Here is a 72,089-nt window from a genome sequence, read left to right as displayed (position 1 = left end):
CCGTAGGATAAATAAAGGAGGCATATAAGCAGACAATGAAAGCTCTTATAATATTTGATGATTACATTTCTCTAAAACAGGCTATAGGCTACACACCAAGTCAGAACAGTAGGCGAAATTAATTAAGAGGGGAAAGGGACCAAATTATTAGGGTGAGACCCATGGGCTACAATCAGCTTCCTTTACAACAGACACTTAGTATTACTTTCTCAGCTACAGTATACATATCTCCCTGGCATATTACATCATATGTATGATGGACTCAACTTGTTGTGCTGTGCTAACTTGAACAGTAAAGTGGCACGGCGGTCGTTCGTGGGCAAAGTTTAGTCATCAAAGTCCTGGTATTCTCTGGATTTATGGTGGGAACTCGGAAAAAAACAAGGTCGAATCATGATGATGTCAGTGATCTTCAGGTGGTAGCTCTAGCAAGAGGCCTGAGTTCCCGACTTACAATTCCGAGTTGAATGAGCGTTCAAAACTTATTTTCCCAGTCTGAGCTAGTTTTTCCCCCGAGTTCCGAATTTACAGTTGTTTTGAGCGCAGTACATACCATGCCTGTCTCTTATACACATCTAGATGTGTATAAGAGACAGGCTCTAGAAAGTTCCGACTTGCAATTCCGAGTTGGAGGACCGTTCAAAACTTATTTTCCCAGTCTGAGTTCCCAGTGGTCTTGAACGCACTGTAGTCAGATTTCTCAGTTACGAGTTAACAGTTGTTTTGAGCGCAGCAGAAATCATGCTGGATTGACAGCATGGCCAATGTGGAAYGTTTATCATTTTAAGCTTGGAAAAGAGACCCATAAACCGAGAATTGGGACCATACAATCACACATTCAACAATGACTGGTTTGGGAGGAATCAGTGGCTAACTGCAAGCATTGCAAAGCAATCACTAGCCTGCTATTCAGTGAATAGTATCTGCAATCCAGAGTTTATATACATCATTAGTCTGAACACATTGCATGTTTTTAAAGTTCCTTCTGCCCTCTGCTGGCTACACATTTTGTACATGGGTTACACAGAAAATAATCTATACTGTTTCAAGTTATCTGTCCCATCTACAATACAACAATACACAAGCGTTGTCGTTCAATGAAGGGTCAAGAGAGAACCATGGAAAGGTCATGGCAAAGTCGAAAACCTCAAACGCAGGGTAACATGACAATGGTTCCCCTKAGAGGTACTACTCTGAAAGGCTCTGACTCAGTGTTTTGTGAAAAGCTATAGTGTAGTCTTGTTTCTACCATTGTTCATAACTGAGTACTTCGTTTAGCCAGGTTGGAACAACTGTGTGCAACATTGGCGTAAACTTCATTCTGTCAGACCTGTTCAATCACAACAGGAATTGCAGCCATGCTCATGTATGATCAACTGGAAAACGTAAAACTTCCTTAGTTCAAGAGATCAAGACACATAGGTGAAATGTATATGTAATTTATTTTAGAATAAAAAATGACATCCTGCATTGTGTATGAATATACAACTTTTAGAGTAATCCTTAAATCTAATAAAACAATCTGAAATAGTAATATAATAATTACATAGTTGAGAAGGGATTTAGTAAGGCATGAAGGTGGTAACATTCTATTCAGCAGTCAAAAAATAAGTTAAAAARCTCATCTGTAATGCTCTCCTCTGAGCATGTGCATCCAACTTTTCAGTTTCAATCAAATCACTATCAATCAAATAAATATCCAACATGAACCACACAAAGGTTTAGACATACTATATGTCTCTGTGTCCACCTTAATTGAGGACAAACACGTTGTGAAATATGGTCCCATAAACAGTTAAGTCATTTCAACTTATATAAACAATGTATGAAAAGGGAGAGCACAGTGGGCTCAGAATTACATTGAACAATTAAATGGTTCATTTAAATTGTTCGTACTGTTGCGAAAACCAATTTATGTAGACCTACGAGAAAATGATTGAACACAGTTAATGTTAAGAAGCATTTTTGCCACATATTTGATAAACAAGTCATACATTCAATCAGTCTGAGAAAGTGCTTTTGATAAAGCAGAAATATGTATTTGATTTCTATTGATAAATAAATACTATAAAACAGCAGTCACACTGGCATAACTAGGAGTATAACACGTACACAAAGCATCATAACTGACACGGCATGTAACAGAAATGTGCAAAGTCAAGTGCTTAGTTCTAAATTAGTAGTACACATTTCAAAAGGAAGGCAACAAGTGGTTTTCTGTGGTATACTGTCATAAAGCTATTTGTACTGTAAATATCAAGTTTCCATCATATTATACTATTTAACTACTGTAGGCAGCATAAATGTGAGATGCATAAAGTCATCTGACTATGCAGCTTACTCCTTGGGTCAACAAAATAGTATTGCTAGCTGTGACACATTGCACAAAGCAAATCTTTTTAAAAACTTAGCATTTTGTAAAAAATTATGTCACACTTTTAACATTTCCACAAAAAAACTATTGTGACCAGCAGTGTATTAAAATAAAGGACATCAGCCTATTTTAAATTGAAAAACATGCTAATATAAGYTTTGCTGATTAACCTCAGTACACACACAAATGGTTCTACAGTGCCTTCAGAAAGTATTGATACTCCTTGACTTATTCCACATTTTGTTGTGTTACAGACTGAATTCAAAATGGATTACATTTATATGTTTTCTCACCCATCTACACACAATACCCCATAATGACAAAGTGAAAACATGTTTTTAGAACTTTTGCAAATGTATTGAAAGTGAAATACAGTCATATCTAATTCACATAAGTATTCACACCCCGGAGTCAATACTTTGTAAAAGCACCTTTGGTGACGATTACAGGCTTGAGTCGTCTTGTGCAAAGCTGATACAGACATACTCATCTATATTTGGGGATTTTCTCCCATTCTTCCTTGCAGATTTTCTCAAGCTCTGTTAGATGGAGAGCGGCGGTGAACAGCAATCTTCAAGTCTTTCCACACATTTTCAATGCGATTCAAGTCTGGGCTTTAGCTGGGCCACTCAAGGACTTTCACATTCTTGTTCTGAAGCCATTTCAGCATTGCTTTTGCTGTATGTTTGGGGTACTTTGTCCTGTTGGAATGTAAATCTTTGCCCCAGTCTGTTGTTTGCACRCTAAAGCAGGTTCTCATCAAGGRTTTGCCTGTATTTGGCTCCATTCATTGTTCCCTCTATCCTTACCAGTCTCCCAGTCCCAGCCGCTGAAAAGCTTCCCCATAGCATGCTGCCACTGCCATGCTTCACGGTAGGGATGGTGTTCAATGTGTGATGAGTCATTGCTGTTTTTTCCAGACTTAGCGCTTTGCATTTAGGCCAAAGAGTCAAATTTTTGTCTCATCAAACCACAGAATATTTTTGTATTTCACGTGCCTTTTTGGCAAACTCCAGGTGTGCTGTTGTGCCTTTTTCTCAGGAGTGGCTTCAGTCTGGCAACACTCCCATAAAGCCCAGATTTGTGAAGTGCTGTAGACACGGTTGTCCTTCTGGCAGGTTCTCCCATCTCAGCCAAGGAACTGTAGTTCTATCAGAGTGGTCATTGGGTTCTTGGTCACCTGCCTTACCAAGGTCCTTCTTGCCTGGTTGCTCAGTTTGGTCAGACGGCCAGCTCTAGGCAGTCTGGGTAGTTCCATATTTTTCATCACAATTCTATCTCGGAGATCTATGGACAGTTCCTTGGACTTTACATTTACATTTAAGTCATTTAGCAGACGCTCTTATCCAGAGCGACTTACAAATTGGAAAGTTCATACATATTCATCCTGGTCCCCCCGTGGGGAATGAACCCACAACCCTGGCGTTGCAAGCGCCATGCTCTACCAACTGAGCCACACGGGACTTCATGGTATAGTTTCTGCTCAGACATGCAAGTTGTAGTGACATCTCAAGGATGATCAAAGGAAATTGGATGCACCTGAGCTCAATTTGGAGTGTTATAGCAAAGGAGTGTGAATACTTATGTTAAATTAATTATTTCTGTATTTGATTTTCAATAAATTTGCTTATATTTCTAAAAACATGTTTTCACTTTGTCATTATGGGGTATCGAGTTTGAATTCAGGCAGTAACAAAATGTGGAATAAGTCAAGGGGTATGAATACTTTCTGAAGGMACTGTATGTAGTGCCACTGCCAAATAAGGGTAATTTGGCTTGTAACCATAGCGGAACCCTTTTTGAAGGTTCTATAAAGAACCATGTTCATAAGGTTCTAAATGGAACYTTTATGGTGCTATAAAGAGGGTTAGCTATATTATCTTTAAAATTACATGGGTGTTATTATTGTGTTAATTTACAAGTTGAATCAGGTGTGCTAGCTCTGGACYGGCTGGGGGTCCCTGAGAAGAGAATTGAGATTTAGTCAACCGTTGACACGAGGCCTTACATAAGTCTCTCACAAGACACTATTACTGACCAGTCATATTTAACATGCAATGACATAACACAACAGATTATATCAACTGGAATGACACTCACTCTCGGCTGCACAAAAAGAGCTGTGAGAAAACCACGCCCCAAAATATTAGAATGAGCCACCTCCCCTACATTTGAATTATCACTAAAAGATTAAAGCACCGTTTTCTGAACTGCAAAGAACCATTAAAGAGCTCAAATGGTTCCACATAGAACCATCACCCTTACCAAAGAACCCTMTTTTCTAAGCGTGTTGATGTAAATACTAAAAAATGTCCCGTTTTGTGCTCAAAACCTCACAGTAACATTTGGATGTAATATTGCTTCTTTGGTTTACATAACACTCTTGACTGCTGAACATTAACATCATATTAATTGATAACCTTTCATTTATTCCTGGAATAAAATATTTGTCTGATGTGTGGTTCACGGCTCTTTCTTGGGTGTGTGTTGCTGTACCACTTCCTTAGAGCCACACCACAGGTACTGACGACCACACAACATGCCCCACCGAGACTCCACATGGTGGGCTTACGGTTGAAAAAAAAGAACTGGAAAATAAAGGCCAGGATCACGTCAACRGTCCTCATCAAGGCCACAGGGCCGGCCTTCTCAATCTGAAGTGCTTTGGTGAGAAACGTTTGGCCAGCAATACCCAGGATTGCAATCAGCATAAGGATCCACCTGTCTCTCCCACAGAATGGAATGGTCCATTCACCAAGTATAAACAAAGTGATGACACACTCAATGAAACCAATGACCGCATAGTACCACACAGACAGATAGTAGTGGACGCTTTTGCCCATTTTCCTGAGTATAACTAAAGTGCAGGCTGCTCCTAACGCTCCACCGAAGGCTGCAATAGTSCCCTTGAGATGATTGGTGTAGTCTCCCTCTATTCCCTCTATACGAGCACCGAATATGAAGGGAGGCCTGGCTATCATTATGACACCGGCCAGAGTGAAGACAGTGAAGACACAGTCCCAGATTGTGCATTTCTCTTTGAGGAAGATCCAGGCTAACAAGGCGGTGAACACTGGGTTGCTGAACATGATGACTGTTGCATCAGCCAGGGGCATCTGCTGTACTGCATAGAACAATAGGATCATGGCGTTGGAACCCAATAACCCTCTCATCACCAAATAGATACGCTTGTCTCTTGGTCCAAGGAAGCCAGTCCTGAAAAACAGTTGATAGGTTAAATATTTGCATGGGATTATCAAGGTTCAAGGGGTCAAGTGGTCCAATATAGTATAAATACAGTTATGTAATAACTTACTTGTAATAGATAAGCATAGGCATCACAAACAGCATCTGGAAGAAGCAGCGAAAAGCACTGATTTCTACAGCATGGACTCCATCTATTGTCTTCACCAGAAGAGCTATAATGGAGAAGAATACTGTTGCCAGCAGGCCATAAAACAGGCCCAGTCCTGGACAATGTTTATTCTCTGAGGACAGAGGGAGAAGGACACATGAACTGGTTAAAATAGCTTGAATGGAACTGAACATTAACCAACTAAGAGGGAAGTAATTTAATAGTTGTTTGTCTGAGATGGGGAAGAGGTACAGTACTCAAATGTGATATCAAAAGCCACTTTGTTGAAAAGAATCCCCGCTAAAGCTGAATTACTGGCAGCTTCTTGACAAATTGAAAGCTGCAGGGTGATTTGAGGTGTTGAATATGATTAGATATATCTACCTGGGAGTTGGCCTGTCACACACTGTACCTACTGATTACTCATGTTTATTGCCAACATAGAAAGAGGGCAATGAACCAATGTCCCGGAGGGAGACTCAAATTGAACAGGAAGTATAAGGGGCCATTTTAGCATGTACTGACTAGATATATGGAAAACAGTGTGGAAGGACGCAGAAGAGCATTACTCATCTGAGAACAGACAACACCATTGTCAGACTTCCTTGTGAGTTTTAATAACACCCTGTGAGTACTGTAGGTGCTCATTCTTTCCCACGTTGTAATCATACCTTAAATCAGAGGTCTCCAACAGGTAGATTGCAAGCTACCAGTAGCTCGCAGCGCACCTACTGTATCAATAGCTCGGCCAATCTATTCTGAAAGTRCATTCATTTTTTCATGTGTTCCATCTGTCATAAACATAAAGCTCCCGGCTTTTACTAAGCCACATTGACAATATCCCTGGTTAGGCACTTTTGTCTTAAAAMGTCAAACGTAACACAGTCYGCCAATTCATTTCCAGCAATATTTCCTCTGTCTGTTTGGTGTGCACGTCTATCTAGGCTGTATAGCTGGCTATTTGTATGTAACCAGGTCAGTTGCCCCAGTATCTCTGTCTGAGAGACCTCTCTAACGCCCAGGAAGCTCAGATTCAAACTCCCATTCACCAGTTCTGCAAGCGTCATAAAAAACATTCGTTACTCACCAAATATGGACTATCTCATTTACTCCCGTTACGGCCAGTATGGACATCCAAAAAAGGTATGAATATAAATGTACAAGCAATCGAAAAAATGCCTCTTCGGCACCACCAATGTATTGAGCTGTTGTAGACTTCAGACATGTGCGTGGCAGTAATATGTGAATTACATATGCATTTTTTTCCCGGTTACTTGTACATTTTTATTTAGACATTTTTTGGAAGTACATACTGTACATAGTGCCTTCAGAAATTATTCACACCCCTTGACTTTTTCCACATTTTGTTGTGTTCCAACCTGAATTTAACATTTATTAAATTGAGATGTTTTGAGGCCTACTGAGTGGTGCAGGCTCTGTCGTAGCTGGCCGCGACCGAGAGACCCATGGAGCGGCGCACAATTGGCCCAGCGTCGTCGGGATTAGGGGAGGGTTTGGCTGGGATRTTCTTGTGCCATCRCGCACTAGTGACTAAGGCACTGCATCTCAGTGCTAGAGGCGTCACTACAGACACCCTGGTTTRAATCCAGGCTGGATCACAACTGGCCGTGATTGGGAGTMCCATAGGGCGGCGCACAATTGGCCCAGCATCGTCCGGGTTTGGACGGTGTATGCCGTCATTGTAAATAATAATTTGTTCTTATCTGACTTGCCTGGGTAAATAMATKTATAAAATAAAAACAAKGAGGATTTCCAATGCCTTGCAAAGAAGGGCACCTATTGGTAGATGGCTAAAAATAAAAAAGCAGACAGTGAATACCCCTTTGAGCATGGTGAAGTTATTAATTACACTTTGGATGGTGTATCAATACAYGACAAAGATACAGGCATCCTTCTTAACTCAGTTGYTGGAGAGGAAGGAAACCTCTCAGGGATTTCACCATGATGCCAATTGTGACTTTAAACAGTTACAGAGTTGAATGGCTGTGATAGGAAAAAACTGAGGATGGATCAACAACATTGTAGTTACTCCACAATACTAACTTAATTGACAGAGTGAAAAGAAGGAAGCTTGTACAGAATTCAAATATTCCAAAACATGCATCCTGACTGCATCAAGGCTCTAAAGTAATATTGCAAAAAATGTGGCAAGTTATTAGCTTTTTGACCTGAATACAAAGCATTATGTTTGGGGCAAATCCAACAAACACATTACTGAGTACCAACCTCCATATTTCAAAGCATAGTGGTGGTTGCATCATGTTATGSGTATGCTTGTAATTGTTAAGGACTGCAGAGTTTTTCAGGATAGAAAATAAATGTAATGGAACTAAGCACAGGCAAAATCCTAGAGGAAAACCTGGTTTTCTGCTTTCCACCAGACACTGGGAGATGAATTCACCTTTCACCAGGACAATAACCTAAAACACAAGAAGACAGTGAATGTTCCGGAGTGGACGAGTTTCCGTTTTGATTAAATCTACTTGACCTGAAAATGGTTGTCTAGCAATCATCAACAACCAATTTGACAAAGCTTGAAGAATTTTGAAAAGAATAATGGGAAAATGTTGCACAATCCTGGTGTGGAAAGCTCTTACAGACGTACCCAGAAAGACTCAAAGCTGTAATCACTGCCAAAGGTGCTTCTACAAAGTATTGACTCAGGGGTGTGAATGTAAATTTTTGAAAATGTAAATTTGAATGTAAATGTGAATGTAAATTTCTAAAAACATGTTTTCATTTAGTTATTATGGGGTATTGTGTATAGATGGGTGAGAACATTTTGAATTCAGACTGTAACACATCAAAATATGTAATAAGTCAAGGGGTATGAATACTTTCTGAAGGCACTGTACTGGCCGTAACGGGAGTAAAGGAAGATAGTTGATCAGTGAAACATATTTGGTGAGTACAGAACGTATTTTGATATTATAACACTTGCAGAGCTGGTGAATGGGAGAGCTTCCTGGGTGTTAGAGGTCTCTAACGCAGATACATTTTKGCCGTTTCTCTATGAATAAGTGTAATATGAGAGTAAAAAACAGAACAGTCCCATACCAGTACATTTTTTTTTACTGAGAACAGAATTTGGGAAAACACAGAAGATCATTTTATGGGGCCTGTCATTCCAAATGCTGTTTATTAGCCATTACACCGAGTGTACAAAACATTGCCCTCGGAACAGCTTAAATTCTGCGGGGAATGGACTCTACAAGGTGTCGAAAGCATTCCACAGGAATGCTGGCCCATGTTGACTCCAATGCTTCCCACAGTTGTCAAATTGGCTGGATATCCATTGGGTAGTGGACCATTCTTGATACACACGGGTAACTGTTGAGCGTGAAAAACCCAGCAGCATTGCAGTTCTTGACACACTCAAACCGGTGTGCCTGGCACCTACTTATCATACCACGTTCAAAGGCACTTCAATCTTTTGTCTTTCCCATTCAGTGAATGGCATTCACACTCTGAAAGACACACATTCTCAGTTTTCTCAAGGCTTAAAAATGCTGCTTTAACCTGTCTCCTCCCCTTCATCTACACAGCTTGAAGTGGWTTTAACAAGTGACCTGGATTGACCTGGTCTGTCTGTCATGGAAAAAGCAGTTGTTCTTAATGTTTTGTACACTCAGTGTATCTTACCAGGTATAACAGAGCAACCTCTTGTTGCCTACACCAAGTACCCGGGGAAGAGTTGCAGGGTAGAGAAGAAGACAAGAATGTTCCTATTTGAAAGCTATATATACAAATATATATATAAGTAGCTACTACATATTTTTAAGTAGAAAAGGTTATAAAAAATGATTAAAAAGGTTGGAGACCCCTCCCTGCCTTTTAAGTTATAAGTGAGAAACCCATGTTACATGTTTTTAAATAAATGCCTAGGTATTTCCTGGTGTAAAAACTGGGTCCACCATCCTAGAGCTACATCATGTAATTAATCCTGGTGGGAAAATGCCTCGTCATCCCTTTGAGGATGATGAAAATGTTTAAACGGATTACCATTCGATAATTCATAATCAGACAGATTAAAGTGGGGGTGAAGCGGCCACAATGATGCAATATAGGCTATTAGGTAGTTTAATYTGAACGAGTTAGTGAGGCAATATTTATTACCAGTATAGTAATTAGAGAACAACGATTACGTCCGTTACATAATGTACTGCTACGGAGGTCGTCATTGGCTGCTCCGCTGGTTATAATTTATCATTACCGTCTACCTCAAAGGTCATACAACTTTACCTAGATGGAAGCAGATCCAGTCATATAATGGACTGTGTTAATAAACCACAAACAAGTGTGTTCAAGTGGTTACGTTGGTAGACCTCTAAAGATAGCTAGCTAAATTATATAAATTATCTCTAGTTTTAGCTTGAAGGCTACCTGTGGCAACTGTGTCTCCTGCGTCCGTTGAGATGGGATCCCCGCGGCCGCCAATTCTACAACACAAGGGAGGACATAATCTTTGCTTCGCACTGCTTTCCACTGTTCTAGTCCTTGCCTCTTCATTACCCCGCTCATCATGACTGTTACTTTGTAAATKAATCCTCTCAGTAGTGTGTTCATCGTCGTCGTCATCGCCAACTTTGTGAAATACAACTTTAATGTCCCCCTGTCTAAGGTGAACGGCCGATAGAACTCTGTCGTCTATACTATTACTGTCCTTCAAATCCCCCATTGTAAAATGCAACTGCAACAGGTGAGCATGCCTTGGATGTATTTTACACCCTTTATGTCTACGAGTGAGTGAGTTGTCACACCGGTTTAATATGTAACCTTAGTGGCCACTGTAGTAGCATGCAATAGTTACTTTAACCACGGGGGGCAGCTCCAGTGGGCAGCTCTCCAGGGTCATGGCTAGAAGSGATCCAGCGTTTGTCAAATTAACCTCAGATTTGACTTTTGGTAGCAGGTTAGGATAATTAGTTTAAGGCTAGGAAAAGAGTTAGGGGTAGCTAAAATGCACAAGTTTTTTTTTACTTTTGACGTTAATTTGTCAAAAGATGGATCCCTTCTAGCCGCGCTCAAGCAAATGACATACCGATAAGGGGCAAGCCAGTTGGCCAACCAAAACGTTACCTTAAATTCAGGTCAAGTTCAACAAACGGTTCAACCTTCACCTTATTCAAAAAATCTGAAAGAATAGTGGACATTATTGGGGTACTTAACTAAAGTGCTCTTCTTGTTATAGAATGATCAAGATTTGAATATGTGKAGGCCTGTGGAGGCTGGTGGGAGGAGCTGTAGGAGGATGGGCACATTGTAATGGCTGGAATGGAGTTTTTGGAACAGGGTCAAACACGGTTTCCATATGTTTGATACTGTTCCATTTATTCCATTCCAGCCATTACAATGGGCCCGTCCTCCTATAGCTCCTCCCACCAGCCGCCACTAGTGTAGGCTAATGCAATTGTGGTGTTTTATTAAACAAGGACATGAAGATAACGCATTTATGGTTTTATGAAATGTGTTTATTACTAGCCTACTATACATAAAATACAGCTAAATTAAAAACAAAAGACACTCTTACTACATATTAGAATACACATGTTTTTTGTAGTATTGCAGTTACATATCTTGACCTACATTAAATTCMAAATGTAATTTCAAAATCTAAAACTAGCTCCATATGAAAGATAACATGATTGGAGTGGTCCCCTCTACATACAAAATGCGGTATCGTATAAATGAATTGACTCATTATAAAAACGTAAACATTTTATTTGGCAAATTGTTTGTCAGTTAAATGTTAGATTTAACATTTGACTTACATTTGAATGTATTCTCGTTATTTGCTTYACCTAAAGCACAGCTATTGTCGTAGTGTAGGGCTTAGTTGCAGTAAGTCAACAATTGCTTTGTCTACGWGGAAGAAAAGAGGAGAGTGATGTGAAAGGAAGGGATACAGTAGATGTTTCTAGCAAGGCATTCATCAGGAATTCTTATTAGTGGACTATATCATGCATATAGCCCGACAGTATAGTCATCCCCTCCAGTGTTCAGTGATACTGCATTTATCAACTACACACTCCTTAATTGTTTTCATTAATTAATTATTACTCAGGTCAATCATTATGTGCTCGTATATCTGAGTTTTCCCTCTAAAGCTGGAGGCCAGCARAAACTCTCTGTTGTCAATGGACACCAGAGAGAATGCCCTTGGTGCCTGGATGTTCAGGTCCTGGAAGTGAACAAATTGGCCCCTCTTCAAATCCCACTGATAGACCTGCGTCAGGGAGTAGTCGCTGCCGAGGATGGCGTACTGCCAGTTGCCGATGGAGACTGGCTGGAACACCATGGAGCCCCGCGAAGGCATTGTCTGTACCTCTTTGAACATGGCGCCGTCCCACCTCATCACCTTGGAGTCCCCAATAAAACGCGTCAGGCAGATGAAAAGTTCACTCTTCACCTTGAAGTGCTTGACCGCAAACACATCCTCCATTTCGGGGATATCAGTGCGCCTGTCGAACTGCTTCAGACTCTTGCTCCACTGGTAGACGACAGGCCTCTGGGAACTGCTGGCTAGGATCAGATGGGGCTTACCAGAGATCTCTAGGTACTCCACGTCTGTGTCACGGTACCAGAGATGGAGGGACTGGTGAGAGTAGAACCCATTGCCGTTCCACTTGTACACTGTGGTATAACCGGCCTTGGAGCTGTCTGCGATCACGAAGAAGGACTCACCGTCTATGAGGAAAGTCTCAATGTCATTAGGTTTCCTGATTTTTAGGATGTCAATATCCTGGATTTTGATGAATTTGTTGGCTGAGATGTCCCGCTTGTAAATGTGAGAGCCACCAAAGAGCTGGGCTACGAAGATGAACAGCTGATTATCAATCACCATGGGTTTGCATACCACAGTGGATGTACCTGTAAAACAAGGACCAAAAACAAAGTATTAGAATATAGGAACATGAAGTCAATATTCGCGAGAAACACTAAATACATATASACTATAAATGTTATGATCCACAAGATATAGTATGACACTGTATTCACACATAGTGATATAAAATAAACATTGCTCACTTTGAATGCTGTCATAGGTTCTGAAAACAGTTTCAACGTGATCCCATTCCAGGAAGCTGCACGTTCCAGTAAAGGGCTGGGCAAACACAACAAATGTATCCATGCCAAAGGTAAAGGACTCCACTGAAATGGACTCAAACATCAGTGGCTGATAAGAGGCAAACTCTGAAATACAAAACAGATTTAATGTTTCAATGTTTATTCGCCACGTGCAAAACCAGTGTAAGACAGTACAGTGAAATTCTTACTTGAGAACTATTTCCCAACAATGAAGCAATAATAATATAGATCATAGAAAATGGAATAAAAAAAACAAGAAGTATGATGTAAGTTGAACACAAGAATGCAAGTACAGTGCCTTCAGAAAGTATTCACAGCCCCTGACCTTTTCCAMATTTTTTTGTGTTACAAAGTGAGATTAAAATGGATTAAATTGTAATTTTCTTGTCAACAATCTACTCAAAATACTCTGATGTCAAAGTGGAAGAAAAATTGAATACCACTTTGAGCACGGTKAAGTTATTAATTACACTTTGGATGGTGTATCAGTACACCCAGTCACTACAAAGATACAGGAGTCCTTCCTAACTCCGTTGCCGGAGAGGAAGGAAACCGCTCTGGGATTTCATCATAAGGCCAATGGTGACTTTAAAACAGTTACAGAGTTTAATGGCTGTGATAGGAAAAAACTGAGGACGGAAAAACAATATTGTAGTTACTCCACAATACAAAATTCAAAAGGCACTCGAACATCTGTGCTATCTTTTTTGAAGGTGCATGTACTGCGTGTACTGACAGTCATAGACCGTTTTGCCAACATGAAATAGAGGAGGAGGCATTGGCATTCACARGGCCGGCTACAGGCATAAGCGGTCGCTTAATTTTCATTTTTTGGAACTCCATCAGGGTCACAAATTACTATTGAGAGTAAGAATAGTAGAATACACCAGGAGCAATTTTTTACATGTGGTTTTTTATCCTTCAGCAGTTTTTCTCTTAGTATGTCAGTCACTGAAAGACACTCAATTAGCCATGCCAGCTAACAATTTTTAGATTGGTAGTTAATCTGGCTAGACTATCTAAACTTGTAGTATTCGTGGCCGAATACTGAAGGGAACGCAGGGCACATGCCCAGGGCCCTGACATCCAGGGGGCCCCCATTGATTTTGTCAGTCATTCTCACATTAACATGGCATAAGTCATGACAAAATGTTTAGATTGTAGGAAATTAGCATTTTTTTCTCACTGCCCCATGGTAGAATTAGTCAAATTTACTTTAAATCCTAAATGTTTCTCACCGCTGTCAAGAGGGTGGCCACTAAAATGTCTTGCCGCAAGATGGGGGGGGGGGGTCAACCAACTCTAGTTTAGGGTATCCAAAAGGCTAGACTGGACATTCATCTAGCGTACAAGTAGGGTGAGTCAACATGTTTTTTCTACTTGCTCGCATGGCGCACACACACACACACACACACAGAGAGAAATCAATAACATGGACCGCCACATGATAATTTGCAACGTTGATTGGACTAAAACATTTTTGGTATCTTTAAGTTTGTTTTCACTGTATTAGACTAAGCATGAAATAGAATTTGTCACATGCTTCGTAAACTAACAGTGAAATGCTTACTTACGAGCCCTTCCCAACAATGCAGAGAGAAAACGAGATAAATAGAAAAATAATAAATAATAACACRAGGAATAAATACACAATATTTTTAGAAATGTTTTGGCAGCGTTTACAGCCTCGAGTCTTCTTGGGTATGAYGCTACAAGCTTGGCACACCTGTATTTGGGGAGTTTCTCCCATTCTTCTCTGCAGATCCTCTCAAGCTCTGTCAGGTTGGATGGGGACATCGCTGCACAGCTATTTTCAGGTCTCTCCAGAGATGTTCGATCGGGTTCAAGTCCGGGCTCTGGCWGGGCCACTCAAAGACATTCAGAGACTAGTCCCGAAGCCACTGCTGCGTTGTCTTGGCTGTGTGCTTAGGGTCGTTGTCCTGTTGGAAGGTGAACCTTCTCCCCAGTCTGAGGTCCTGAGCGCTCTGGAGAAGGTTTTCAACAAGGATCTCTCTGTACWTTGCTTCGTTCATCTTTCCCTCAATCCTGATTAGTCTCCCAGTCCCTGCCACTGAAAARCATCCCCAAAGCATGATGATTTTATTTTAGCACTTACCTCAGTGTTAATCCAGGGCTTTTGATTGGGGRAGCAGCAAACTTTCACTGTGGGGAAAACGTCTGCAATGCGTTTCCTGATGAAGCCGGTGACTGAGGTTGCCAGCTCATTGATGCTATCGGTGCAGTCCCAGAACATATTCCAGTCAGAGCTAGGAAAGCAGTCCTGCAGTATAGCTTCCGCTTTGGGGATAATWTATCTATCTTCCGGCGCCAACAGAGATGGCCGCCTCACTTCGCGTTCCTACCGCCCCAATAGGTCCACAGACGACGCAATTGCCATCACACTGCACACTGCCCTAACCCATCTGGACAAGAGGAATACCTATGTAAGAATGCTGTTCATCGATTACAGCTCAGCATTTAACACCATAGTACCCTCCAAAACCCGTCATTAAGCTCGAAACCCTGGGTCTCGACCCCGCCCTGTGCAACTGGGTCCTGGCTTCCTGAAGGGCCGCCCAGGTGGTGAGGCTAGGTAACAACATCTCCACCCGCTGATCCTCAACACTGGTCCCCACAAGGGTGCATCCTCAGCCCTCTCCTGTACTCCCTGTTCACCCACGACTGCGTGGCCATGCACGCCTCCAACTCAATCATCAAGTTTGCAGACGACACTACAGTGGTAGGCTTGATTACCAACAACGACGAGATGGCCTACAGGGAGGAGGTGAGGGCCCTCGGAGTGTGGTGTCAGGAAAATAACCTCACACTCAATGTCAACAAAACAAAGGAGATGATCGTGGACTTCAGGAAACAGCAGAGGGAGCAGCCCCCTATCTACATTGACGGGACAGTAGTGGAGAGGGTGGAGAGTTTTAAGTTCCTCGGCGTACACATCACGAACAAACTGAAATGGTCCACCCACACAGACAGCGTGGTGAAGAAGGTGCGACAGCGTGGTGAAGAAGGTGCAGCAGCGCCTCTTCAACCTCAGGAGGCTGAAAAATTAGGCTTGTCACCAAAAAACACTCACAAACTTTTACAGATGCACAATCGAGAGCATCCTGTCGGGCTGTATCACCACCTGGTACGGCAGCTGCTCCGCCCATAACCGGAAGGCTCTCCAGAGGGTAGTGAGGTCTGCACAACGCATCACCGGGTGCAAATACCTGCCCTCCAGGACACCTACACCACCCGATGTCACAGGAAGGCCAAAAAGATCATCAAGGACAACAACCACCCGAGCCACTGCCTGTTCACCCCGCTATCATCCAGAAGGCGAGGTCAGTACAGGTGCATCAAAGCGGGGACCGAGAGACTGAAAAACAGCTTCTATCTCAAGGCCATCAGACTGTTAAACAGCCATCACTAACATTGAGTGGCTGCTGCCAACATACTGACTCAACTCCAGCCACTTTAATAATGGAAAAATGTATGTAATGCAATTTATCACTAGCCACTTTATATTATATAATGTTTACATACCCTATATTACTCATCTCATATGTATATATTGTACGCTATACCATCTACTGCATCTTGCCATCTTGATGTAATTAAATGTATCACTAGCCACTTTAAACAATGCCACTTTATACAATTTTATCATACCCTACATTACTCATCTCATATGTATATACTGTACTCTATACCATCTACTGCATCTTGCCTATGCCGTTCGGCCATCACTCATTTATATATTTTTATGTACATATTTATATTAATTCCTTTACACTTGTGTGTATAAGGTAGTTGTTGTGAGATTGTTAGGTTATATTACTTTTTAGATATTACTGCATGGTCGGAACTAGAAGCACAAGCATTTCGCTACACTYGCATTAACATCTGCTAACCATGTGTATGTGACAAATAAATTTGATTTGATTTTGATCTACCGTCATTGTAAATAAATGTCCACGGAACGCGTCACGGGTACTTCCTGTTTGAGCTTCTGTTTGTAAACAGGAAGCATGAGTCATGATCTGATTTGCCTAAGGGGGATAATGGTGGSCCTTGTATGCTTGCATGTGGGTTGAGTAACAGTGGTCTAGGACTTTATCGCCCTTAGTAGCAAAGGAGACGTGTTCATAGAAGTTAGGAATCAAGTGTCTTAGTGACACGGAAATAAAATGACTGGCAACAAGAAAAGCAGCCTCGTACAGTTCGTTAAGTGACAGCTTGTTGTTGTAGTAGGCCTGAGGTGGAATATATACATCAACACTCTCGAGAGGTAGAAGGGTCTGTATTTCACCATCGTGGAAATTCCAAGACGGGTGAACAATACATTGTTGGTGATGAAGAGACATACCCCTCCCCTATTGATTTCCCTGAATCCAATGTCCTGTACGCTCAGTGAATGGAGAATCCATCGAGTTGGATAGCTGTGGGGGGTCTGAAAGCCATGTTTCAGAAAAACAGAATATTGCAGTTACGAGAGTCCCGTTGACAGCAAAGCTGCGATCAGTCTTCCATCTTATTATCAAGTGGCCAATAGAATACAGGGAAGTGGTGGCCGGTTTTCCCTTTGCCTTAGTCCCACCAGGATGCCCGCTCTTCTCTTTTTCGCCTGCATTTCCTCTTGGGTAGCCCGAAGATTTTTTGATTTGATTTGATAGGATCAGAGGTACACAAAGAGCCCAGGGCAGATGACTTGAAGTCGAAGTTGATAAGGATTACCATCACTACCAGAGAAGGCAACATTACTGGCATTCTTCCTTGGTGACTGTTTTTAGTGTTCTGTGGGCTACTCTAGGTACATACTCTACAGTATTAGTGTTATCATTTTCACTTTATCCTGACTGGTAATTAATTTACAGTCTTTGAGTCTATTGTGTAATGGCCACTGCTGAATAGCGTGAAGCAGCCGTGGTTAAGGAGATTAACATTGCAAGGTGTGCAATGCATAGTCACTTTAACTCTACCTACATGTACATATTACCTCAATTACCTCGACTAACCGGTGCCCGAGCACATTGACTCTGTACCGGTAACCCCTGTATATCGCCTCGCTATTGTTATTTTACTGCTGCTCTTTAATTATTTGTTACTTTTATTTCTTATTTTTTACTTAACATGTATTTTTCTTAACTGCATTGTTGGTTAATTAAGGGCTTGTAAGTAAGCATTTCACTTTTGTATTCGGCGCATGTGACAAATAAAATTTGATTTGATTTTAAATAATTGCACCAATCACCTGCAGTTATGCAGTCAAAAGACCCGGGCACAAGGTCATTGATCAGTTTCCCTTGGAAAAGCGATGGCCCACTGCAGTGGATCTGATCAACCATCGCATTGGTGGTATGCATCCACTCCACCAGCCACTTTAGTTTGCAGTCACATTCCAGGTTGTTCCCTTTCAGATCCCTGGTAAAACAGGTTAACACAGTATGCATAAATCAAAACCTGAATATTTTGAATGAAAATGAAAACTTTTTTGTTTTACATAAGTACACTTTAGATGGTGATGTTGCAGATTAAGCTGCTGGTTATGCGAAGAAAATAAAACAATACTCACACTTTAACCAAAGCATCCATGCCCTTGAAAACATCTTTGGGTAATGTACCCAGGTTATTATAGGCCAGGCTCCTGATTAAAAAAGGGGAAAACATTGTGTTTTAGACCACAAAATACAGTATGTCCTGAATCAACACAATACATTGTGTCTGACTTCCAAAAAGATATGTTCTTGGAACTCAGCATTATGTTTCCCCTTGTCATTGGGTGGGCCCTGACCGTGACTTCAGTCCAGGCAGTATGAGTAAGGAGGAGAGGTTACAGAGCAGATATCATATTTTGTTTTGCTCCCCAGGACATATTGTTCTTGGTTATAATTAGATTTTCAAGAGTACACAGTACACTCAGACAATCTACTGAAAATAGTGAAAGGCGATACATTCTTAGAATAACGATTCTGCAAACTTATATGTCCACTCATGTTTGTCTTTTTTTCTATAGAAAGGAGTGTAGGGGAGACCGGGGATGGTGGTAACAAGGGACAGTTGTAACACTTGCAATTCCTCCAATCAGGAGCGAGGTAGAATCATATGATTYACTGTGCACATGCTCAGTTTAGTCCTGAATCCTCATGTGAAGAAGCAAGTCACTGTGATAAACTCTGCAGATTCTATTGACAGAGAATCAGATTTTGAGGTAAGAAAGTAATTATTTTGACCAAATGTGTTTTTGTGATTGTATAAAAGTGTAGTTTCATTCACYGAACTTATATCAGGTTTATAACCAGTCTGTGTAKAGATATTTGATGTAAGTTAGCGATGGTAAAGTGTTAACATTTAGCTAAAATGGAGGCTAGCTAATGGCTGCAAGGGTCAGGGTTAGTTGTAACATGTTACAATTAACCCCGACTAAAACTGGATGTTTTTGGTACATGTTTTCTTTTACTTTCAGCATGCCTAGATCATGGAAAAGAAAGACAGACAGGGGAGTACCTCTCCACACTTTGAAAATAACGTAAAAGGAACTAACAGAGCAGGGGAAATCAATCAGATCAGTTGCAAAGTTGTATGGCATATGTCATGTGATGCTGTGCAGATTCTGCAAAGAGAGAAAGAAACCACTGGAGAATGGGTCGAGAGAGCTTGTAGGCTACCGTAGTGGAATCAGGGTCTTCATTGACGAGCAGGAGCAGAAGTTGTACCTCAAGTATCTCTTGAGGGCAGCTGATTTATGCCCACTGCTATCCATGCCACCTCTCCAGCTGCCTCCCAGGCCACCTCTCCAGCTGCCTCCCAGGCCACCTCTCCAGCTGCCTTCCAGGCCACCTCTCCAGCTGCCTTCCAGGCAACCTTTCCAACTGCCTTCCAGGCCAACTCGAGGCCAGGTGGAAACGCCTGATTACTCTTCTGATTTCAACCCAGTTGATGTACACCCATTCAAGCACTCAGAAGGCAAATCAAATGTTGCTCTCCCTAAAAAAAACTGATCGAAAGAAGCAAGCCAAAACAAACAACAAAAACTGTCCTGCTTCAGATAAAAATACAAAATAAAGCAGATTGAACCAGAAGATTCAGATTCCTTCAATGAGGAAAACTTCTGCATTGTGTGCATGGAGCACTTTAACAATTCCAAGTCCAAGGAGGTCTGGTTGCAGTGCTAKGAATGCAAATTATGGAGGCACCAAGCCTGTACCACTGTGACTCTGATTGAATGTTGGACATTTAATCAGACACTTAATCACACACACACCAGAAATGTTCAGGTGTTTAGTTTAGCCTAGTTGTTGTTTGGTTGAGAAAGACCATTTAGTGGAGGGTTAAATAACTTGCCTAGTTAAATAAAAATTTACAAAAATATATATATATATATTTATATTTATTATTATTTCTGCCAAACAAATATGTTAAACATGGCAATGTTGCTCTCATGGTCTCAATAAAGGCATTCAAAAATKWGTTGCATGTCATGATTTATGCACTTTTTCAATCTGTTACAATTCACCCCAAGCACTTTTTACAACTAACTCAGATCATGGGGTAGATTGTAACACTTCACTCCTTGTATTTAAGACAACACCATGCATTTGCAGTTTGATTTACATATATAATAAAGTGTTACAACCATCCCCGGTCTCCCCTATTAGCAAATATTCTGAAATGAAAACTGGAAGTATTCCCAGTCAGCGAGGTCACCAAGTTTACATAGACCCACCACAGTGTCCTTTGGCAACTTGATATGGCAGAAGTGAGGGAGACTAACCTTGCTTAATATCACTGGAATAGGATTTGCATCATATGCAGTTTTCACAATAATACAACTGAGGTACATTTGCTTAATATTTGAATGTACCTATGGGAGGCCTCAGTGAACAATGGTTTTGATAATGCTATGCACCACGGGAAAAGCAACAGAGGTGCGGACTAGAGTCACATGACTTTGACTTGAGTCTGACTCAAGTTCACAAAATTGATGACTTGAGACTGGATTTGGAAACTCAAGACGTGGGACTCAACTTTGCCTTGAGACTGATGACTTGAAATTATCTGGCCAGGTTGTGTAATGTTTTGTCATTCATTTTGTAGCACACTTACTCTCCATGCAGCCAGAGACTTTTGACCAATGACCAGACATCAGCATTGGCGAGCAAAGGCGGGCGCACATTTCCCGATTAGTGACCATAAAGCACTTGTTTCATTTTCTCTGGTTTTGTCTGTCAAAAAACTGAGTAGCCTGCGTTCATATGATCCATATAAAATACAGTTTAGCAATCTGCAACGGACGCATCTTTGCCAGAACAATAGGCTATCTGGTGATTTAATTGATCATTTTCATATTTCAGATGATAGGCCTTGGTTAGGTGAATTATATACCTCAGTGGTGGGTACTGGTTATATGTCTAAAGATAACTGTAACCTAGCACTGCCTTCAATACTTGTMGGATGAACATGTMACATATTAAATAAATGACGATATTTGTGAGGAAGAAAAGGCTACAGGCAGACCATGCCTTCCAACTGATCCTCAACCTCTGCTGCATAGGCTACAGGAAGGCGGTGACATTGCAAACATGAATGACTTTCAGCTCAAAATGCTGGTGGAAAACATAGTTTATTTCTTTATATTGCGTTTAAAAAATGCATCACCGTGTACGGCTGTAATGACAGGCAACATTCGCGCAGCGATTGTGCGCGCTTGTTCGACCTGTGTGCGCGTGCTTGTACGTGATCACCAAACTGTTGGAACTGCATGTATGCCAATCCTCCCTACAATTTGACGCACCCGATTCTATAGCTGTACAGCAAATCAGCAATATGTTCGCTAGTTCATAGGTTCACAAACTCTTTGATCCGCAACCTCTAAAAATGAGTGTTTCAAAGCTTGCGGGTCAAAAAGTTTGAGAACCTATGATTTGCTGTAAGCTATAGGATCGGGTGCGTTGGATTGTCATATGCAGCTCCAAAAATTGTTTGGTGATCAAAAATATTAGGCTAACTGTTTACTTTGYAATCTCACCCGCAATGTGGCATCAAGCAACAATTACTAGCATAGGCCTACTGTTCTTTTGGTAAGTCAATATTGCGTGAAATTCATAATTTACTTATGAAGGAATTTGTTGTTAAAATGAATTAGTACATCATCAAAATGTGTTGTAGACAAAATAATGAAAAAGGCTGTCTGGTAGCCTCAATTGACAAATATTTTGTATTTGAACAAGTCATTGCATGTATAGATATTTTTTTTTAACTTGATTTGAGACTTGACTTAAAAAAACGTGTGACTGAATGCACGTCTTGGACTTGACTCGAGACTCGACTCGTCCTACTTGGGACTCAACTTGAGACTCAGACTTTGAGACTAGCTTGTGACTCGAAACATTTTCAAGTATGGTTAACACAATATGCAAATGACACAAGGCCATTGTTCTAACACATTTCCCATGATTTCGGATTGTAATTAAGTAAAAAAKGACATTCTTATACTTACAGGTGTATAACTGCTTTTAGGCCCCGGAATGCATATTGTGATATTGATGCAATTTTGTTGTTTTCGATAAACCTGTGAATGAGTTAACATTTAATAACATATTTTGAGATTTAATCATCATATGATGCATTTGAGGATCGTATCCATTAGAGAGAGTACAACTCACAGGTACTCCAGATGCGGTAGACCTAGGAATGCATCCTCATCAATTGAGTCAAATGTGTTGGCAGTGAATAGGCTGTTAAGAAAATAGTTTACATTCCATCATTTCTATAACATTTTTGCTTTTACTCACACTTGAATATACATATTTCACATTGTGGTTGAGTTTCCAAGCAACTCACTGCTAAAAAATGTGAACCACTTCATTTTCATGTAGCCTAATCCTTCTGTTCACACTTGTAATGTTTTCTTACTCTGAGTTTCCAAAACACTGTTTCACAAGCCTATAACAATAACATATGTGATCCCAACAAAACTTGTCATAACATAGCCTATTCAGTATTATTAATATTGCCCACAAACTCTTGACTCATTTTGCATCATTAGCCATGAGGGAAAAACAACCATGTCACAGATGCATGTTTTCCTGAAATGTTTTCACACTGTAGCCTATCATGGTGAGATATGGGTGGGTCCTCAGACAATCGATTTACTGCAGTGGAGTAACAGTATTCCGAKAAAAGTTTTTGGTTTAATTTCATTGAGCAGTTTTTATTTCAGCTAAGCAGCCAATATCCTACGCCCCACTGAGTTCATGTAGTGTGTTATTACATAATCATGCTCTTCCTCTGAGGTAGCAGAGCTGTGCTTTGTTAATGCACATGGACCATCATGTTAACATATATTATAAAACATCGTTTAGTAACGTCAAACTCACAGAAGATGTAGCGCTGGAGAGTGTAAGAAGCTTCCTCCAGTGATTTGGGTGAATCCTGATTTGAGAAAAGATCTGAATAGAAACATGGCACAAAAGATTCATGTTATTGATAATATATCAACCATTTAATTTGATTTGATTGTAGCCGTACATTATTTCGATTAGCTGCTTTATTTGCGGTGTTATTTATTCCATTCAACATGTTCCTAATACTCGACAAAGAGAGATTATACGATATCCCCATCATAATGCCATTGCCAATATTATTATTTAAATAATTTACAATATTTAATTCCAAGCACTTACAAGGAAAAGACATCAGGTGGAAAGCTGTGAGGGAMCGATCTTATATTTTCACACAATGCATTATCTTTGGTGCACGTACAAGATGCGGGGCATCTAGGTTGCTTCACTCTTCTGCTCTCCGCTAAAAGCAGGATGGTGGCGACGCAAAGCAAGACCGTGCATTCTTTCAGGGTTTTGTTTCCATATCCCATCCTTTTGGTGCTCTCTGGTGACAACCAGTCCGTCGAAGATTTCTGAACATGAACCTCAATTAAATATCCAAACTTAAAATGTTTCAATGTCAAATCTTGAATGTCTGTATTTGCTTCGAGTTATGCAGTGATGTATGCAGCTTGTATCTCAATGACCAGGCACTCATCCAAAAGATTCGTTCTGCAAGGCGCAGTATGTAAATGCAGGACAGGGAAAATACGACAAAACGTCACCGATCCTTGGACGGATTAAAATCCTCCAAAATACGTTGTCATTCCAAAAGTGAAAATGTACACAATGTAGGCTACACAATTTTATATTGTATTTTTTTGTAACTAGGTTGGCTCTGTTTTATTATGAAACTCTGACTGAGCATCTATTTGGCTTGTGCATATATAAGAAACGATGAAAGCCTCAGTCCCTAGAGAGAGAGCTCAGAGAGCTGCGCTTATTTTATGACTGGGTGGTATGGAGCCCCACAGTGGAGGTGTCCTAATACCCATAAAACTTAGCTGTCGAACAGGAAAATGGTTCCAATTGTTTTTCCACAGGGGACTTTAGAAACACTTAAAACAAGGGCTGTGTTTCATATAGGCTAATCCTGGCGTAACGTTTTGATAACCATGTACATTTCTCTCGGACAAGGTGACTYATCAATATAATTGGCTCTACATATACTCAGATTTGAAAATGCTAATTAGCATCAAAGTAGACTTCACACGAGACTACAAATCCCTGCAAGCTACTGCACGTCATCTCTAGCTGACACCTTTGCTAACAGGTATTGTCAATTTAAAACCTGCACAAGACAGTTGACAGTTCAGTCCATTTAAAGAAATGTAGCCAATTATTCATTACTACATTTAGCTAACATTATATCGTTAATACAGAGATTCTTACCTTTGCCTCGATTCAGCAGTCTTCTCCAGATCATCATGACATTTGTAGTTCTTTATGATAGCCACATTAGCAGCTAATTAGCATTTCATTTTTGGGGGGGTAAATACAGGCGAATATATTGATAAGTCACCTTGTCCTAGAGAGATTTACACGGTTATCAAAACGTCACTMCAGGGTAAGCCTACACTTTACACACATTTGAAGTGTTTCTAGAAAACTCTATGGGRAAAATGAATGGTTTTATGGGTTTTTCTGCGTTCAAAACAACTGGGAACTTGGRAAAAAACAAGCGCTGACTGGGAAAAATTGATTTGAACAGTCATCCAACTCGGAATTMCAACTCGGGAACTCTGGCCTCTTTCTAGTGCTACGACATTCCGACTTGAAGATCACTGACATGATTTGACTTCGTATTTTTGAGAGTTCCCAGTTAMCGTAGCAGGTTAGGAAAATTAATGTAGCATGATAGGATAAATAGGTTAAGGTTAGGTAAAGGGTTAGGGTTAGCTAAAATGCTCTCTTAACCAGCTATGAAAAGTCACTTCCAGTCGTAGCTGTACTCCATCTAGTCACAACTGKGATGCAGGCTATTATTAATGCTCGCACAAAATCCATGAATGTTTAATGCGGAACGGCCTATTCATTAGGAGGGTCTGTGGAAACAGTCAGTGGGACATCCTTACCGTAAACACTAACTTTAGCCCCTACCCTTACCCTAACCATCCTTGGGACATCCATACCCTACATAAGGGACGCTTGTGGCATTTCCCTTATGGTTGATGAAGATCTCCATATGGCAAATGGATGGTCCCTTACTAGAAATCCTCGGGTGTTATTAAAATAGGCCGACGGCCACAGGTCGTTCCCCAGGGCCCGGTCTTCCGSGAAGTCATGAAATAAMATTTCCAKGACACATCGTTTCCGTGATATAACATTTTWGACTTTTTCCTGTTGTTTCGGAAAATTCCACCAGATGGCGACTGGCTTTATATGGCAAATGGACATCACCAAATGGACATGGCCGTTTCTCGGAAACGGATCAGACTTCRAAGACAAAACTCGGTGAGCACAGGGGTGGCCAAATGTACCTTTAGCCCAGAAACAAGATGGCGTCGAGGCCACAATGCTCTTTGAGTTAATGCACATTTTGTGGGATTAAAGGTCAAAAATGGTAATACAGCGCTAATTTGACCGGAAAAGTACATAAACCTACGGTGTAAGGAAAAATAGAATCAGATATTTAACGATCGTATTTTACGAGAAATCGTAAAGTTAAGTTATAGATCCAGTTGAGGCGGGTTTCAGAGCTCTATGGGATTTTCTGTGATTTGTTGTACTCACACAGACAGTCAATATGGAGTGACACAGCGTGGGGCTTACAGATACACAGAGCCTGCAATAGTTACCTGTGTTCAAACCATCAAAGAACCAGCTCTGAAATATGTGATAGTTGGCTTCTAAACGAGTTGGACATACATTACATTTACATTTAAGTCATTTAGCAGACGCTCTTATCCAGAGCGACTTACAAATTGGTGCATTCACCTTATGATATCCAGTGGAACAACCACTTTACAATAGTGCATCTAACTCTTTTAAGGGGGGGGGTTAGAAGGATTACTTTATCCTATCCTAGGTATTCCTTAAAGAGGTGGGACAAAGTGGGTTTGGTGTCAGTATGTATCAGTTTGGTATCAGTATGATATCTTAGTGACTGATGGATGGCTGACTTGATGGCTGACTTAATGTCCATTTCCAATAAGTTTAAACAGTGATGAACCGACACCAAATGAACATGCTGAAATCAACACTGAAAGTGTTGGCAAATGGCATCACCGTAGTCTCTAGGCCGTGCCGAGTTCAAGGAGATGCMCCACTTGACCGTAGCTCACTTGGTCTGACTGCAGCGACCGTGCCAATAGTAGGCCCGGAATGAAGCCTGACATGTAGCCAGTACATGTAGTCTGACACATCTGAGTTTCTCCCTAAGGATAACATGGGTTATCCAATTCCTTTTGCCACCTGTTCAGGGTCACCTGTACCTCTACAGATATCAACATGAAAAGATTGAATGGTCCCCTTCATATCCTAAAGGGGAATTATGAACTTCACCATCAAATAAGGCTGAAATCCCAGAATGTGCAGGCTTAAATCATCACAGAAAGGGAAACAAATGGCATCAACCTAGTCTCTAGGCCGTGCCGAGTTCAAAGAGATGCCCCACTTGACCGTAGCTCACTTGGTCTGACCTCAGCGACCGTGCAAATAGTAGGCCCGGAATGAAGCCTGACTAGTAGTGATTTAAWGATGCTTTAGACATATTGCGGCCTCTGGGTCACACAGAGACACTCCGTTTTCGATGGGCTCATCAAGGGGAGGTTGGCGCGGATAAGCCACAGAGTTATTCTAGCTGCGCGCGCCAGTTCATGTAGTCTGACACATCCGAGTTTCTCCCTAAGGATAACATGGGTTTACAGGTTATGCTCTAACTCTGCTTCTGTGCAGGCAATTTTCAAAATTCCTTTTGCCACGTGTTCAGGGTNTTTCTCCCTAAGGATAACATGGGTTTACAGGTTATGCTCTAACTCTGCTTCTGTGCAGGCAATTTTCAAAATTCCTTTTGCCACGTGTTCAGGGTCACCTGTACCTCTACATCAACCTAGTCTCTAGGCCATGCCAAATTCAAGGAGATGCCCTACTTGGCCGTAGCTCGCTCGGTCTGACCGCAGCAACCGTGCAAAAAAGTAGGCCCAAAATGAAGTCTGACCTAAATTTGAGGTGCTTTTGGGTGACAGCAGCAGAACCGTTGAGGCTAGAAACACAATTCAACCACAGGAACGTTCCTAAGGTCCTCCCGACCTGTGCAATCCTAAATTGCGGTCATGGGGCTGTTTCGAAGGGTTAAAAAGGTCACATCTTTCCAAAATKTCATATGTGTGATTAGGCACCCCACGAACCGCCGAACATAATAGAAAACCAGTTTTTTATCCCTGATTTTTTGCCCTTTTTGGAAGACTTACAAGTTCCATTTAGGTAGTGATACGTATCCATGTATAGTCTGAATTTGATATATTTCCAGTTTATGTTTTGGGGTGCATATAAATAGCCACATATGTGAAGAGCAGCTGTCTCTAACGTTTTTGGGGTAATATATTGACATCCAGAAAGGTCATAGAACAAKGCCCAAAATGAAGCCTGACCTAAATTTGAGGTGCTTTTGGATGACAGTGGTAGAACCGTTAAGGCTAGAAGCACAATTCAACAACAGGAACGTTCCTACGGTCCTCCAGATCTGTACCATGTCGAATTAACCATTAACAGTGAAAACATGGTGCTTTTCACAATTCCTGACATTTAATCCTAGTAAAAATTCCCTGTCTTAGGTCAGTTAGGATCACCACTTTATWWTAAGAATGTGAAATGTCAGAATAATAGTAGAGAGAATGATTTATTTCAGCTTTTATTTCTWTCACCACATTCCCAGTGGGTCAGAAGTTTACATACACTCAATTAGTATTTGGTAGCATTGCCTTGAAATTGTTTAACTTGGGTCAAACATTTCAGGGTACCTTCCACAAGCTTTCCCACAATAAGTTGGGTAATTTTGGCCCATTCCTCCTGACAGAGCTGGTGTAAACTTAATCAGGTTTGTAGGCCTCCTTGCTCGCACACGCTTTTTCAGTTCTGCCCACAAATTTCTTTGGGATTGAGGTCAGGGCTTTGTGATGGCCACTCCAATACCTTGACTTTGTTGTCCTTAAGCCATTTTGCCCCAACTTTGGAAGTATGCTTGGGGTCATTGTCTATTTGGAAGAACCCATTGTGACCAAGCTTTAACTTCCTGACTGATGTCGAGATGTTGCTTCAATATACCACATAATGTCCCTCCTCATGATGCCATCTATTTGTGAACTGCACCAGTCCCTCCTGCAGCAAGCACCCCACAACATGATGCTGCCACCCCCGTGCTTCACGGTTGGGATGGTGTTCTTCGGCTTGCAAGCCTCCCCCTTTTTCCTCCAAACATAACGATGGTCATTATGGCCAAACAGTTCTATTTTTGTTTCATCCGACCAGAGGACATTTCTCCAAAAAGTACATCTTTGTCCCCATGTGCAGTTGCAAACCATAGTCGGCTTTTTTAATGGCTGTTTTGGAGCAGTGGCTTCTTCCTTGCTGAGTGGCCTTTCAGTTTATGTCGACATAGGACTCGTTTTTACTGTGGATATAGATACTTTTGTACCTGTTTCCTCCAGCATCTTCACAAGGGCCTTTGCTGTTGTTCTGGGATTGATTTGCACTTTTCGCACCAAAGTACGTTCATTCTCTAGGAGAACAGAACGCGTCTCCTTCCTGAGCGGTATGACGGCTGTGTGGTCCCTTGGTGTTTATACTTGCATACTATTGTTTGTACAGATGAACGTGGTACCTTCAGGAATTTGGAAATTGCTCCCAAGGATGAACCAGACTTTTGGAGGTCTACAATTATTTTTCTGAGGTCTTGGCTGATTTCTTTTGATTTTCCCATGATGTCAAGCAAAGAGGCACTGAGCTTGAAGGTATGCCTTGAAATACATCCACAGGTACACCTCCAATTGACTCAAATTATGTCAATTAGCCTATCAGAAGCTTCTAACGCCATGACATAATTTCCTGGAAATTTCCAAGCTGTTTAAAGGCACAGTCAACTTAGTGCATGTCAACTTCTGACCCACTGGAATTGTGATACAGTGAATTATAAGTGAAATAATCTGTCTGTAAACAATTGTTGGAAAAATGACTTGTGTTTTGCACAAAGTAGATGTCCTAACCGACTTTCCAAAACTATAGTTTGTTAACAAGACATTTGTGGAGTGGTTGAAAAATGAGTTTTAATGACTCCAACCTAAGTGTATGTAAACTTCCGWCTTCAACTGTATGGACGCGACATGTTTGACGCTGTTCCATTCCAGCCATTCCAATGAGCCGCCCTCCTATAGCTTCTCCCACCAAGCTCCACTGCGCAGTATGTACCTACAGTATGTGTCCTCTGTTGTTGTTTGCCTTTCTTTGTTTGCTGAAATCCAAACTTTTTAAAGGGATAATCCACCCCAAACCACAAATTCCTATGTTTAACAGTGTTGAACAGTGTTAAATAACACTAATATTTGAAAACAGTATTTTTTGTGTAGGGAAATGGGGTGGAGATGTAACCATTAATCATATCTGCTACCTGACTGTACTTATGTGCGCTCATAGATTCCAGTAAAGATTCCGTTATAGATCAGTTATGCCAAATGGGAACAATAGATCTCTTATTCTTCTGAATGCTGTAATTGAAGTCCTCGGAAAATGGTGGGATAGTAGGAGTGAACTTTTCCAGTCTTGAACAGAACTCCACTGTTATTGGGGATGATCCCCCATTAAAGTCAACAAAAAGACACAGCATGTGATTCAGTATGTTCGCTGAGAGAGCTACAAAGAAAAAAATATTTGGTTGAGCACAGAAATGTAACTGGTAAGTAAGCCCCCTGGGAACAAAACTGATTAAAATAAGATCTGTGAGGAGGATAATATATTTAGCTGCATCATATTACATAGGCTATTACAATTGTATTATTATTATGATTTTGATTTGGTTTTTGATTATATTGTTATTAACCTACTGTAAAACTTCAATTAAATCGCTGAGTTTTAAATAGCCTCGTGTCCCTTTTTATAGCCGCGCAATGGCACACATTTCAGCAAATAAACGCCTGTATCAAATAAATATTGGGTCTAAATGAATTGTTTACCAGGTTACCATAAATTACCATTAGTTGTTTACAAGGATTAATGTTTGATTTAGTAATTAATTCAGTAATGACTCRAAAAATTATGGCAATCATCAGTTTTTAATGCCAGTCAGAAACTGCAAGCCATTGGCTGCTAACAGCTGAGAACAGCTAGCTAACTGGCAAGCACAAAAACAGTCAACCACTTCAGGAGTACAGAACCCATTGAAATCGGTCAATAACCCTCTAGTGGTGAAAGTATAAACTCWGAAAATGCACAGTCAAAGAGGAGAATAATTATTCTGTCAAGGAAAAGTTTTTGCTGTTGTTGAAACAGAGGGATACTAAGACAAAATAAATGTGACAGTGTGTAAATGGTAACACAGTGCAGAAAATGAAGAAATTGAATAAAATGCTGGAAGTGAATGCTGGATTTAAACAATGAGCTATGCAAATGAGCAAAAGATGTGACATCCTTGGGATGTCCCTACCCCATTAAAGTTTACATTTGAAATGGTTAAGACTAAGTAAGGATTATGGTTAGGGTAAGGGTAGGGGTTAAAGTTAGTGATCAGGTAAGGGAAGACCCCCATGAAATTGACAAAAATGAAAATGCATCTTATTGGCATTGGGCAAACCATATACACGATCGCAAATACCACTCAAACGGACAGCAGTTCATCAAAAGCAACCGGAATATTGCAAATGCCAAGCGTCATAAACCAAAAATCCCATTGGGGGGCGAGAGTGCCCCACCATAGGATTTCATATCGGAAATGGTCACAAAGTCAGGTCTCAAGGGTGAAATTTTGTCAATTWTMCATATGTAGTAACCATATGGACATACATTTGTCTTATTTTATTGAGTTTGTCCATAAGGCCTATGTTATGTCCATTTGCCATATATGATCATAGGAAGTTGGCTCCCGAACCCAAAAGTCAGTGAACCATGTCCAAATGGAATAAGAAATGTCCAAACGGCATATATAAGTATTGAAAGTACCAAATCAGGATTTTATGTCCATTTGCCAAATATGATCACAGGAAGTCGTCTTCCGACACCCAAAAGTCAGTGAACCATGTCCTAATGGTATAAGAAATGTCAAAATGGCATGTATACTGACCAAATTAAATACAGTTGAAGTCGGAAGTTTATATACACTTTGGTTGGAGTCATTAAAACTCATTTTTCAACCACTCCACAAATTTCTTGTAAACAAACTATAGTTTTGGCAAGTCGTTTAGGACATCTACTGTGTGCATGACACAAGTAATTTTTCCAACAATTGTTTACAGACAGATTATTTCACTTATAATTGTCACGTTTGTCGTAGTGAGGAGACCAAGGCGCAGCGTGATTGGAATACATTCTTCTTTTAATAAAGAAAGAACACTTAAACAAACTAACAAAACGAACGTGAAGCTATAAACAACTAGTGCTGACATGCAACTACACATAGACAATAACCCACAATACCTAAATGGAAAATGGCAGCCTAAATAGGATCCCCAATCAGAGACAACGATAAACAGCTGCCTCTGATTGGGAACCAATTCAGGCCACCATAGACCTACAATCACCTACACTTACAAAAAAAACCTAGATCTACAAAAACCCTAGACAACACAAAACACGCATACCCACCCTCGTCACACTCTGACCTGACCAAAATAATACAGAAAACATATATAACTAAGGTCAGGGCGTGACAATAATTCACTGTATCACAATTCCAATGGGTCAGAMGTTTACATACACTAAGTTGACTGTGCCTTTAAACAGCTTGGAAATTTCCAGGAAATTATGTCATGGCTTTAGAAGMTTCTGATAGGCTAATTGACATAATTTGAGTCAATTGGAGGTGTACCTGTGGATGTATTTCAAGGCCTACCGTTAAACTCCTCAGTGACTCTTCGCTTGACATCATGGGAAAATCTAAAGAAATCAGCCAAGACCTCAGAAAAATAATTGTAGACCTCCAAAAGTCTGGTTCATCCTTGGGAGCAATTTCCAAATGCCTGAAGGTACCACGTTCATCTGTACAAACAATAGTATGCAAGTATAAACACCATGGGGCYACGCAGCCGTCATAGCGCTCAGGAAGGAGATGCGTTCTATCTCCTAGAGATGGTGCGAAAAGTGCAAATCAATCCCAGAACAACAGCAAAGGACCTTGTGAATATGCTGGAGGAAACAAGCACAAAAGTATCTATATCCACAGTCAAATGAGTCCGATAATCGACATAAACTGAAAGGCCGCTCAGCAAGGAAGAAGCCACTGCTCCAAAACCGCCATAAAAAAGCCAGACTACGGTTTGCAACTGCACATGGGACAAAGATCGTACTTTTTGGAGAAATGTCCTCGGGTCTGATGAAACAAAAATAGAACTGTTTGGCCATAATGACCATCATTATGTTTGGAGGAAAAAGGGGGAGGCTTGCAAGCCGAAGAACACCATCCAACCGTGAAGGACGGGGGTGGCAGCATCATGTTGTGGCGGTGCTTTGCTGCAGGAGGGACTGGTGCACTTGACAAAATAGATGGCATCATGAGGCAGGAACATTATGTGGATATATTAAAGCAACATCTCGACATCAGTCAGGAAGTTAAAGCTTGGTCGCAAATGGGTCTTCCAAATGGACAATGACCCCAAGCATACTTCCAAAGTTGTGGCAAAATGGCTTAAGGACAACAAAGTCAAGGTATTGGGAGTGGCCATCACAAAGCCCTGACCTCAATCCCAAAGAAAATTTGTGGGCAGAACTGAAAAAGTGTGTGCGAGCAAGGAGGTCTACAAACCTGACTCAGTTACACCAGCTCTGTCAGGAGGAATGGGCCAAAATTCACCCAACTTATTGTGGGAAGCTTGTGGAAGGCTACACAAAAAGTTTGACCCAAGTTAAACAATTTAAAGGCAATGCTACCAAATACTAATTGAGTGTATGTAAACTTCTGACCCACTGGGAATGTGATGAAAGAAATAAAAGCTGAAATAAATCATTCTCTCTTCTATTATTCTGACATTTCACATTCTTAAAATAAAGTGGTGATCCTAACTGACCTAAGACAGGGAATTTTTACAGGATTAAATGTCAGGAATTGTGAAAAACTGAGTTTAAATGTATTTGGCTAAGGTGTATGTAAACTTCCGATTTCAACTGTATATACAGTTTGATACCATTCAAATCAAATCAAATGTTATTTGTCACATGCGAAACATTACAGTGAAATGCTTACTTTCAAGCCCTTAACCAACAATGCAATTTTAAGGTGTGGGGGCAATGCTGTCAGGGTTGCCATTTGATTAGTCGTTCAGGAGTCATATGGCTTGGGGGTAGAAGCTGTTTAGAGGCCTCTTGGACCTAGACTTGGCGCCCCGGTACCGCTTGCCGTGCGGTAGCAGAGAGAACAGTCTATGACTAGGGTGGCTGGAGTCTTTGACCATTTTTAGGGCCTTCCTCTGACACCGCCTGGTATAGAGGTCCTGGATGGGAAGAAGCTTGGCCCCGGTGATGTACTGGGCCGTATGCACTACCCTCTGTAGTGCCTTGCGGTCGGAGGCCSAGCAGTTGCCATACCAGGCAGTGACGCAACCCGTCAGGATGCACTCTATGGTACAGCTGTAAAAGATTTGAGGACCCATGCCAAATSTTTTTAGTCTCCTGAGGGGGAATAGGTTTGTCGTGTCCTCTTCACGACTGTCTTGGTGTGCTTGGACCWTGCCAGTTTGTTGTTGATGTGGACGCCAAGGAACTTGAARCTCTCAACCTGCTCCACCACAGCCCCGTCGATGAGAATGGGGGCGTGCTCGGTCCTCCTTTTCCTGTAGTCCACGATCATCTCCTTTGTCTTTGAGGGCACTATGGTGTTGAACGCCGAGCTGTAGTCAATGAATAGCATTCTCACATTCCATTTCATTCCAGCCATTACAATGAGCTCGTCCTTCTATAGTTTCTCCCACCAGCCTACTCTGGTACACGATAAGGGTTTAAGAATTTTMATTTAAGTATCGACTGCATTGCGAATCAAACGAGTCGGAACTTCATAGAAATGCTAGTCTGTGCTCAACTCTGTGGATTTCTCTGTGTGTGCATGTTSAAAATAGACTAGGGGCCTACTGTATTTAGATTTGCCTCCATATTTGCTGCTTCTTTTTTTCTTCTCAAAAACAACTTTGTTTTTATTATTAAAATCAGCACCTGAATATCTGATGTATCTTGTGTATTCGGTATTARGCTATGGTTTGATTCCAGCATCACATTTGTTGGAAATTCTTTGATTTGGATAGGACCTGCCCTGCAACTTTGGTTGTGGCCAATGGTGTTTATATATATCATTGGTTGTGACAGTTCACTGTTAGAAATACATTTAATCCACCGTTCTTTTTGTGTGACACATTCTCCAGGCCATGTAATTAGAAATTAGAGCTAGAATTGAATAGGATCTCTATGCTCCAGCCCCTCCAATCATAAACGTTCTCTTATACGTAATCAATACGCGACTTTGCCAATACGACACCTGTTGAGGCATTGCAGCTTTATAGTGGGGAACTGCCACCTGCCACTGAGGATAAGGTAGGACAAACTTGCATTAGCGTACTGGGCAAGGTTGAAAGAGAGTTCAAAAGGACATCCTGCGGTCACGGCAACTGGGGACTGCTGGGAGCGAGGAGTGGGTCAGCAGAGGGTGTACAGGTGGACAAATGGGCAGAAAGTGGTAGAATTTGGGGGCCTCCCGGGTGGCGCAGTGGTCTAAGGCGCAGCATCGCAGTGCCTCACTGCATCGCAGTGCCTCACGGTCGCAGCCATGGGGCGACGCTCAATTGGCCTAGCGTCGTGAGGGTTTGGCCGGCAGGGATATCAGCGCACTAGCAACTCCTGTGGTGGGCCAGGCACAGTGTTTCCTCCGACACATTGGTGCTTCTGGGTTGGATGTGCGCTGTGTTAAGAAGCAGTGCGGCTTGGTTGGGTTGTGTTTTGGAGGACSCATGGCTCTCGACCTTCGCCTCTCCMGAGTCCATACGGGAGTTGTAGTGACAAGACAGTAACTACTAACAATTGGATACCACAAAATTGGGGAGAAAAAGGGATACCATTTTATTTTTTTAAGAAAGTGGTAGAATTTGGACTGGGGGAGAGAGAGAGATGGGGCCAGCAATTGCATTGGGGAATGTTCCTCTGTGGCTGTTTACGAAACCAAGTGTAGATGTGGATATGATTGAGGGTAGGAGAGAATGGRATGAGGACGTGAGAAGGTGTGTGAAGAGATATCTACTGTAGATAATTGKTTTTATTCGTTTTTAAGGATATATACAGATGGTTCAAAGGATCCAGTTAGTGGTAGGGTGGGGGCAGGGGTGTATATCCCAGATTTCAACGTTAGAGTATGTAAGCGGTTAACTGATTATGTGTCGGTGTATGCAGCCGAGTTGATGGACATGATTATAGGTTTGAGATGGGTGGAGGAGGAGGTAAAACCACTGAGTGATGATTTGCTCTGATTCGGCTGCAGTGTTGAGTAGTGTGAAGGCGGGCAGGTCAGATAGGGGAGACTTGTTYGTGGAGATGATAGTGCTGTTAATGGGATTGGAGAGGATGGGAGTGGTGGTAAGCTTTTTCTGGGTTCCCGCCCATTTGGTTGTGGAGGGTAATGAGAAGGCTTGATGTTGTGGCTAAGAGTGTGGTGAGGAGAGAGGGGGCAGGTCCCGTTTGGGCCGCAGGGATGTCAAGTCCTTGGTCGGGGCAAAAGGGCTTGATCTTTGGCAAAGGGAGTGGGATGCTAGTAGTAAGGGGAGGCAATTCTATTACGTGCACTGGTCAGTTAAGGAAGAGGTGGGGAGCATGGGGTGTAGGAGAGATGAAGTTGTGTGGAGTAGACTACGGTTTGGGCACACAGGTTTGAATGCCACGTTGTGGATGATAGGGAGACATGAAACCGGGCTGTGTGATGAGTGTTTAGTGGAGGATACGGTGAGCATGTGTTGATATTTTGTGAACTGTATGACATAGATAGGGAGATATTGTGTAAAAGGGTTAGAGAAGTTGGACAGGGTTGGAGTTTTGGTGGTGTAGTGGGGGGAGGGAAGTGGTGTCTAGGGCTCTATTTCACTTTCTTAGAGGAACAGGACTAATGAAGATAATTTAATGTAGGTAGGCTGTGACTGGCCTCCAGTACAGTAGGTGGCGGTGTATGMWCCTTAAAAGTGGAATGCGATCTGCCAACGCAAAGAAGAAGAAKACTTTCCAATGTAAACAAACCGTAGGCTAATCGTGAGCATGGCAAGAAATATGGACAGTCTCGTAAAGGTAGTTGTATCTCGACTTTATCTTAGGTCAGACAAAATGGACTACTTTATAGTGTATTTATACTTGATCCATTTGTTTCATCCATATCACATATCTAGCTGTATCTGGACCTAGTCAACACGCTAGCTTCAATGCTTTATGGCTAGCTGCACATGTTACACATTGTGTGCAACTTAGGAGASAACGCTAGCTACTTATATACTGTACCTTGCCCTAAAAAAAATGCATATTGTCGACAGCAATGGCCATGGTCAACAGCAGCAAGTAGCTAAAGCTAGCAAGCAAGTTCCCTGACTTACATTTGGGCGAACGTTAACTCTCTAGCCAGAGTCAAAGTAAAGTGAGTGCCAATTTCTCTCCAAATGATCAATTCCTTGCTATATGTCAAATGTAGTTACCTAACCAATTCAGTCCCACATCCTGACCTTCACGTTGCAGATGTTGACAAAACAGCATCCTAACCAATTCAGTCTCACATCCTGACCTTCACGTTGCAGATATCACTGCAATGCAGCCCCGGTGTGGTGTTTCATCCAGTCTGCCGAGATGGCCATTTGATAAAGCTGATTTTATAATTTTTATTTAACTAGGCMAGTCAGTGAAGAAGAAATTCTTATTTTCAATGATGACATAGGAACAGTGCCTTGTTCAGGGGCAGAACAACAGATGTTTTACCTTATCAGCTCGGGGGTTCGATCCTGCAACCTTTCGGTTACTAGTCCAATGCTCTAACCACTAGGCTACCTGCCTCCCATGTTGAGTTACACATGCTTCCAAAGCTACCGTTCCTATCTCTGTAGAATTAGCCTGCCTGTGCTTGATGGCTAAACAATAGATTATAGGCCTACTATCGCGAGGGCCTAACAAGCTCTCACAAGCTATATAGCATGATGACAGAAARATTACCTTTCTTGCAGGTCCATGGAGGCGGAGGGTATGACTCCGACTTCAGTGATGACGAGGGCCAGGGGGAGACGTCTCAACGTGGAGTGAAAAGGTAAGGGCCAGATGATCATATAGCAATCTAAACTCAAATCCAAACAATTAGCCTACTTCAAGATACTACATGCCATTTTTTTCGTTTTTTTTTTTCATTCATGTTGACTTGCAGGAAACGTGAGGAGGATCTACTGCGGAAGCCTTTTCAGAAAGCAAGACACACAAAGGTGGCACATAGGGATGTTGCCACTCATGAATATGACAGGTACAGTATCGGTCTCTTTCATAATGAAGCATCGTTGCCTGGCGTCAATTATGTTTTCTGTTAGTGACTGCAAGTGTTTTGTGTTCCCACACAGGGAGGAAGCCAGAAACCGACGTCATCACYTGATATCAATGAATGCTGTATCCTTCTAAAATTGACGATGAAGAGCTTTCACAAGTAAGAAAACGATAAAAGGTCCCCCGTCGCAAGTTAGAGTGCATTGTGATTGAAGATTCATGTTTGGGAGTGTGTACCTGCCAGAATAGCAGCAAAGTTCCCCCTGAATGTACTTCACCCAGCAACAATGTTCAATATCTGTTGTTTTTCCCCCCCAGGATGCAATATTAATTCAGTTCCTTATTTTTATGAATGATTTTATTATCATTGATTCCCTAACCATTTACCTTCAGTTTGAGAGACATAAAAAGTTTGTCAGTGACTACATATTGTATTATGGTGGGAAAGTGGAGGATCTCAGACGCTCCACGTAAGTTTTGCTTTTGTTTTTAATGTTGCCTAATATGTGGAGTAGAGATCTTCATAATGATACATCTCTGTGTGATATGAAAAAATGCTGACACGTCATTTGTCATTGTAAACCWAAGGGCCAATGATAAATCGGACCTGGATGTGGTGCGTGAAAACCATCGCTTCCTGTGGCGGGATGAGGATGAAGAAGAAATGACATGGTAAGTACTGTTAAACAAAATACTTTTCTTTGCCACTGTTGGAAATATTGGTCACCAATAGCTGCTCTTTTATTATCAGGGAGAAAGAACTAGCAAAGAAGTACTATGACAAGCTCTTCAAAGAGTACTGTATCGCTGACCTAAGCAGATATAAAGAAAACAAGGTATGTGGTATTTTTATATATATACAGTACCGTTCAAAAGTTTGGGGTCACTTAGAAATGTCCTTGTTTTTGAAAGAAAAGCMCAAAAAAWWGTCCATTRAAATAACATCAAATTGATCAGAAATACAGTGTAGACATTGTTAATGTTGTAAATTACTATTGTAGCTGGAAATGGCTGATTTTAAATGGAATATCTACATAGTCGTACAGAGGCCCATTATCAGCAACCATCACTCCTGTGTTCCAATGGCACATTGTGTTAGCTAATCCAAGTTTTTAATTTTAAAAGGCTAATTGATCGTTAGAAAACCATTTTGCAATTATGTTAGCACAGCTGAAAAYTGTTGTACTGATTAAAGAAGCAKTAAACCTGGCCTTCTTTAGACTAGTTGMGTATCTGGAGCATCAGCAATTGTGGGTTTGATTACAGGCTCAAAATGGCTAGAAACAAACAYTTTCTTCTGGAACTCGTGAGTCTATTCTTGYTCTGAGAAATGAAGGCTATTCAATGTGAGAAATTGCCAAGAAAYTGAAGATCTCGTACAACGCTGTGTACTACTCMMTTCACAGAACAGCGCAAACTGTCTCTAACCAGAATAGAAAGAAGAGTGGGAGACCCCGGTACACAACTGATCAAGAGGACATTAGTACATTAGAGKGTCTAGTTTGAGAAACAGACGCCTCGCCTCACAAGTCCTCAACTGGCAGCTTCATKAAATAGTACCCGCAAAACATCAGTCTCAACGTCAACAATGAAGAGGCGRCTCCGGGATGCTGGCCATTAAAAAYCAGCGGTTTCCATCGRCAATAGTCATTTACAACATTAACAATGTCTACACTGTATTTCTGGTCAATTTTATSTTATTTTAATGGACAAAAAACGTGCTTTTCTTTCAAAACAAGGACATTTCTGAGKGACCCCAAACTTTTGAACGGTAGTGTTTATGTAAGTGTGAATACATAGTATTCTATTGGTATTATATGATTAATGAGGATGACTGTACTTTTCCTCCAGTTTGGGTTCCGATGGCGCGTAGAAAAGGAAGTCGTCTCTGGCAAAGGTAATCTTTATTACATTTTAAATTCAGAGACATTTATACATTATGAATGTATACATTGATGAAAGTTCTGTTTTCTGTTTATTCGTTTGTTGTTTATTCAGTKAATTGCTTATACAGTTCACCATTAAAATGCCAATACCTGGAGTCGGGGACATACGTTTGTACCTATCAACCAATAGCTCTAGTCAGAAGTAATTCGGAACTCTACCACTAGATGGCGATAAAGGTCAAGGCGTGCTTACTTTGACTCAGCTTTCAGGGGTTGACAACCCTGTTCTTGTCATACCACATGGCAGACACATAAGGTTTAGTTTACCTCTTTGGATTTCGACTGGGGAGAGGAGGGTGAAATGTATCCAACCACTAAGAATAGTCAGTAAGCTTAGTTGGTGAGCTGATTTCTAGAAGTAGGTGTGGTATCTGGTTGGAACAAAACTCGATGGTACCTGCGGCGCTCCAGGATCAGAGTTAACCACTTTTGGTTAACATTAATCTCGGAAACCCAGAAATAWAATCTACCGTAATTGTGTCAGACGCTCGATTAGGTTCTGGGGGAGATGTATGAGAAAAGATACTAGATACTAACTAAACTAGCAAAGTCTCCACTCCCCTAAATGGAAACTCTCAGCCAGAGCATGGATTGGTCATTGCATCCCATTATGTGGAAAATAATCACCAGATAAATGTATTTCCCCAAAACAAATAGATGTGTGATGTCTGCCATTGATGCTTCCAATTAAATCTCCTTCTTCCCTGGTACTTAGGAAGTAACTACACAAATATAGTAGCCATTCAATTATCCACTTGTGAATTATTTTAAAAAGCTTTGTGGGTGATAGAAAGCATAAATAGAACAGGTTATTGGGAAATGCTACAAGGTGAGTGCACTGAGACACTTTAAGTAATGCATTGAACAGAATGATCTATTCTTGCCACTCCGAGAAAGCTGAATAAGCCAATATGCTGTACCAGATTAAGTCACTCTAGCTAATCCCGCCCTTGTATTTTCGTTTACTGCTATTCTGTAGGCAGTGCCACGGGATTAAAAGGCTGACTCAGAACATCAAAGTTCACAGCCGATGCTCTGTACTATCATTCCCTCTTCAATGGGATGCAATGACCAATCCATGACCTCGAATCCGATCATCTACATGTGTAAGAGGCCAGGCATGTTCTCTCTCTGGCCAATGCTAGTCATACTTTAKTTTCATGCTATCTCTGTGTCACAGGTCATGTTGCTTTGGGTTAGGTCAAGTATTGATCTAAACATGTGTAATGAACGTTAGTTACCCATTTGGCCACACCAGGAAAGATTCAGCAACAGCACTTTCTTACTATACACAAGGTTTTATAGCAAGCCTTTTACAGCTGTTGTTTTGCCAAAGGGGTCATAAACCTTTTTTCACCCTCTATACAGCACGGCATTAATTTGATAAGAAAAGGACCCGATGCTTTTGTTAGAAGGACCGTCTCTCCTCAGCCTTAAGTTTGTGTCTTCTCCTCACTGGTGGCGGTGTCAGAGGAAGGCCCCAAAAATGGTCAAAGACTCCAGTCACCCAAGACCTAGACTGTTCTCTCTGCTACCGCACGGCAAGCGGTACCGGAGCACCAAGTCTAGGTCCAAAAGGCTCCTTAACAGCTTCTACCCCCAAGCTATAAGACTGTTGAACAATTAATCAAATGGCCACCTGGATTATTTACATTATTTACCCCCCCTTTGTTTTTACACCGCTGTTTCTCGCTGTTTATTATCTATGCATAGTCACTTTACCCGTACCTACATGTACAAATTACCTCAACTAACCTGTACCCCCGCACATTGATTCAGTACTGGTACCCCATGTAGATAGCCTCGTTATTGTTATTTTGTGTACTTTTTAAATGATTTTCTTAACTACATWTTTTGAACTGCATTGTTGGTTAAGAGCTTGTAAGTAAGCATTTCACATTGTATTAGGCACATGTGACATAACATTTGATTTGTTCTCGTGTCTGCCGCTGGAGCGCTAGGGCCCCTAACCCTCTTACCGTCTGAGCCTTAGCATACTGTTTATATGCCATCTGTCTTAGCTAAGACCAWGTCTGTCCATCCCCATATGGCAATGGTGTGTCCAACTACTTTAGCATGTGACAATGTGTGCTCCTTGAAACCTAGTTGACACGATTCAACAAAGTGTGTCCTAAATCAACACTGTTGCCAACCAAGCTGGTGTTTGGAGAATCCCCCAGTCTGAAGTACGTAGGGCCTACGTCATGATGAGACTGGAGTGTAAACCGTAGAATCTGTCGAGACTGAATGGGATGCGTGGGATAACGAGTAGTTCCGGTGTTTGGGTTTTGGTCACTGGGTTGYTTGGATGTGTCAGGATTGGGTTTGGCTGAGAGGTTCCTTTTGCAAGGGCGGAGACTTCGCAAACCAGAACTCTCCATTTGTAACAAGTATAGACCCAATTACGCAAGATTTTAGTTCTGCATTAACCGAGATTAGTACACATGTGAAGATGTATTGATCAAGCAAGGTCAGTAGTTCATCTTTCGACATGTCTGTCTGCAATCAGTTTGTAATTCCATGAGTTGGATACTTTCTGTTCAAAGGTCCCAGACATAAAAACATGTACGTTTATATAATATTCTAATTAGTTTATTTTGCTCACTTTGAAACAGCAGATGTCTTTCAATATCGTAACGTAGACGCAGGGAGTCAGGAAACCGGTGTAAATGGTGAGTTTAATAATAGCGAACATGGAGAGTACAGAACAAGAGAAGCATCCGGACATAAAAACTCAACCAATACTGCCTGAAGAGAGATGCTAGGGAGTGCTAGATAAAGGGGAAGTAATCAGGGTAGTGATGAAGTCCAGGTGTGCATCGTGATGGGTTGCCAGGACCGGTGGTTAGTAAACTGGCGACGTCGAGTGGGGGAGCAGGACCCCCAATTCTGAGTGTTGGGCCACTTAATCACTGTTGACTCAAGTAGCATCAGCGTTGGTTTTTATAAACAATATTTGTGAATTATTTATGACATAATCATCATTTATCTCTATTATGGCGAGAATGTTTAGACCACTGCGCTACTCGGGAGGCTGTAACCATCCACATCTGATGCTGTGAGTGCACACCGCTGGTCAAAGGCGAGCGATGAACTCTTTATGTTAATCGCTCATGTGAACTACAATCCAGAAGCTGTGTTTGAGCGTTTAGAAACGGCATTAATCATTGCTTGCGATGCAGCTTTCAAAACATATGGCCCTTGTCTTTTGTCTGCGAGAAAGAATCCTTCAAATAAAAAAGCTACACTTACTGTAGCAGTTTTGCACAGATCCATACAGCTGTGAGTGCCTCCATCCGGTGAAACTACACTTCCTCTACACAGAGTTACGCTTATACACAGGTGTTTGGCACATGCTAGATGGCTAGTTAGCACAGGTGGTCGCCTCTGTCGTCTGTCTGTCTTCCGTAAACAAGCGCTGTAACATGGAGATGTCGTGTGGCAACCCTAACTCTGTAAAGGTGTGTTTCAATTGAACCTTTTTTGTTTTTTTTGTAAATGATTTCTTGCTGATATGAAAGAGAAGGTCCTTATGCTTCCAAAACCGTACCGCAAGTGATGCTGCGTGTTAATGTTCAGGCCAAGCGTCGAGGCTCTTAACAAAACTCCCCCGTACAGAAGACGCCTTCGTCCAATGATTCTTAGGGGTAATGTAATGGAACTGAGAGTCGTGATCAAGGGCTAGTTTTGGGAACAGTTGTTGGTGAAACTTTACAGCATGTTTTGGAAAGTCACACGGCATAGAAGCCAGCTACAGTGTGTCCAAACTAAAAGGACACAGAGACCCAAGCCATGGATCCATTCCAGTGAGGTCATACGCTGTATCTCTAAGACCGGGGCCTCTCCCTAGAGAGTAACTCCCTTTTCATTGCTTAACATGCTTTATAATCACMGCTACCAGAGTCGTTCCACGGAAAGAGTGCCTTTTTGGTAGTGTAATTCTTTTTAAAAAACTGTTTATTTCACCTAATTAGAATATTCTGACATAAAGAGCACATGTTCCACTTCATAAAAAAAACATGTTTTCCTATCTCAAAAGGTCAAAATAAGAAAAATTWAAGTAACAGGAAAAGGGCCAATTAAAGATTCAGTCGACCGTAACAGGGTTGATGATTTGATCTTAAAYCAGACATAACTCCCCTGTGACAGGGGGAATGGAAGCATGTTGTGTACAACAGGGAGGGGCAATTGAAAGTAAGCGTAACAAAAATGTACTTGTTGGGGGGAAAAAAACGTTTCTTGCCCATCTATTTATGGGTAACAGGGTTGATGGGTTATGCTCGACTCTCAGTTTTCTACCACAAAACACCAAGAAAATTACAATTTTTTTCTTTTTGAATCAGCTCACCTTCTTTTACACYATGATTTGACTATTAGACGTTYAATGTTTTTGCTATTAAAACGAGAGTTCAGTTTACRTGACAGGGTCGACCTTAAAATGAAGGACAAACATAAATGAATCCGTTATCGTATGAAATAAACATTCATCTTCACAAATTAAATTAAAACTAGGGTTTTACAATGATGGTGAAAACTTGGGAGACATTTTGGGGTTAAGTGGGTTCAAATCTTCCACGAAGTCAGAAAAAACTTGACGTGGAACATGCCAGAATGCAGATAGTTTTTTGCATCATTTTTTTTTTGTTAATTTAAAAAATATGATGTATTGAATGTTCCATGTGGTTTATATTAAAGGTCACTTCATTAAATATAACAGGCTTTTAAAAGTCAATATTAGTTCACAATTTCAATTTCTACTATTGTTAGAACGACTCGCCAACATCCGGGAGAATGGAGCCTTATCTGGCAGATAAGGTGTTAATAATTAGCCTGCACGTGCAGCTCATGGCATGTAGCCATCTCCAGCGGCCTAAAGTCATGTTGACACTGTCTCTCTAGAAGTGACCTCTAACTCTTGTCGCTTATGCTTTTCCATTGGTAAGTATAATCACAGCTGTCAGCATCGGAGAGAATGGTCTTTATTCTGGCAGATAAGGCGTTAATTAGCCTGCATGTCAAGAAGGCAGCTCGTGGCATGTTGCCAGCTCCAGCAGCCTGGGGTCAGGTGAGGTCTAAGGACTCCTAAACAGCAGGACGACAAGAAAGAAGGGGCGAACAGTCCCGACCGCTCATGACACTTTTCCTCCTGGGCAATCTGGAGGATCCATCATTAAGCCTGCTAAAGATAAACCCAGGTTGTTGATAGCCAATCAGGGTTAAGGCCACTGGCCRCTTCCTGCTTCATGTCTCCTGCTGCAGGAGAAGAGGACTAACAGGAGCCCTGGTGGTGCAAAATAAGATTAGACCGCAGCAGTAGGAACCTCGGTAGGTCAACCACAGCTCTTGACTGTTGATCAGAACGGAGGTGTCTTCTGACTAGTCACATCCTATATACAGGGCCTTCAGAAGTAGTAAATACCCTTGACTTATTACACATTTTGTTGTGTTACAGCCTGAATTCAAAATGGATTACATATATTTTTTCTCACCAGTCTACACACACTACCCCATAATGAMAAAGCGAAAACATGTTTTTCGAATTTWAAAARAAATGGATTGAAAATGAAATACAGAAATATCTAATTTACAGAAATATTCACATCCCTGAGTCAATACTTTGTAGAAGCACCTTTGGTAGCGATTACAGTTTTGAGTCTTTCCACATCTGGATTGTACAATTATTMTTAAAAAAATTCTTAAAGCTCTGTCAAGTTGGTGGTTGAACATTGCTATACAACTATTTTCAGGTCTTGCCATAGATTTTCAAGCCGTTTTAAGTCATAATTGTAACTAGGCCACTCAGGAACATTCACTGTCTTCATGGTAAGCAACTCCAGTGTAGATTTGGCCTTGTGCTTTAGGTTATTGTCCTGMTGAAAGGTGAATTAATCTTCCAGTGTCTGATGAAAAGCAGACTGAACCAGGTTTTCCTCTAGGATTTTGCATGTGCTTAGCTCCGTTTATTTGTTATCCTGAAAAACTTAACGATTAGAAGCATACCTATAACATGATCCAGCCACCACTATGCTTGAAAATATGGAGAGTGGTACTCAGTATGTGTTGTATTGGATTTTCCCCAAACAACACTTTGTATTCAGGACAAAAAGTGAATTGCTTTGCCATATTTTTTGCAGTTTTACTTTAGTGGTTTGCAGCAAACAGGATGCATGTTTTGGAATATTTTTATTCTGTACAGGCTTCCTTCTTTTCACTCTGTCAATTTATGTTAGTATTGTGGAGTAACTACAATGTCCTATCACATACATTAAACTCTGTAACTGTTTTAAAGTCACCATTGGCCTCATGGTGAAATCCCTGAGCGATTTCCTTCCTCTCTGGCAACTGAGTTAGGAAGGAAGCCTGTATCTTTGTAGTGAATGGGTGTATTAATAACTTCACTATGCTCAAAGGGATATTCAATGTCTGTTTTTTTTTTACCCATCGACCAATAGGTGCCTTTCTTTGTGAGGCATTGGAAAACCAACCTGATCTTTGTGGTTGAATCTGTGTTTGAAATKCCCTGCTCCGACTGAGGAACTTTACAGATAATTGTATGTTGGGGTATAGAGATGAGGTAGTCATTCAAAAGTAATTTTAAACTCTATTATTGCACACAGAGTCCGTGCAATTTATTATGTGACCTTGTTAAGCAAATTGTGACTCCTGAACTTATTTAGGCTTGCAATAACAAAGGGGTTGAATACTTACTGACTCAATATAGTTCAGCTTTTCATTTTTTATTAATTTGTAAAAATGTCAACAAACAGAATTCGACTTTGCTTCCTGAGTGGCGCAGCTGTGCCACTAGAGATTCTGGGTTCGAGTCCAGGCTCTGTCGCAGCCGGCCGCGACGGGGAGACCCATGGGGCRGCGCACAATTGGCCCAGCGTCGTCCGGGTTAGGGGAGGGTTTGGCCGGCAGGGATGTCCTTGTCCCATCGCGCACTAGCGACTCCTGTGGCGGGCCGCAGTSCACGCTGACACGKTCGCCAGGTGTACGGTGTTTCCTCCGAYACATTGGTGCGGCTGGATTCCGGGTGAAGTGGGCATTGTGTCAAGAAGCAACGCGGCTTGGTTGGGTTGTGTTTTGGAGGACGCACGGCTCTCGACCTTCGCCTCTCCCGAGTCCGTACGGGAGTTGCAGCGATGAGACAAGACTGTAACTACCAATTGGATACCACGAAATTGGGGAGAGAAAGGGGTAAAAAAAATWAAACATAATTTCACTTTGACRTTATGGGGTGTTGTGTGTAGGCCAGTGACAAAAAACAATATAATCCATTTAAAGTTCTGGCTGTAACACAACAAGGTGTGAACCGTAGAGATACAGCCATGTTTATGCACCTTTCCTCCAATTGAGAGCTAATTTGACTTGATTAGTAGTGACATATGTGATAATGAAGTGCACAGGGGAACACACYCTTGTTGAGCTTTACATTGGCATTTCGCGCATTGTATTCAGACTATCCTACGTGCAGAATTTGCCTTAAAATAGGTATAATACTGGGTGACTTCATATACTTGAAAATATTTCCCCTCAGTCTGTTCTCTTTAATGAAACCTGCCCAGATGCAGGTTTCCGAGGGTTTGCAAAAAACCTGCAAGATCGTCATGAGAGTACATTGTTTTTACACTACACGGATTATTACTCAGTCACTCTCTATTGCTCTGCTCTGTGTGGTATGGAAATGCAGTTGAATCCTGTTTCTGTTGTATTGACACTGTAGGCCAGTTTCTGTGTGGGAACAAGCGCTGTGAGAAGGAGGATGGCCTGAAGAGCTGGGAGGTGAACTTTGCCTATGTGGAGCAGGGAGAGAAGAGAAACGCACTGGTCAAACTCCGTAAGAGCTCTGTTGTTTACTGGCCGTCTAAGCTAGGGCTGGGACTTTAAATCCTCGCTCCAGTATCATGTTGAAGCAAATCGCATTCGTAAAGCCAGGAGAATAACTCCCTTCTCTCATTGTGATCCCTGAGGAAACTCCGACATGCGAAATAAACTTAGTTTACTTAAAAGCAAAAGTAAATGTAGCGATATCAAGCAGTCTGTCACAATAATCATTTCCTAGGTCATATCCTCGATTCCAATTGTTTGCCGTACTGACAGAGATGGTGTTTTCTAGGACTCTGCCCAGAGTGCTCCTTCAAACTCAACTATCATCACAAGTAAGTTCAATCTCTAATTATTCCTTGTCAGTTTATCATCATCTATTGAACACGTGGGGTCTCTGGCCCCTTTTTTGTGCTGTCAAGATGTCACAGTTAATGTTTGACGATTGGCAAAATTGAAACAAATGACCTTTTTTTTTCAGGAGAAAGGAGGTGATCGCCAAGAGAAAAAGACCAAAGTCGTCTGAGGAAAATGAAGTTGAGCCACAGTCAAAGAGAGCCAAGAAAGGCTCCAAGAAACACAAAAACAAACATAAAAAGAGRCAAAAAGGCAAGACTCCACCGTTTCATATCTTTGTACAGCTATGGCTATAGGTAAACAGAAATAACAGGCCATGGTGATGACATTAAAAGTGCAGAAGGTGTTTGTACTAATGTCTTGATGGCGTGAAAGTAATTAGGATTTGCCGACTCACACCCATGAATAACTTGCAGTGAGTATACCAAACATTAGGAACACCTTCCTAATATTGAGTTTCCCCACATAACAGCCTCAATTTGTCAGGGCATCGACTCTACAAAGTGTTGAAAGCGTTCCACAGGAATGCTGGCCMATGTTGACTCCATCGCTTCCCACAGTTGTCAAGTTGGCTGGATTTCATTTGGGTGATGGACTATTCTTGATACACATGGGAAACTGTTGAGCGTGAAAAACCCAGCAACATTGCAGTTCTTGGCACAAACCGGTATGCCTGGCACCTACTACCATAACCCGTTCAAAGGCACTTATATATTTTGTCTTGCCCGTTCACCCTCAGAATGACACTTATACACAATCCATGTCTGAATCTTCTTGAGGCTTAAAAATCCTTTAACCTGTCTCCTCCCCTTCATCTACACTGATTTTAGTGGATTTAACAAGTTACATCAATATGGGATTATAGCTTTCACCTGGATTCACCTGGTCAGTTTATGTCATGGAAAGAGCAGGTGTTATTGTTTTGTACACTCTGGGCTCCTGAGTGGCGCAGCGGTCTAAGGCAAGGCATCTGTGATAGAGGCATCACTACAGACCCTGGTTCGATTCCAGGCTGTATCACAACYGGACGTGATTGGGAGTCCCATAGGCTGGCGCACAATTGGCCCAGCGTAGTCTGGGTTTGGATGGGTGTAGGCCGTCATTGTAAATAAGAATTTGTTCTTAACTGACTTGCATAGTTAAATAAAGGTTCAAAATAAATTAAAAATAGGCCTACTACAGTGTTGAGATATTAGGGCAATTTCACGTGAACAGTGACACTGAGACTCAGATTTTTCACTTTTAAAATGCGTGTCAAACAAAAACCAATGATTGCAAAGTTAAACAAACCATACAACTTTATGCACAAGGGCTACTTTTTTWAAATGTCCACTGAAAACCTTACAAAAACACATTTACTTGAAGAATTGTGCAGATGCAAAAACAGAATGATGGTTTGTGCTGTTTGTACCATCATTCTGTTACCAAAGTTTTCATCTGCGCTATTCTTGAAGTGCATTTTGTTTTTGTGAAGTTTTCTGTGGAAATTGTGAAAAGTAGCCCTTATACACAGAGTTGTATGGTTTGTTTAACTTTGCAATCATTGGTTTTTGTTTGATATTTTAAAGTGAAAAATCAGACTGTTACTCTTACTGTGGAATTGTTCATTACATAATAGCTGAGATATTACATAATAGCTGAGATATTACATAATAGCTGGCTGAACACTTTTAGCTTATTAATGACCCTTCAACGGTCATGTTGCTTTTTTTTTTTGTTACTCAATGTCAACTGCGCATAGTTGGCTGTCCAAGTTAAACTGACTGATCCCTTCCTGTGTTCCTCTCTCCCCTTGCAGACCACTCCTCCCCCAGTAACTCTGAGGACGACTCCCAAGAGTCAGACAAAGGTACCGTTCCTTCTCACTCTCCACCTCCCTACCAAGTCAARCAGTTTATTATCTTACACCTTCAGAGCAAGCAGAACAGACTGGCCCTAGTGTCCACATCCATTACAGGTGCCTTTAAATACCTTTTAAAACATGTGTGCAAGCTTGGCCCTTAAGCCTCAGGGGAGTCTTCCCTGCAAAGTCCGACAACGGTCATGCTATTATTGCGGCTTCGGTCCGTTCACACTGTCAGCTGCACTTGAAGTATGGGCCTGCTTACCCTTGGTTGTTGGTTTAACATAAATAAAAGCAGTCGTTGCACACGAAGGCCAAACTCTAAAGCCACGGTGCAGACCAAGGGCCATCTACTCTTATAAGTTTAAGTCGGGACTTGACTCTTCAGACCCTCTTCAAACCTTAAGCGCTGTACCTATTTTTTCATGTGCTGCAGCAATCCCTCAGTTGAAGCTTGTTACACGTGTTTGTTTATGAAAGCATTATGATTGAATGTAGTACATGAAAATCTCTTGATGAATAAAAATGTTCTGATTTGTATGGTCTCCTTCCTGCCCTGTAGCAGAGGGAGAACACAGTGAGGAGCCAGATAGCCTGTCGGAGGCAGACCACTGGAAAGGCCCAGCCCCCACCATGGAGGAGAAGTCCAGGTGAGCTTAGTACTCTCACATTAGCTCACCTTTACAATGTCCTGTTAGGCCTTTGGCCACTAATACCAGCCATTTAAAGTCTGACGTGACTATTTTCTGTCTTCCAGTGAGGAGAAGTTTGACGAGTACTTTGAGGACATGTTTCTTTGACCACCCTGGCCTTGGATTTCTGCCAGCAAGAGTCTACRTGTCCAGACATTGATGTAATTGATTTGGTGTTCGAAGTTGTCCTCGTTGAATATTTTAGTTTATCTGAAGCTAAATAAAATCTCTTTTTTTTATAACTGAAATAAAGACTACAATATGCATAGAGTGCCATGTAAAACCACGAAGAACTCCCAAGAAAGATCAATATCCGAAGAGAACTAGAGGAAGCAAAACATTCAACCATGGTAGTAGAGAGACCAAATAAAAGCCAATGCATTGGAAAGTGCATGTATTAACACATCGTTAATGTTCTTTCTGTAGGGTTATAGTTAACCAATGTTCTGTCTGTAGGGTTATAGATGTCCAAACCATATGAACCAATGTTCGATGGTGTAGCGCCACGATTAGGAAGCTGTGAATTATGCCTGGAGTGGCTCGTGTGTTCTTTTCGTCAGGAAGTTCAGTTGCGTGCCCCTTGCCCGGGGATTAGACACAACGGCTTTAATCTTCAGTAATTACCTTTCGTTCTAAAGGAGTCCACAGATACACTGAGTCAACGCATGATAACTGTTCATGCAGGTTAAAGAGGAAGTCAACCATAGTACCTATTCTACTTTGATCGGTGTTTCTCTGTGCTAATAAATATGCCCTACTACCCAATCAAAGCGTTTGGATCTCATATTACAATACTGTAGGCCTATGTTGTCACAGAAATAAGATTGCTTTGATTGAATAACATTTTGCTCTGAATTGTCCTTGATTGAAAAATGTACACTGTCTTACATACTATATGTGTCGTATAGTTAATGCAAAATACTGTAAAAAAAAAAAAAAAAAAGTTCTCTATAACAGCTGTATATGATGACACGGGATGATAAGGATCAGGAAACACCTCATGCAGACATCGCTCAAGGTGCTTACTCAAATTGCGTCAAAGTGCATTGGTCTTGACAGCAACGCAATTGGCTGATCTTTTCCCAGGGCTAATCCAGCTTTATAGGGTAATCTCCATGCACGATACAGGAGTCATGAGGACTGTCTACCCCAAAGTGTTTCAAGTTAGTCTACTGTATATCAATRTGCTATTCCATTTCAAGGGTAGTGGGTAAAATTGTTAAATTCAGTGGGCAAGTTTAAAGAATGTGACAAGAATCCCACAGACTTTGATGAATGCCTTTATTTTGTTAACATGTTACATCTTATGACACGTACATACAGTAGAATTCATTTCATCAGACATCATTTCATCAGACATCTGACAAATGTCAAATTCTAATCTCTCAATGATAACGCAATAGAATTAGTAGATATACATTTTGTGTCCTTTAAACGTACGCGCAGAATAGATTGTCACTTTCCCACACTGCTTCTCATACTGTTCGCCTTATCCCATTGTGGAGCCCAAATCCAAGCAGCCTGCCCTGCCTATCACCTCTAGGAACAGAAATTCAGAGAATCCATTTAAGATGTAGAGTGGCTGTCAAAGCCACCCTCATTGGATTACWGCTCTTGATTGATTTTCCATTGATTTAGTGAGGGCACGTTGCATAAACAAGGAAGTCAAACTTTGCCTGCCCTGTGTTTCCTGCTTAGGGCTACTCATGGATGTCTCCACAGATGTCTTGGCCACCTGTTACAGTAGGTCAAAAGGAGATTGCTTGGCAGGATTTCTAAAGGAGTTTTTCTTTATGTAAATCCTGTTGCAATTCAGTTGGCTTCATCAATTCACTTTCTCATTGTTGCTTAAGTTCATTTTACACCGGTCCTCAAATAAGCCTCAAATGGTCAAACAAAGAGAAGAGGAACTTTGGCCTGACTGAGGCCACATTGCAGGCTTGTCCCCATCAAACAAACATGGTGCCTTTCACACAGAGTAGATATAAGACTTCGGTAGCCTGCTTTATCTACAGTAAGTAGGGTATTTAAAGTTTCAAGCTGTGCAGATCTCGAAAGCCGACTGACAAGTAAACTCAATCCCATCAAATCATCTTATGGTCGGGTACCTGAAGATATTTACGACGCCGATGGAGTCTTTCCAAGGATTGCCTCCTAATAGCAAGCAAAACAATTTGGGGGGGGATTGTAGGTTTCATTTTCACATATTTTACATTTATGTGATGAACTACATTTCTTTGGAGCATAAACATACATGATACAGTAGCATAATCTCCATTTTTTTTAAGGTTATTGAATTGTAATTTATGATACACAAATATATTATCGGCATATATATTACATTTTCAAGTTATTGGGGAAATGTGCAGTTTAAAATTGAACACAATGGATACCTGATGCTCAAATGTGACTTCGCACCATATCAGTCCATACAATCTAAAGACTTAGGCTTTGGACTGACTCACCTCCACTCTTAAAATACATGAAGTAGAAAATCYCTGACAATCAAAAAAATATATACTTTGCATATTAACATGAATGTAACCTCACAAGGCTCAGGAGTGTGTACACTTTGAGCATTGCTATTATATTAGCCCTCGGTAAAGTCAATTGTCATTTRCTAAAACAAGTTAAAAGTTTGAGTTTTGGGAAGAGGCTTGTGCTCTTACAGTAAATCATTCTAAATGAACAGTGACTTTCAACAGAATTTGTTTGTGTTATTTCATACTCATATTTGTTCTTAAAATTCCTGAAATGAGTTTTCCTGTTCTAATAAAACAGCTCAGTTATAAAAGTTTGTCCACTGAACTGTCCCCCTAATATCTTTATGGATCATCAGAGTATGGATAAACATGTACAGGTAGATATTTCCCAAAGCAGAATACATGTCTAAATAAATTAAATACATTATATGCCATTTGACAGATGTTAAGATGTAATGTTTGTTTCATTACTTGGATTATGTTAGTTGTCGATAAAGTCGTACCTATAGTTATCTGTGAAAGATGAGCTCTACTTTAAGTGCGCTGTCAAGATATGGTAATGCGTCAGCTGCTGGTACATCTGTGATGAGTGTGTTGATCCATCAGGATTGGCTTATCAAGTCCTGAGAATGAGGGGAAGTGATTAAGTCAGTCCACACAGGGACACATCTTCACACGGTCTCCCCACTGACTGCTTGCTGCGCCCAGGGATCCTCTGCCACACGGCCAGGACTGGGGCACAATCCAGGAGGTTAGGCGATGGTGCAGGTCTTGGACTTTCCAACCTCTGCTGCCTCCTCTACTGCTCAAACAGAAAGCAAGCAGCAACAACATACATAGCAAGACAAATCAAATGTTTAGATTGATTTGAGTTCATAGCAAGACAGCAAGCAGCAAGATAAAGAGTAAGAAGGTGGTCTTAGTTTGTTGATAAAAACCAAGGTAACCTCAGGGGCGGACTGGCCATCTGGCATTTTGGGCAAATGCCAGATGGGCTGGTCCATTTTCAGCCCTGTCTGACATGTTTAGCCCAGGCCTGTCTAAAAACAATGGTCCGGTGGCCTGCTGTGCCACTGGTGGCTTGGCATCTGTGTGCATGGACAAGCCTTAGGCACTGTGTCTAAAAGAATGGTAGGCTATTTACCATTGTTGCTATTTCTTGGGAGATTGTACAATAGTATATCTTGCAGGGTTGGGTCCATTCTGCAAATAGCCCTTTAATTCTAATTCAATTGTTGAATTTGAATTGGCCACAATAGAATATAATGTATATCAAAGTGGCAATCAGCACTTGAAACAATAGCAAAGCGTACACCCTGCCCCTGTTATGGTAAAAAGCTGAGGGATGGGCCTGGAGAAATGTTACCACTCTGAAATTCATTAACAGAGCTATGGATGCAAGGACTGACCATCTATGATATCACAAATATACTTTTAACCATGTTTTGAGGCGATGCAGTGTTTGTTACATTTACTTTGTTTACAGACATTGGAGTAAAGCAAGCTTATATTTTGGTTTCGGACAGTTGAACTAAGCTCATAAGGCATTTATAAGTTATATTCTTCAAGAATATAAATGTATAAGTCCACAAATGGTTGTAGCAACTGCACATTTAATTCAATAAAAATGTTATGGTTAATGTCTTCTATACGTCACTATATCACTTTATTAAGCACCCATTGGGTGATTAAAAAAGTACTATACCACATGATCAAAAGTAGGTGGACACCTGCTCTTCGAACATYTCATTCCAAAATCATGGTCATTAATATGGAGCTGGTCCCCCCGTTGCTGCTATAACAGCTTCCACTCTTCTGGGAAGGCTTTCCACTAGATGTTGGAACATTGCTGCTGAGACTTGCTTCTATTCAGCCACAAGAGCATTAGTGAGGTCGGCACTGATTTTGGGGCGATTAGGCCTGGCTCGCAGTCGGCATACCAATTCATCCCAAAGGTGTTCGATGGGGTTGAGGTCAGKGCTCTGTGCAGGCCAGTCAAGTTCTTCCACACCGATCTCGACAAACCATTTCTGTATGGACTTTGCTTTGTGCACTGGGGCATTGTCATGCTGAAACAGGAAAGGGCCTTCCCCAAACTGTTGCCACAAAGTTGGAAGCACAGAATTGTCTAGAATGTATGCTGTCGCGTTAAGATTTCCCTTCACTGGAACTAAGGGGCCCGAACCCTTAAAAACAGCCCCAGACCATTATTCCTCCTCCATCAAACTTTACTGTTGGCAGTGTGCATTTGGGCARGTAGCATTCTCCTGGCATCCACCAAAGCCAGATTYGTCCGTCGGACTGCCAGATGGTGAAGCTTGATTCATCACCCCAGAGACCGCGTTTCCACTGCTCCAGTCCAATGGCGACGAGCTTTACACCACTCCAGCCAACAGCTTGGCATTGTGATCGTAGGCATGTGTGTGGCTGCTATGCCATGGAAACGCATTTCATAAAGCTCCCGGCGAACAGTTCTTGTGTTGAAGTTGCTTCCAGAGGCAGTATGGAACTGAGGACAGACGATTTTTACATGCTCCACGCTTCAGCACTCGGCGATCCCGTTCTGTGAGCTTGTGTGGCCTACCACTTTGCGCCTGAGCCATTGCTGCTTCTAGACGTTTCCACTTCACAATAACAGCACTTACAGTTGACCTCGGCAGCTCTAGCAAGGCCATAAATTTGACGAACTGACTTGTAGGAAATGTGGTATCCTATGACGGCGATTCGATCCAGTAACTTTTCAGTTACTGGATCGAATCGCTAAGCTGACAATGTCAAAATATGTTGTTCTGCCCATGAACCCGGCAGTTAACCCACTGTTTCCTGGTAGGCCGTCATTGTAAATAGGAATTTGTTTTTATTAACTGACTTGCCTACTAAAATAAAAAAAATGGGCAAGATAAAGATTTAAGGGGTAGTAGGTGTCAGGTGCACTGTTTTGAGTGTGTCAAGAACTGCAACTCTGCTGGGTTTTTCATACTCAACAGTTTCCCGTGTGTATCAAGAATGGTCCCCCACCCAATGGACATCCAGCCAACATGACACAACTGTGGGAAGCATTGGAGTCAACGTGGGCCAGCATCCCTGTGGAACGCTTTCGACACCTTGTAGAGTGCATGCCCCGATGAATTGAGGCTGTTCTTAGGGCAAATGGGGTTGCAACTCAATATTAGGAAGGTGTTCCTAATATTTTGTGTACACTCTTGTTAAATTCAAATCAAAATAGAATTTCAATTCATGGGTTGAATTGACTTTCATTCAAAATTCACTCCAACCCTGATTTCTTGGCTGAGTTCTGACTGTATTTCAAATGTTACCTGCTGGTGCTTCAAGCTTCTTTTTCTCTTCTTCAATGGCCGCCATCTTGGCGGCGTGAATGTCGGCCAGCTCTTTCCAGTTCTTTAGGTTGTTGTTCAGCCCATCAAACATTGGGGTGATCTCTACGTGGAACCTCGAGAATTCCTGCACACAAGTAGGCCCCATTATTGCAAGCATTCTCGTGCCCGGGACAGTCACTCAACCTGACATATTCCTCACGGTGCAAACATTCCTGCTGTGGAGTTCAGCGGATGCAAACTTGGAGATGGATAGGCCTACTGGTCACTCATGGTGGTCTAAACTGGATGACTTCCTCACTTAGATGACATTGATGGTTCACAGAGAAATTGATCTCATCTATTTTTCAAAGTTTGATTCCGTTTCCAAAAACAATTGATAGAACATTATACCTAATGACAAATAACACAAGCTGAATTCTTTCTAAATCAACTGATTCCAATGAATTAAGACACAAAACAGGGTTTGGTTGAGCTTCAACCAGCCAGGCAGTTACCTTGTATACGAACGCACACACAAACTGAATGAAACCGCACTGCATCTTGGGTAACTCCGCTGCACAGTTTCTGTCCATCATGGGCTGAGGATCAATGAAATGAAATGGGAAAGATCAACTCAAACAGAGAACTAACAAAAATGTGTGATTACTCTATAAACATACAGTATATTGTAAAGAAACAGCGGGTTTTTTCACAAACTCACAATGGGTTGCTGATCGAGAACGGTCCTTTCCAAGTCACCTTGCTCCCAGAACTCAGCTGCGACCATTAGAGCCACCTAGGAGGAAGATAATTCATAGAAAAGATTGTATCAGTACTAATTTAAACATCAGAGCATCCTGTGGTCTATATTGTCTTGAGGGAATTGGGATATATATWTTTTCTTTGCTGTGTTGTTTTGTTTCATGACATGGTGGACAGATATAGTATCCACCTTGCTCTGGACCTCCCATGGTTTGGTGATGGCAGACAAGTCACAACCTGTCATCATCATGGCCCTGATACGCAAGAAGGGACAGTATTGTTATATTAATTCATATTATGTAAGAAACCGAGAACTGCGACAATGTGCACAACTGCCTCAAGTGTAGCAAATCCCCGAGATGGAGGAAAGAAGAACATTCCTACTCACATGATAATTTCCTTCCTGATGGCGTTGTTGGAAATATGCTCGATTTTGTCCTTCTCGGTTTCCATTGGCTCAGTGGCGTTCACAATATTCTGGAACATTGTTCTTTTTCTGGGGGCCAGACCAACAGTCAAGTTAGAACATTGCACACATGACAAGTGATACTGATTCAGTATGTTTAAAAGCAGCTGTATCAGAGACCATAACAATTGTAAAAACCCACTTGAAGTACAACGCCAGATCAGTGGCAATGATGCAGACGTCAAACAAGTGCTGTACAGTCTCAAACTGCCGCTTCTGGAGATTCACAAAAATGTTCAGGCTCTAAAGGGGGAGTAGAGAAAAAAGGTAAGAATTCAACTCCCACAATTACCTTGTATGCAAACGCTGGCCAAAAGTAGTGCACTATGTAGGGGTAGCGGGTAGCATAGCTTTGCCATGCTTGCTTTGCTCTGACTTCCCTTATTTTGCTCTGCTCTGCCTTGCATGCTACCTCAGGGAGTGACGCCCCTGCCCCACGCGAATCTCGGGCTCAGCTGGCTCCGGCTGACAGCACCCGGTTAGGGCCCCCACCCAGGGTTACAGGAAAATATAGGGTAGACTGGGCTCTCAAACCCTGGTGTGCAGCCAGTCTAGGAGATGGACAACTCCAATTACAAAACCAAACGTCCTCAACGGCTGACAAGGTGGATACAGGAGTCCTATCTCCCAAACGTCTTGACAAGGCGGATACAGGAGTCCTATCTCCCAAACGTCTGACAAGGTGGATACAGGAGTCCTATCTCCCAAACGTCTGACAAGGTGGATACAGGAGTCCTATCTCCCAAACGTCTGGAAAGGTGGATGAAGGCGGCAACTGATAACTGGCAAAATTGTATGCACTCACTACTGTAAGTCGCTCTGGATAAGAGCGTTTGCTAAATTACTCAAAYGTAATAGGGAACAGGGTGCCATTTTGGCCACAGACGTAACAGGAGTCGGGGTCTCAAACCTCCTCAGCCATGAGCGTCTTGCTATATTCCAGATGGTGCCTCTCCATGATGGAGGATCCGTGCAGTTTGGCTAAAGGCGATCCACTCCTGCAGGTCAGAGAGAGGGGTAACACAATCGTTAGACCCCGAACAACACCTTCCAAACCAAGAACAGACAACTAAACAGTGATTATTTAGGGAGTGGTTTGAGTGCTCATAGGTAAACAGAGGGGGCCTTACTTTGTCTGGTATAAGTTGTTGGTCCCCCTGTGGTCAATATCGTGGCAGAATGCAGCAGCCACCATGGCAAAGGCATCCAGGTCAGAGTAATATTTCCTCAGCCTGCCAGTCTGTGAAGCAAAAGGGTGGGCTGATTCATTATCAAACAACACGGGAGGGGTGGGGTGATCCACTATCGAACAAAATGGATGTGTCAGGTGATAGATCCATTATCATTAGTGGGCAGCATCAATGTTTCTCTAAATAAATAGGAAGTTTGAACTACTCTTCTATCGGTGATTTAATGCCCAGTTATTCTGCACAATCTACACTTAGCCATGTACAGTGCTGTGAAAAAGTATTTGCCCCCTTTCTAATTTTCTCTACTTTTGATATTTTTGATAGTGAATGTTAACAGATCTTCAACCAAAACGTAATATTAGATAAARGGAACCCGAGTGAACAAATAACACAACAATTACATATTTATTTCAGAAACAAAGTTATGCAACACCCAATGCCCCTGTGGGAAAAAGTAATTGCCCCCTTACACTGGTTGTGCCACCTTTAGCTGCAATGACTCCAACCAAAGGCATAGTGGTGCCCATGTCGTCCAAAAAGTGATATTTTTGACTCATCTGTCCATAGAACAACCTTTCAAGAGTCTTGAAAGAGTCTTGCTGTCTCTGCCTGGCCGGTTCCCCTCTCTCCACTGGGATTCTCTGCCTCTAACCCTATTACAGGGGCTGAGTCACTGGCTTACTGGTGCTCTTTCATGCCGTCCCTAGGARGGGTGCGTCACTTGAGTGGGTTGAGTTACTGACGTGATCTTCCTGTCTGGGTTGGCGCCCCCCTTGGTTTGTGCTGTGGTGGAGATCTTTGTGGGCTATACTCGGCCTTGTCTCAGGATTGTAAGTTGGTGGTTGAAGATATCCCTCTAGTGGTGTGGGGGCTGTGCTTTGGCAAAGTGGGTGGGGTTATATCCTTCCTGTTTGGCCCTGTCCGGGGGTATCATCGGATGGGGCCACAGTGTCTCCTGACCCCTCCTGTCTCAGCCTCCAGTATTTATGCTGCAGTAGTTTATGTGTCGGGGGGCTAGGGTCAGTTGGTTATATCTGGAGTACTTCTCCTGTCTTATCCAGTGTCCTGTGTGAATTTAAGTATGCTCTCTCTAATTCTCTCCTTCTCTCTTWCTTTCTCTCTCTCGGAGAACCTGAGCCCTAGGACCATACGTCAGGACTACCGGGCATGATGACTCCTTGCTGTCCCCAGTCCACCTGGCCTTGCTGCTGTTCCAGTTTCAACTGTTCTGCCTGCGGTTATGGAACCCCTACCTGTCCCAGACCTGCTGCTTTCAACTCTTAATGATCGGCTATGAAAAGCCAACTGACATTTATTCCTGATTATTATTTGACCATGCTTGTCATTTATGAACATTTTGAAAATCTTGGCTCTCTCTAATTCTCTCCTTCTCTCTTTCTTTCTCTCTCTCGGAGAACCTGAGCCCTAGGACCATACGTCAGGACTACCGGGCATGATGACTCCTTGCTGTCCCCAGTCCATCTGGCCTTGCTGCTGTTCCAGTTATAATCTCCACCCGGCACAGCCAGAAGAGGACTGGCCACCTCTCATAGCCTGGTTCCTCTCTAGGTTTCTTCCTAGGTTTTGGCCTTTCTAGGGAGTTTTTCCTAGCCACCGTGCTTCTACACCTGCATTGCTTGCTGTTTGGGGTTTTAGGCTGGGTTTCTGTACAGCACTTCGAGATATTAGCTGATGTACGAAGGGCTATATAAAATAAACTTGATTTGATTTGATCTTGATGATCATCCCAGGTGCTTCCAGGTGCTTTTTGACAAACTTGAGTCAACGTTTTGGACGAGATGGGTCCCATTACGTCTGGCGAAAACCAAACACTGCATTCCACAGTAAGAACCTTATACCAACGGTCAAGCATGGTGGTGGTAGTGTGATGGTTTGGGGATGCTTTGCTGCCTCAGGACCTGGATGACTTGCCTTAATAGAAGGAACCATGAATTCTGCTCTGTGTCAGAGAATTCGACAGGAGAATGTCAGGCCATCTGTCTGTGAGCTGAAGCTGAAGAGCAGCTGGGTCATACAGCAAGACAATGATCCAAAACACACAATCAAGTCCACATGAAAATGGTTAAAAAGTAACAAATGTGAAGTTTTGCAATGGCCTAGTGAAAGTCCAGACCTAATCCCAATTGAGATGTTGTGGCAGGACTTGAAACGAGCAGTTCATGCTTGAAAACCCACAAACGTCGCTGAGTTAAAGCAGTTCTGCATGGAAGAGTGGGTCAAAATTCCTCCACAGCGATGTGAGAGACTGATCAACAACCACCAGATGCATTTGGTTGCAGTCATTGCAGCTAAAGATGGCACAAACAGTTATTGAGTGTAAGGGGGCAATAATTTTTTTCACACAGGGGAATTGGGTTAAAAAAATGTAAAATCAAACTTTTTTTGTAAACTCAGGTTCCCTTTATTTAATATTACATTTTGGTTGAAGATCTGATAACAGTATCAAAAATATGAAAAAATTGAGAAAATCAGAAAGGGGGAAAATAATTGTTCATGGCACTGTAGGTATCAGGTGATATGATTGGTACTGAAGGAGCAGAGGACTCACCTGTAGAAGACAGAACATGGTCTGGCCCACATTGAAGCCGTGTCTCCAGTTGTGGTAGGTGATGTCACGGTAACCTTTCCGGACAGTGTACATCCATCGGGTCAGGGTCTGGTTGTACATGTGGAGAGGAAACAATTAGACATGACTTTACTAATGATCTATATCAGTGGTTCCCAACCTTTTTCAGTTACTGTACCACCAACAGAMTTTTTTCTCTGCCCRGAGTACCTTTGAAGTACCCCCTCATGTGCATTTTACCAGTAGGCCTATGGTCTCATGAGTCTTCACAAGTATCCCATGTGGATGGTCCTAGTGCCCCTGGTTGGGAACCACTGCTCTATATGACCAAACCAGTAGGACATGCCCTTGTATTTGGAAAACATTAGGCTCAACAAAATAAATTAGATACCGAAAAGGCAAAAGCTTTGTTAATATATTGAGTCATGTACAGTACATACATTGCATGCATTCTGGGGACATGTAATGTATAATGCTGAGGTTACAACAAAAATAAAGACATCTAAATGAACATGATTGTTTTACTAGCCAGGGGCTTCATGACTGACCTCTGCGGGCACTTTGAACTTCTCCACCACGTTCAGCTCAAAGAAGCAGCGAATTCCACACATGATGAGGCCGTGCTCTGTCACAGGGAAGTCGCTGAAGGAGAACAGCAGCAGGTCGACATCTATGGCCACAGGGCAGTTTGATCTCTACAGAAGGGCAAAAATAATAACCATATATTTATTGATTGATCATTCAAACACCACTCTGGGCCACATTATCATTGTGTCTCTACCCACTTTCACTGACAGTCTTATACGTGGTCTTACCAAGAGTTTGTACATCTCCTTCTGATCACAGTCCTCTGGGTCGGCATCAAACTTCTCCTTTGTGTTCTGTGGAAAGAGAAAAGAGTCAAATAAAAAAACATGAGCTGGCGCACACCCAGAGAAAGGTACTGACTAACGGCGGATAAACAATAAGCTATAAAAAATAAAGAGAGTCGCACACTAATTATATTTATTTTTATAGCTGAAAGAGAAAAGASTATCAAAGGTTTGTCCCATGAGGCTAGTTTCCTCTGTGAATCTCCRCTGTCTATAAGGTCTACGGTCTAACATGTCTCAGGTCTCACCAGGATACTCTGCATTTCAGTGTTGGTGCATCTGCTCTGACACATGAGCATCTCCTGGGCGATGTCCTTTCTCCACTCCATCCTGTTCAGTCTGTCGTACGTGTCGCAGTTGAGCACTGACCATCCCAGGAACTGAGTGAGGGCCTGGAACAATGCAGACAGGTATTTACCACCTCTTGCATTCACATGTAACCCATGACAGGATGTATGAGTGGTTGATATGACTGATGTCTATGCACTCACCTCAGTGATCTGTTCGTCGTGCTCATCGAATGGTTTCCCATCTTTCCTGTTGAAGAAAGTGGCAATACCCACRATTTCTTCCTTTTTGTTGACGATGGGAAGGGACAAGACGTTCTTGATGACGAAACCTGACTCATCCACAGCCTCTTTCTGAAAGACAAAACGGCATGAAGTCGATTAGTAAACACTTTGAGAATTATCCCTAGAATATTGCATTTTAGCAATACAACACCAATCTGAGGGCTGGTGGTCCTCTTCAAATAGCACGTGTTGCTGAGGACTCGATATATTGTAACACCAAGGTCATCCTATACTTAATACCATCCATCCAATTGGGGCCCAGACTCCTCACCTGGAAGGTGAAGTAGTCATCAGCGGCAACATTCATCATGTTACAAATCTGCAGGGGAAGAAGAAGACATATTTCAGTAAAATCCCTGTCTACAGTAGGCCCTACATGCTTGTGGATAGTATATTGTCTGTGGTTACTGTATGGACTACATGCACTCTTTCACATCAACTTACAAAGCCGTTCTCAGAAACATAGGTGGGGAGTCCACTGACCAGGGCCCAGTGGTCAATAGGAGGTCCCCTGCATGGAACAGAGGGAGGGAGTAAGAGAGTGAGTGATAGGTTTTGGTACTTTGAGACTTTTTTTTTGTTCATTCAGAGAGCATAATAATAATAATAATTAATGATTTCTACCAAGAAGCTACTGGTATTTACGGTATGACTTTGATTTCCTCTTTGGGTCCTTCTAAGAGATAGTCAATAATCTTGTAGAAGATGACTTCCTGCAGACGCACAGAACAACATTCACCGGCTCTGATTGTGCCATAGACAAGGCAGTAGAGGAAAGAGCAGAATGCTTGGCGAAAATCATATCAAAGGAAAATTGATGTTTACCCTTCCGTCGGGGGTCTTTGGTCCGCTGTATGGCGGTACGTCTCCCAGCTTCACTGGCCACTCATCGTAGAACTCCTGTATGAAGCGAGGGAAGACAGCAGTCAGGACTTCAGTGKATCCATTTAGCAACCACAGAGGGGGCAGATCCAAAATGGCACCCATATCAAGCCAGTGACAAAACAGCAATATGCYTCAGCATATTATACACTAGTAACAAACCTTCTCTTTGGTCATGTCCAAGAGGCCCACGGAGTATCTTTCACAATTGAGGTAGATTCTCACAGTGTACAGAGCTTTGTGAAACTGTCTCTCAATGTCTGTCAACTCTTCAAACACTTTGCTGGCAGACCACAGAAGTACCTAGTGAAACAAATGGAGAAAAATGGATWTTCGTTTTTTTTAGGGAAACTGTTATAATGGAATAACATGGCTTTACAGGAAACTTTAAATTATATTTTATCTTATCATCTTATTCTTGTGTCAGACACTAATAGAAAATTACCTTGGTGAACTGTGTCTTTGTATTCAAGGGCCAGCATGATTGACACAGTTGACGGACAGCTCATGTTGAATGATGGGGTTCACTGGGTTCTTACCTGACTCCTCCTGGATTCCACGTTGAACATGTATGCAGTGTGATGCTGCAGGGCAATGACGTGTGCAAAGACCATGTACTTGTTCCAGAGCTGAAAACCAAATCAATCATCAGTACAGCAGACAGGCATTCATCTGATGTGACGTCCAGACTACTGATGTCATACATCCCTCACACCGTGCTAACATTGAATATGCAGTATCGCCACCTCTCATGATCTAGAGAACCCCTAATAGTTTTGTGGCAGTATCTTTGTGGCTTTTAAACAGTTGAATTATATGGCAAAACAATTATTTCCGCCTAAATAGACATACCAAAACGTAATTATTTTTCATGAGTTGGTCATAAACAACAACTGGTAATGCTGYATAGTTTTATAAAGGTTTGGAACTCACCTTTCTAGTAAAAAAAGTTATTAATTGCTGTGGTGTACTAGCTTTTTAGGACACAAGCTCAAGTACGTAGTACAAATACGATGAAAATATGAAAAATCATACAGTATATGATTTTCTTCCTATTTAGAAAACATGGGGCATTAGGGCTTGAAATGACTGAAATGCTTTCTAAATATAGCAACACTCACATTATAAATGACTTAATATAAGATTTCACGTTTCTTATAACTGTAAAATAAATATGATCATAATTAGTGACAGTTAAGGGATTACTATTTTCCAGAAAATTGATCAAGTTTCTATACCAGGAATAATTCAATAATAATTTGATAATGGCGCCGATGGAGATGGGATCGTAAAACGGCGGCCGTAACTCTAAGATTGAATCGTACTACACCGGCTCTGACGCTCGTCGGATGTGGCAGGGCTTRCAAACTATTACAGACTACGAGCTGCCCAGTGACACAAACCTACCAGAAGAGCTAAATTACTTATACGSTCGCTTCGAGGCAAGTAACACTGAAACATGCATGAGAGCACCAGCTGTTTCCGGATKACTATGTGATCACACTCTCCGTAGCCGATGTGAGTAAGACCTTTAAACAGGTCAACATTCACAAGGCCGCAGGGCCAGAYGGATTACCAGGACATGTACTCCGAGCATGCGCTGACCAACAGTGTCTTCACTGACAATTTCAACCTGTCCCTGACTGAGTCTATAATACCAACATGTTTCAAGCAGACCACCATAGTCCCTGTGTCCAAGAACACTAAGGTAACCTGCCTAAATGATTACCGACCCGTAGTACTCACATCTGTAGCCATGAAGTGCTTTGAAAGGCTGGTAAAGGCTCATATCAACACCATCATCCCAGAAACCCTAGACCCACTCCAATTTGCATACCGCCCCAACAGATCCACAGATGATGCAATCTCTATTGCACTCAACACTGCCCATTCCCACCTGGACAAAAGGAACACCTATGTGATAATGCTATTCATTGACTACAGCTCAGCATTCAACACCATTGTGCCCTCACATAGCTCATCACTAAGCTAAGGACCCTGGGACTAAAAACCTCCCTCTGCAACTGGATCCTGGACTTCCTGACGGGCCGCCCCCAGATGGTAAGGGTAGGGAACAACACATTAGCCACGCTGATCCTCAACACGGGGGCCCCTCAGGGGTGCATGCTCAGTCCCCTCCTGTACTCCCTGTTCACTCATGACTGCTTGGCCAGGCACGACTCCAACACCATCATCAAGTTTGCCGATGACACAGCAGTGTTAGGCCTGATCACCGACAACAATGAGTCTATAGGGAGGAGGTCATAGACCTGGCCGTGTGGTGCCAGGACAACAACCTCTCCCTCAACGTAATCAAGACAAAGAAAAAGGAGGACCGAGCACGCCCCCATTCTCATCGACGGGGCTGTAGTGGAGCAGGTTGAGAGCCTCAAGTTCCTTGGCGTCCACATCACCAACAAACTAACAGGTCCAAGCACACCCAGACAGTCGTGAAGAGGGCACAACAAAACCTATTCCCCCTCAGGAGACTGAAAAGATTTGGCATGGGTCTTCAGATCCTCAAAAGGTCTACAGCTGCACCATCGAGAGCATCCTGACTTATTTACATAAACAATGGAATTATTGATATCAAAAATGTGTTCTCCATTGATTCCTATGGGAATTATCGATACAACCATTCTTATAGGATTGTAGGATCTTGTCACCCCAATCAGAATCCTACTAGAACATATTTTCTTAATTGAACCCATTAAATGATAGTTTGTTGTCATTTGTTCCAGTACTAAAAAACAACTGTTTTATATTAATTTCAGTTTTATTCACCACCACAATATGGGAGGTATTCAAGGCTGCAAGTTCATTTACAGTCTGACCACCAATACAGTACACCTTTTTTGAGTTATTTGATATGATGCTTATTCATGCAACTTCTTGTCTTTGAATTAGACATTACAAATATGACATACAATACTATAGACAAAGTTACAATAACACAAGATGTTTGGGGGGGGGGGGGGGTCCCTTAGAATGTACAGAATCTTTACATTCCTTATATGCAAAAAAAGTAGAAGGAAAATAAATGTTTAGGTACAGTAGCACAAAGATAAGCATTTAGTTCATTTATATACAGTTGAAGTTGGAAGTTTACATACACCTTAGCCAAATACATTTAAACTCAGTTTCACAATTCCTGACATTTAATTCTAGTAAAAATTCCCTGTCTTAGGTCAGTTAGGATCACCACTTTATTTTAAGAAATGTGAAATAAAGAATAATAGTCAGAATAATAGTAAGAGAGAATGATTTATTTCAGCTTTTATTTATTTCATCACATTCCCAGTGGGTCAGAAGTTTACATACACTCAATTAGTATTTGGTAGCATTGCCTTTAAATTGTTTAACTTGGGTCAAACGTTTCGGGTAGCCTTCCACAAGCTTCCCACAATAATTGGGTGAATTTTGGCCCATTCCTCCTGACAGAGCTGGTGTAACTGAGTCAGGTTTGTAGGCCCCTTGCTCGCTCACGCTTTTTCATTTCTGCCCACAAATGTTCTATATGATTGAGGTCAGGGCTTTGTGATGGACATTCAAAATCCTTGACTTTGTTGACCTTAAGCCATTTTGCCACAACTTTGGAAGTATGCTTGGGGTCATTGTCCATTTGGAAGACCAATTAGCGACCAAGCTTTCACTTCCTGACTGATGTTTTGAGATGTTGCTTCAAATATATCCACATAATGTTCCATCCACATAATGTTCCTTCCTCATGATGCCATCTATTTTGTGAAGTGCACCAGTCCTCCTGCAGCAAAGCCAACCCACAACATGATGCTGCCACCCCCGTGCTTCATGGTTGGGATGGTGTTCTTCGGCTTGCAAGCCTCGCCTTTTTCCTCCAACATAACGATGGTCATGGCCGAACAGTTCTATTTTTGTTTCATCAGACCAGCGGACATTTCTCCAAAAAGTACGATCTTGTCCCCATGTGCAGTTGCAAACCGTAGTCTGGCTTTTTTATGGCGGTTTTAGAGCAGTGGCTTCTTCCTTGCTGAGCGCCTTTCAGGTTATGTCGATATAGGACTTGTTTTACTGTGGATATAGATACTTTTGTACCTGTTTCCTCCAGCATCTTCACAAGGTCCTTTGCTGTTGTTCTGGGATTGATTTGCACTTTTCGCACCAAAGTACATTCATCTTAGGAGACAGAACGCGTCTCCTTCCTGAGCGGTATGACGGCTGCGTGGTCCCATGTGTTTTATACTTGCGTACTATTGTTTGTGCAGATGAACGTGGTACCTTCAGGCGTTTGGAAAATTGCTCCCAAGGATGAACCAGACTTGTGGAGGTCTTGACTGATTTCTTTAGATTTTCCCATGATGTCAAGCAGAGAGGCACTGAGTTTGAAGGTAGACCTTGAAATACATCCACAGGTACACCTCCAATTGACTCAAATKATGTCAATTAGCCTATCAGAAGCTTCTAAAGCCATGACATCATTTCTGGAATTTTCCAAGYTGTTTAAAGRCACAGTCAACTTAGTGTATGCAAACTTCTGACCCACTGGAATTGTGATACAGTAAATTATAAGTGAAATAATCTGTCTGTAAACAATTGTTGGAAAAATTACTTGTGTCATGCACACAGTAGATGTCCTAACCGACTTACCAAAAGTATTGTTTGATAACAAGAAATTTGTGGAGTGGTTGAAAAACGAGTTTTAATGACTCCAACCTAAGTCTATGTAATCTTCCAACTTCAACTGTATATTTGTCAGCTATGCATACAAAAAAGGGAACGCTCCCTTTGTCCTCTTTATGTTGGGATAGGGAAATAAAAAACTGAAGATAATTGAACCTCCAACTCCTTCCCTCCCACACTCCCCRTGGGAAGATATTTGGGGATGGGGGTGCAGAGATTTGTCCTTGTGGACAAATTTGACAATGTGTGATGCAGATGCTCCAGATGCAAATGTTTACTCACGTTGTGTCCCTTGGACCTTGGGTGGCTGAGGCTGCACGAGATACAGTAGCTACTGGGTAGAGGCGACACTGCCGGCGGTTCCCCACTATAGGGTCAACATCTCGAGTGGCAAGGGTGGCAGTTCAATATTGGTTGCATGATGTTATTATAGTTCACGTGTTCACTGTCCGCCTTCATAGGTAATTGTCTAAGAGGTTTGGAGGGTGCTGCCAAGTTAACTATAGTGTATTAACAAGTTTTGAGGATAAATCCTTTAGAATGTAATGTTATTATCTATACAAATCCCGTCAACAAAATCAATAGAAATTGTATAGGAGAAAAAACATTGAAATTCTACAGGATTCCAATACAAGGATCCAATTAGAATCTAATTAGAATCCTGTSTGGCTCACTTGATAGAGCATGACACTTCCAATGCCAGGGTTTTGGKTTYGATTCCCACGGAAAATATATGCACTCACTACCGTTAGTCTCTCTGGATAAGATTATCTGCTAAATGACTAAAATGTAAATAGAAAAATCCTATCTGATTTTGGAACTAGTCCTATTGGATAAAATCCTGTAGGATTTTATTTATAATTTGATTTTTTTATTGGAATCCTACAGGATTGTTTGACTAAGGAGATATGGGGCTTTCTGACACTATAAGACACGGGACCCTACGACGTTCACAGAGCGATTTGTCCACCAAAATGTCAGTCGGAACCRGTCCAGAACCACCCAAATAGGGCCTTAACATCATGAATATTGATTACTGGGGTAATGTAGGCTATACAGTATCTGTATATGKCATGTGCTGTGTGAATTGTGCTATTATGTATTCATTGTAAAAAATAAATAAAGTTATTCCCATAATTACTAACACTGAGAAACCTTTCTAAGACTGGTATTTTTCTTTTGAGAGCTCAGGACTTACTTCCTCGTCGGCTTTTGAGAATTCTTCGGCCCCAATTTTGTTAAGTGCCATTACAACACCAAGGCATTCTTTATCAGCCATGATGGGGTACGTGAGCATGTTTTTGGTTTTGTATCCTGTCTGCTTGTCCACAAAGTCACTGAAGCGGTTATTCTGGAAGTGAAAAAGAAAAGAGTATATTGGATCAAGACATTAGCTGCGTTCACACTGCAATAAACCCAGGGCTAACAGCCTCCTTAGCCCTGGGCTAAGATAATGCCATGTGAAAAGGCCTATTGAGTACAATTAACAGTCGCTAGGCARAAAACGACCCCTGCTGGCTATGGTTTTTGCAGCCTGCACATAATGGATGTCATGTAAATGGCCCAATTCTATAACCATTGTCTCAAAAGTAATAAAGATGATTTTCAATCGATGAAAATATCATGGGCTAATCAAACGAGAAAAACTATGGACATACGCTGGCTAAAAAAAAGCATAGACTGAACCCCTRCTTGAATTCTGTAGTTAACTTATACATGTAATAGGGTGTTCATCCAGTAATCTACAGTATGTTAACCAATTGCAATTACAGATTTGKTTTAGCAGGTTGGMATTTATTGTCATGAATCTTGTCCTGTAGGCACGTAAACCTTACCCCAACCTTAACCACACGACTTACACCAATGCCTAACCCTAACCTTACTGTAAATGAAGTCCAAAAAGCACATTTTTGTTTCATACATTTTTACGATATAGCCAATTTTTACTTTGCAGCTGGCCCATCGAGCAGAACTCGCTCAGTTCTACCTCCGGGGCAAGATTCATGACAATAAATGTCAACCTGCTTTCTCTTCAGTCGTCCATACTTTAACATCAACAGCTTTGCAATCATACAACTGGACATTTTTGTTTTGAATATGATACAATATATTATCATGATGACTTGAATTAAATAATACAAATATATATAATCAATTAATGTATTCAATTAGCAAATCAACCAGATAATGACAGTTGTATGGCAAACAAATTGTAATTCTGCACTACACAGGAGAATAACAGTCATTCAAATCATAATTTTATTGTAGAAACTAAGTGGTTAACATTAACATTTAGAATGAATTACTCATTCCATCATACTTGTAATTTCACTCATACTTGTTGAAGCTGACTTTGCTGTAGACCTAATCAGACTATGACGTTTTCCTTGGTCAGACTTCTGGATAATCAAAACTATTAGGCAACCCCTTCAAGAAATTCATCAATTGAACTGAACAAAAATAGCAGACGGACAACAATCATTAAACTTCATGGGCTTAGGCCTTCAGAGACATGCATTAACACTTTATATTTCTTTAAGTATCTTCTCAAATCTGCATCAATTAAAATGTCTAACTTATGTGAGCAACAAATGACATTTTTAAGAATTTAGATCTGACACGAAAAATTGTGTGTAAATTACGACTGCTTTTGACATTGTATGGGTGCTTTGGTGGCGCATGTACAAATTTTACGCGCACTTTGGCGGTTGGGCACCTGCTGACAAAGGCACTCACCTTGGTAACATCCGGAATGTTTAGCATCTTTTTGGAGTGTGCTGTGTATCCAACTACACCCATATCGATTGGAAACACAATCTCACCAGTGGGGTTGACGAGGTTCTCCTCAAATTTGGTGCTAGGAGTGACATTGAAGAGCATCGTTGTAAGTTCAGGTATTCCGTTTCTAGATCGAAGATCAAAGTAACTGCACCGGTCGGCGTTCAAAATCATGCAAACTCTCTGCAGGACCTTGTGCAATGCTTTTTCCATAACGATTTCCGATTGCATTTCTTTGACAAGGTCAAAGATGATGTTGGCCTCCTGAATTTGGGAGACATCTTTGAACGAAGTCGGATCTTTGATCTCAAGATTTTCTGTGAACGCTGTCGTGATTAATTCGGGGCGCAACTTTTTATCAAAGTACTCTTTAGCGAACTGGGGATTGTTCTCCAGGTACTTCTCCACACTATCCTTGTCTCCCATTTTGAATTGTTTGCTTTTCCCTCCCTTCTCTTACAGACGCATCACCCGGGAWAGTCGAAAGGGAAGTGTAAAAGGTGCTTAGTTAGAGGCCTCCGTTTGCGCCGACGTGCATTCTCTGCTGTGGTCCGTTACAAATCACCAACACGTCCTGTACTACGCTACAAGCTGACTGAATGTAGTGGCTTACAGGCTGAAAGGATCAAAGTGTCCGCTAATTAATGTGACGTCATGAAATTAAAGCCCTAAGCTTTCTTAACCTGCAAATCCGAACACAGATCATTTTATATTGGACAATCCAATCTGAGGCAAGGGAGGCAGGTTGTTGGAGCTCTATCTCCTACTGCAGCTGTGGTATAGAAAGTTCATTTTGGGACAAAATGGTTGACTCATCAATAGATTATTTACCCAATAGGCCCACTGAGTAGGAAATAGTTGGACAGTTCACCTTGAAGAACAATGCTGCAGTTCCCCACTATAGTTCCAAGCAAATATTCCAGCCGCAGAACTCTCTCTCACAGTGTTGTGTGTTTATAAGA

At 41.6% G+C, this 72,089-nt stretch overlaps 4 protein-coding genes across 5 annotated transcripts; 1 reads left to right on the top strand and 3 right to left on the bottom strand.

The window, feature by feature from the left end:
* Positions 1-1,423: 1,423 nt before the first annotated feature.
* On the bottom strand, positions 1,424-10,586 carry slc35g1 (solute carrier family 35 member G1). The gene is made up of 3 exons (XM_023993081.2): positions 10,134-10,586; positions 5,691-5,862; positions 1,424-5,590 (listed from the first exon to the last, which is right to left on the bottom strand). Exons 1-3 carry the CDS (start codon positions 10,426-10,428, stop codon positions 4,798-4,800), a joined length of 1,260 nt encoding a protein of 419 aa, XP_023848849.1. The 5' UTR covers positions 10,429-10,586; the 3' UTR covers positions 1,424-4,797.
* A 1,123-nt stretch (positions 10,587-11,709) lies between these two features.
* On the bottom strand, positions 11,710-24,068 carry LOC111967752 (leucine-rich glioma-inactivated protein 1-like). The gene is made up of 8 exons (XM_023993080.2): positions 23,522-24,068; positions 23,216-23,287; positions 22,502-22,573; positions 22,336-22,407; positions 18,412-18,483; positions 18,091-18,260; positions 12,780-12,944; positions 11,710-12,620 (listed from the first exon to the last, which is right to left on the bottom strand). Exons 1-8 carry the CDS (start codon positions 23,710-23,712, stop codon positions 11,800-11,802), a joined length of 1,635 nt encoding a protein of 544 aa, XP_023848848.1. The 5' UTR covers positions 23,713-24,068; the 3' UTR covers positions 11,710-11,799.
* A 12,498-nt stretch (positions 24,069-36,566) lies between these two features.
* Positions 36,567-50,931, top strand: fra10ac1 (FRA10A associated CGG repeat 1). Of its 2 annotated transcripts, XM_023993078.2 has the most exons (14): positions 36,567-36,673; positions 37,591-37,670; positions 37,785-37,877; positions 37,972-38,017; positions 38,288-38,364; positions 38,483-38,566; positions 38,646-38,730; positions 39,746-39,791; positions 47,567-47,680; positions 47,960-48,002; positions 48,149-48,276; positions 49,823-49,873; positions 50,430-50,517; positions 50,625-50,931. In XM_023993078.2, exons 1-14 carry the CDS (start codon positions 36,644-36,646, stop codon positions 50,665-50,667), a joined length of 1,008 nt encoding a protein of 335 aa, XP_023848846.1. In that variant the 5' UTR covers positions 36,567-36,643; the 3' UTR covers positions 50,668-50,931. The 2 variants fall into 2 exon arrangements, with proteins under 2 accessions (XP_023848846.1, XP_023848847.1); XM_023993079.2 differs by lacking the exon at positions 47,567-47,680.
* A 2,273-nt stretch (positions 50,932-53,204) lies between these two features.
* pde6c (phosphodiesterase 6C, cGMP-specific, cone, alpha prime) lies at positions 53,205-71,721 on the bottom strand. The gene is made up of 22 exons (XM_023993076.2): positions 71,086-71,721; positions 69,548-69,700; positions 64,230-64,319; positions 63,853-63,993; positions 63,634-63,708; positions 63,454-63,521; positions 63,253-63,319; positions 63,080-63,127; positions 62,728-62,877; positions 62,485-62,628; positions 62,180-62,245; positions 61,913-62,059; positions 61,347-61,454; positions 58,718-58,827; positions 58,498-58,585; positions 57,730-57,830; positions 57,510-57,617; positions 57,312-57,375; positions 57,081-57,155; positions 56,875-56,958; positions 56,360-56,504; positions 53,205-53,844 (listed from the first exon to the last, which is right to left on the bottom strand). Exons 1-22 carry the CDS (start codon positions 71,551-71,553, stop codon positions 53,795-53,797), a joined length of 2,550 nt encoding a protein of 849 aa, XP_023848844.1. The 5' UTR covers positions 71,554-71,721; the 3' UTR covers positions 53,205-53,794.
* Positions 71,722-72,089: the final 368 nt, after the last annotated feature.

The sequence above is a fragment of the Salvelinus sp. IW2-2015 genome, linkage group LG8 (assembly GCF_002910315.2).
Source record: "Salvelinus sp. IW2-2015 linkage group LG8, ASM291031v2, whole genome shotgun sequence".
In the NCBI taxonomy this organism is placed as follows: domain Eukaryota; kingdom Metazoa; phylum Chordata; class Actinopteri; order Salmoniformes; family Salmonidae; genus Salvelinus; species Salvelinus sp. IW2-2015.
The sequence above is the reverse complement of the archived record's forward strand: the minus strand, read 5'-3'. Positions and strand labels throughout refer to the sequence as shown.